The 72,089-nt window shown below is 35.4% G+C and overlaps 3 protein-coding genes across 8 annotated transcripts; 2 read left to right on the top strand and 1 right to left on the bottom strand.

The window, feature by feature from the left end:
* Nucleotides 1–13,316: 13,316 nt before the first annotated feature.
* Nucleotides 13,317–21,845, bottom strand: LOC110805703 (uncharacterized). Of its 6 annotated transcripts, XM_056836459.1 has the most exons (9): nucleotides 21,704–21,843; nucleotides 20,950–21,488; nucleotides 19,942–20,040; nucleotides 19,841–19,859; nucleotides 19,626–19,685; nucleotides 18,603–18,809; nucleotides 17,472–17,587; nucleotides 16,564–16,717; nucleotides 13,317–13,575 (listed from the first exon to the last, which is right to left on the bottom strand). In XM_056836459.1, exons 2-6 carry the CDS (start codon nucleotides 21,247–21,249, stop codon nucleotides 18,799–18,801), a joined length of 489 nt encoding a protein of 162 aa, XP_056692437.1. In that variant the 5' UTR covers nucleotides 21,250–21,488; nucleotides 21,704–21,843; the 3' UTR covers nucleotides 13,317–13,575; nucleotides 16,564–16,717; nucleotides 17,472–17,587; nucleotides 18,603–18,798. The 6 variants fall into 6 exon arrangements, with proteins under 6 accessions (XP_056692437.1, XP_056692434.1, XP_021867022.2 ...); XM_056836456.1 differs by lacking the exon at nucleotides 21,704–21,843 and having other exon boundaries at nucleotides 19,626–19,859; XM_022011330.2 differs by lacking the exons at nucleotides 18,603–18,809; nucleotides 21,704–21,843 and having other exon boundaries at nucleotides 19,626–19,859; nucleotides 20,950–21,482.
* A 14,498-nt stretch (nucleotides 21,846–36,343) lies between these two features.
* LOC110805694 (agamous-like MADS-box protein MADS9) lies at nucleotides 36,344–40,598 on the top strand. The gene is made up of 7 exons (XM_022011319.2): nucleotides 36,344–36,673; nucleotides 36,791–36,857; nucleotides 38,336–38,397; nucleotides 38,786–38,885; nucleotides 39,013–39,042; nucleotides 39,955–39,999; nucleotides 40,252–40,598. The coding sequence occupies exons 1-7, from the start codon at nucleotides 36,486–36,488 to the stop codon at nucleotides 40,369–40,371; spliced, it is 612 nt and encodes a 203-aa protein (XP_021867011.1). The 5' UTR covers nucleotides 36,344–36,485; the 3' UTR covers nucleotides 40,372–40,598.
* Nucleotides 40,599–48,410: 7,812 nt separating this feature from the next.
* LOC110805695 (floral homeotic protein PMADS 2-like) lies at nucleotides 48,411–52,719 on the top strand. Its single transcript, XM_056836460.1, has 7 exons — nucleotides 48,411–48,725; nucleotides 49,045–49,111; nucleotides 49,784–49,845; nucleotides 50,501–50,600; nucleotides 50,737–50,766; nucleotides 50,866–50,910; nucleotides 52,322–52,719. The coding sequence occupies exons 1-7, from the start codon at nucleotides 48,538–48,540 to the stop codon at nucleotides 52,508–52,510; spliced, it is 681 nt and encodes a 226-aa protein (XP_056692438.1). The 5' UTR covers nucleotides 48,411–48,537; the 3' UTR covers nucleotides 52,511–52,719.
* Nucleotides 52,720–72,089: the final 19,370 nt, after the last annotated feature.

Raw genomic sequence — 72,089 nt, forward strand, 5'->3', positions numbered from 1 at the left:
ATACGTACCATGTTTCCGTTTCCGGCAACATCTACGACTTGGATAATATTCATATTTCCGATACGATCCATATTTCCGTTTCCGGCAATATCATCGTTTCCGGAGTATTCATTTCTTGCCTGTGACGATCTTAGCTCCCACTGAAACCAAGATCCGTCGGTTCCGAATATTCATAGATGGAGTATTTAATGCCATTAAATACTTGATCCGTTTACGTACTATTTGTGTGACCCTACGGGTTCAGTCAAGAGTAAGCTGTGGATTAATATCATTAATTCCACTTGAACTGAAGCGGCCTCTAGCTAGGCATTCAGCTCACTTGATCTCACTGAATTATTAACTTGTTAATTAATACTGAACCGCATTTATTAGACTTAACAAAGAATGCATACTTGGACCAAGGGCATTATTTCCTTCAGTCTCCCACTTGTCCTTAGGGACAAGTGTGCATTTCCTAATTCCTTTGTCGCTCGATGCTTGCTCTTGAACATAAGGTAAGAGTTGTCATCCTTATTATGTCCAGAGGTGTTCCTCGGTTTCAGAGTTCAACTGATCAAATAAACAGATAATCATAGCCTATGATTCATCCGAGCACGGCCATGCATTTCACAGTTTCTAGCTCTCCGAGTGGCCTTGTACAACTTTTAAGCATCTCATCCCGATTTATGGGAGGACAATCCCAATCTTGCGATCTTGAGATTAGACTTCGTTTGATAGGTGATTACCTGAGCGTTGCCTTTATAGCCTCCTTTTACGGTGCGACGGTTGGTCAACGTCAAAGCAACCAGTTCTCAAACAAGTAATCTCAAATCACTCAGGTATTGAGGATTTGGTGTCTAATAATTTAATGAAATTTACTTATGACAGACTTTCATCTCTTACAGTAAAGTTTCATAGGTCTTGTCCGATACTAGTCTTCCCAAAGTAAGTATCTATGCAAATGATTATGACATTGCCATGTCCACATAGTTCAAGAAACAGAACTACTAGTCATCTTGCATTCTAATCGTCTAACGTTTTCTATGCGTCCAATTTTATAGAAAACTCCGATTAGGGACCATTTTCAACCTTTGACATTCAAGTTCACTTGATAGACATTTCTTAGTCACAGGACTGGTCCTGACAGTCTATCTTGAATATATCGTCAAATTGAAGGGACTCATCATTTAATACTAAACCAAGATTAAATGGAATATGAAAATACATTTCATATATGATAAATGTTCAACCCCAATGTTTTATAACCATGGGCCTCAAACCCATCTTCTAAAACAATTCATGGAATTCAAAGCTATGCTTGATTTCCAGTGCTACAACGTGAGTGTTGCTTCTCACTTGTTGCATAGGTTTAGTTATCATGCTTTGCCAATCTCAATATCCTTTTCATCGAATGTTCTTCGAGATATGATGATAAGATCTTTTCGAGTTTGTTTATTATGTGATCTAGTCTTTCTTACTTCGATGGTGGTTTTACTCATTTTGCAATGAAGAACCATCAAGATAGCAGACGTTTTTCTTGCTTCAAGAGTGGTTCTACGCATTTTTCAATGAAGAACCATCAAGCCAGCAGATAGGTGATCTACCCAAGTTCAGTGAAGAACTTTAAACAACCCTGTTTTATTGCTTCTTAGGCAATAATTACTTTTACTTCAACTGTATAGGTTGCTAGTGATGCTTTGTTTGGATTTACCTATCCAGGCAGTTCATAGATATGTGGAAGATTCTCCAACTATATCTTGGAACATAGAAATTATTATTTTAATTTCCCACGCAACAACTCATGGTCTCCAACCCATGTTGCCATTTCAAAACACGATGCTCTATAGCTCGTCCTTATCAATGGTTAACTCCAAAGGGTCTTGCTTGATCCTTTGCCAGTGTTTATGCGTGTAGCATCAATATTTAGCATATCTTTATTTCCTTGAATCAAGAACTATTCCTATGTACCTTTTCAAGTACCATAAGTATTCTTGATCTCAATCTAGTTGATCTTCACTTAGATCAATAGAGATTGGTATATGTTCGTCATGCCTAAAGTCATACGATACGTTTTTGGCGATCCTCATATTATATCATACATGATAAATTCTTTTGCAGAATAATTCCCAATTGAATTCTATTCATGTAACTTTAGCTTATCTAGTTTCAGTAGATACTAAATTCAGCTAAATTCTTTGACATATAATATAGGTTAAGAATCTTATTTAGATCCTTTGATGTTTAACTTAGTAAATGCTTATACATAGTTCAAACATCTTTTACTTAGATTTATTCACATGGGTCGAATATTTCCAATGGAGACTTTCGTGTTTGATTTAGTAAATGCCATTACTTAATCCAAAACAATATCATAAGATCTTTGTAAATAGATCTTAATACCCAGTATGTACTAAGTTTCGCCATGGTCCATCATTGATGAATTATTTCAAATCTAAGTCATTAGCATTTGAATGTTATTTCACAATAGAGAGATATGTGTGTAATACACATAGGACCAATTAAGTTTTAAGTACTCCCACTAAACTTCTTATATATCTATAAGAATCATGTACATTTTATGAAACTAAAATACTTATTAGCTTCACTAAAATACATTTCTAATTCCCAATTGCTTGCTTAAATCTGTACTTAGATTTCATAAGCTAGCTTTCCTTTTCAAGCATTTATTTGGATCCACAAATTCTATGACATGCCATGTACATATTATATTCCAACATTTGATTGAGGAATACGTTTTGTCATCCAATTGCCATATGTACCAATATGCAATTATTGCTTGAATTATAGACTTAAGCATTACGATTTTGCATGAGGTTTCAACACAATCCATACCATGAATTTGCTTGTAACCTTTAGCAACTAATCTAGCTTTGTGTGTGAACACAATTCCATGTTTGATGGTTTTTATCCTTAAAACAAACTTGCAACCAATAGGTGTGAAACTATTCTTGCAAATCAACAAAATTTCAATTTTGTCATCAAAACATTGAGTATGTTTTATGGCCTCTAACCATTTAAAACATTTAGTCTATATATGGCCTCTAACCATTTTAGGGAATCTGGGTTTTGTCATAGCTTTCTTACAAGTCACAAACTCATTAATCTACATGATAACAGTTTGACTGCAAGTTGTAGGTTTCTTCACTATTTAATAGAAGAATCTCATAGTTTCATTTACCTGATCTCTATGTTTCTTCACTATCTAATAGAAGGATCTCATAGTTTCAGTGACTTGAATTCTATGCCTACTTGGGTATAGAACATCAAACAATAGAATATCAATAGCCACTTGAAAGTCCTTTGAATATTCTGTTCTCCTTGAAGCACTTGTAAAGTCTTCTAAGAGATGTGTATTCTTTAAAGCCACTTCTAAAGTCCTTAAAGAATAAGTTCGGATTTTCTGAAGAACTTCGAAAAGCCTCCGGAATGTCCGTTTATGTTTGTTGTTCGTCTCGAAGAATTTCGAGGTCTATTTTCTCCCACTTGTCATTTTGGAAACGAATCTCCAAAAGGACATTATTTCGAGCAAACAAACATTATGTTCTCAAAAATTCGTGGTAGAAACAATACCCTCGTGTCTCATTTGAATAAATCACAATGAAACATATATCTAGACTTGGGCCTTAGTTTGTTGAATAACAAACACTAAGCTCCCAGTGAGTTTAGCAACTCTTTAGATATATATATAATTGAAAAGATATCCTGAAATTACTTTTCAATAGCTTTGACGAATTTGGTTTAGTTTGGTGGTAGTTGAGCATTTTGTTTTAGAAATTATAGGAAAAGTCTTTATGATCCATCATTGATCGAATCAAGTACTAATTGACTTCGATTATTCCAACTAAGATATGCCATATCTTAAGGACCTAGATTGTGAAATTACAACACACAATCATTGATGATCATATTTAAGTAATCATCAACATGATCTAACCTAGATCTTTATGATTTCTTGCCAAGTGGATTTTATACTTCTGAATCTTTGAACTAGCCAAACAGATTCAACTTATATCACATTTGAGTAAATAAACCTATATTCACTCAAATCCATGTGAAATAATAAAGTCATAAAACCTTTCTTTAGCTTTGAACTCTATCGTCTAGGCGTTCTAACAATAGTTCATATTCTTTGTTACTTTCAACAAGTAAGACTAGCTTGTCTTAAGTTGATCTAGAAATCAACCAACTTTCAAAAGTCCATCAAAATAGAGCTTTTGAATGTTAACTTGTTGATATGGTCTAAGCAACAATGCCAAAGATTAGTGGAACTCAAATCAAGAAGTTGATTTGAACCTAGTAAAGTTCTTTAAAGAGTTGTTTGTTTTAATCAAGCATATTGACTCAACCTGTAATTGACCATTTCATTCAAATAAACAAACAAACATTGTTTTTGTTTTTCTTGAATGTGAGTCTTTCTGTGTTTGAAACAGAAATTTAGGTATGCTGATTATGGAACAAAATAGCCATTAAGTTCCAGCCTTTGAAAGGACTTAAAACAAACTTAGATGACCCTACAACTAATGTAGCATTGCCATGCTTCATTTCCCACTTGTAGGTCATTAGTGTATCCTAGCTTCCATCGTTTGAGTTATTACCGAAGTAAGAACCTCAAGCGGTATATGATACCAAGGAAGTTTGATTGCTAGGTCACTTCTCTTTAAATATAAACTTATAGGTAGAAACGGAATCGTAATTCCTTTCATTTGTTCCTTTGTTTTCCTATTTCTTGTACCCTTTCTTATAGTCTTAAGAATTGAATTCTTTAGTGTTGACTTTTATACTTTGTTAGACATGTCCAATGTCACTAACAAGGTTCTTTACCATTTTAATTTATGTTGAATATTTTGTTTCAACTAGATGATCTTACCAGAAGCTTCTAAAGTTCTCTAAGTATCGATCTATTCGAATGTCTAGGGACTAGACTCATTCGAGAATTAAATGGACAAAGATATTAGGTTGTTAACCATTGGTAAAGCTGAGCGTATTAGACTCAATGCTTTATGATCTCAAAACTACAGTGTATTTTGAATTCACAAGCACCAATTGGTTTGCCATTCGATTTTGATATTCGAAAACAACCATAAAAGTCGCTAAAAGAAACGTACATTTTAAATTGCTCACTTTCTCTCATTTCCGTGAATCGTTCTTGGATTCACTACCAATCGAGGAAATTTACTGTTACCTTTCTAAAAGGATTTATTGCAGTGCAAGATATTTAATTATAAACAATAATTAAAACATACATTGAAGCATGCAAAGTCTAAACATTTATCATGAATAATAACTTGAAATTAAAGCAACCATGCAATTCAAACAAGTTATTAGCATTTTATTCGATTTTATTGTTCCGGCAGGTGTGAATAAAATGATTCCAAGATCCTAAAATCATTGAAGAACTAAGCACAGTTTGTCGACTTAATCCTAGAACATCTTAGGTAAGCAAAAGCCTTTTGCTAATAGTCTAGAAACTATTCTTGGTTGATAGGTACGTCTAAGAACTTATTAGGTAAACCTATCGAATTTGCCACGACATAAAAGGACTCCTTACTTATATCGTTGAGTTTCACCAAAACTAACATGTACTCACAATTATTTGTGTACCTTGCCCCTTTAGGACCAATAAGTAACACCTCGCTGAGCGAAAACTATTACTAGATTGATGTAAAGGATATCCAAGCAAGTGTATATTTTGGCATGGCACCTTTTAACTCAATTTTTAAGTTTGGAACTTAAGGCTCTTACTATGTTGGTTAGATTTTAAGTGAACTAAAATCCTTAATCATGCAACATAATCAAGCTTTTGATCTCATGCATTTTAAGACATATTTAAAACAATAAATAACTTAAAACATGCATAAGATATTTGTGATCTAGTATGGCCCGACTTCATCTTGAAGCTTTGACTTCAAAGTCCGTCTTGAAAATCTCCGTGGGAGGCACCATTTTCTTCAAATAGGATAAGCTATAACTAATTACAACTATTTGATGGTTCGCAGACCATATTTGAATTGAAAAATAACTTTGGTACTTTAGACCAATTACATTCAAATTAATGGTACGCAGACCATATTTTCTATCCTATTTGGGCCATACTAGTCACTTCATAACCTGCAAAACAGTACATATACAATATATACCATTCACCCATTCATTATCATGAATGGCCCACATAGCTGGTTAGTAAAACACATTATGCATCACGTAAACATTTGCAGCAATTAATCAAGGGCACCAATAATCTACCAATTATTCAGTCCTTATTAATTCTAATCAAGTTGTTTTAACCTTAAGGATTTGTAGACCTAATCAAGAGTTTATGACTAAAAAGCGCTCCCACTTAAACCAATAAATTCATATGCTTTACCAATTTTAAACATAAAAATGTATTTCTAGTCTAACCGGAAACATACAAATTTAATTAAAATTTAAAGCTCATATCAATTTATAATTGAATCCAAAAATTTAATTCAATTTCAGTCGTATTTAAATTAATTCATGATTTTAATTTTAGTAAAATAATTAGAATAAATAACATTTATTATAATTATAATATTCAAAATTAAAATCCAAGAAAATAATTCAAATTATTAATTTTAAAATTAATTAAAATTACGTGAACTGAAATTTTCAAATTAAACATTCAAAACGATCTAATCGTAACGCAAACACCCTACGCGTTGCACGCCCATGGGCCGTACGCACACAGCCATTGCTGGCCATGTGCGCGCAGCCCATGCGCTCGTCGCATAGCTACTGCTTCCCTATCGCAAGCCTCCGCACGCACTGATGCTCGCTGCGCGCGCCAGCGCTCATCGCACGCGAGCTATCGCTCGCAGTGCGTGCGCGCGACATCGCTCGCTGGGCGCGCGACATCGCTCGCTGGGCGCGCGAGCCATCGCTCGCTGCGCGCGCGACATCGCTCGCTGCGCGCGCGAGTAATGCTGGGCGCAGCGCTCGTGGCACGCGAGCTTGCGCTCGCTGCGCGCGAGGCTGCGCGCCCTTGTGCGAGGCAGCGCGCGTTGTGGCGCAGCTCGCTTGCAGCCCACACGCGACTGCCTTGGCTCGCCCTTCGCCCATGCCCATTCGTTCATTGCTTGTGGCACACGACACAAGGCAGGGCTGCTGCCTTGTGCTCGTGCACTACGCCCTTGCTCATTGCATTCGTGCCGCACGGGCGACGAGCTCCCTTGCTCGTCGTCGCATGCCCGCATTATACAACACCCCTTAAGGGTAACACGAAGCGTCCATTGCTTCGTGCGTGCAAGTTTTATGAACGAATCGCATAAAAATTTAAAATTTATATTTAAAATTAATGACAAATTAATAAATAATATTAATTTCATAATTTTAGGGCGAAAAATCGAAAATTTATTATCCAATTGATTTCCGATTGTTATGGATTCAAGTCTAGGTCATAAAAATTTAAAATTTATCGTAAATTTACAATTTTTATGGTGGTTTTTAATCATAGGTTTCTAATTAAATTACAATTAATTATGAAAATCAAATTAATTCTAAATTATTCTAATTTTCAACAAATTAATCATAATTACAAATTAGATTGCATAATTAACAAGACTAGGCATTCAAACTTGTTAAACATATGCAGTAGGTCAATCAAAAATTCAAGATTTATCAACAAGAATCGCAAATATTTAATTTAACATCTTAAATTTACGAAATTTTGCATTCGAAAAACTAAAACCTTCGAAAAGTCATAGTTAGGCTTCGAATTTGAGAATTCTGGGTTCGGCAGAAAAATACTTTTTTTGTCAAAATTTTAGAATGCCTTTTACATGCGGAATTGACACAAAAATCACTCAATTCGGATGAGTAACGAAGAAACTGCCGAAAAACTGCGTACGTATAATTAAATAAACGCAATTTGCAATTAATTAACAATTACGAAAATTAATCACCCCTTTTAATTCTTGCAAATTTGTAATATTTAACCATGTTCATGCAATTTAGATTATGAAAATAATAAGGGGCTCGTGATACCACTGTTAGGTTATGATACATATGACATTACATAGATCATGCGGAAACAACCATTAACCCAGGACAACATATTATTTACACATAATCATATAGCATAATTTAGATGCATACTCTTTGTTGCGTGCCTTCCCTAGCTGCGCCCGAACCGAACAAGAACAAGTCTTTAGGACTCCAAGTGTCGTCCCTCCGTAGATAGTCCACAGCACGTCCGGATCCGCCTTAAGATTGACCAACTAGAATCGCCCTTAAGGTTCTAATATTTTCGGTTAGGTAGGCAAGAATATTGGCTGATTTTTTTGCTTAAAAATCTTAGTTTTGAATACTTAAAACTTGTGTATAAATTATGACCCCTAGGCCTTTATTTATAGAGTTATGGAAAAGGAATCGTAATCCTAGTAGGATACGAATTAATTGAAATTAGAATCCTACATGAATTCTATTTAATTAATTTATCCAATTAGGAATAGAAATTTAATCATACACTGACTCTTGTAGATTTAGGAATCACGCATGAGCACAAACTCACACACACACGGCAGCCACAAGGGCTGCCCATGCGCGTGCGAGCAGCAGCCCACGCAGCGCGGCCCACGCAACGGTGGCCCTTGGCGCGCGCTGGGCCTGCCTTGCGGTAGGCCTGGGCGCTGCCTTGGCTGGGCTTGTGGCGCGCGCGTGCTTGCTGGGCGATGGCCCGGCTTCGTGCTGGGCCTTCGTCCGGCAGGCCTCGTCCGATGCTAATTCGTACGATACGCTTCCGATTAAATTTCCAGTTCCGGAATTTATTTCCGATACGAACAATATTTAATATTTCCGATTCCGGAATTAATTTCCGTTTCGAACAAATATTTAATATTTCCGTTTCCGGAATTATTTTCCGATTCCGGTAATATTTCCGATTCTGACAATATTTCCGTTTCCGGCAATATTTCCGATTCTGGTAATATTTCCATTTCCAATAATATTTTCCGATACGTACCATGTTTCCGTTTCCGGCAACATCTACGACTTGGATAATATTCATATTTCCGATACGATCCATATTTCCGTTTCCGGCAATATCATCGTTTCCGGAGTATTCATTTCTTGCCTGTGACGATCTTAGCTCCCACTGAAACCAAGATCCGTCGGTTCCGAATATTCATAGATGGAGTATTTAATGCCATTAAATACTTGATCCGTTTACGTACTATTTGTGTGACCCTACGGGTTCAGTCAAGAGTAAGCTGTGGATTAATATCATTAATTCCACTTGAACTGAAGCGGCCTCTAGCTAGGCATTCAGCTCACTTGATCTCACTGAATTATTAACTTGTTAATTAATACTGAACCGCATTTATTAGACTTAACATAGAATGCATACTTGGACCAAGGGCATTATTTCCTTCATAGACATCTTCAGCATCATCATCCAACACACTGCACACTTCTCTCTCGATTTGATCCATAGGAACCATGGCGAGTGGTGCACCTTGGGGCGTAATATACGCCATAGGGTCAAAGTTCATATTTTCTGGTTGGTCAAGAGAGATGTGACAAGAACCGAGTGGGCTCTTGTTGTTGTTGGGTTTGCCAACGTTGGGGAGAGGTGTTATTTCATCCTCTATCATGTCCTGGATTGTGTTTTTTAGACTCCAGCAGTTTTCAGTGTCATGCCCATTTCCTTGATGGAACTTGCAGTAAGTACCTTCGACCCAATATTTACTTTTGACAGGAGGGTCACGGGTGGGGCCTATAGGCCTCAACTTTCTTTGATTGGTTAGACTTTCGAAGGCTTGCACCAAAGTCGACTCGAGTGGGGCAAACTTTCGATCTCGGACCCATCTTCCAGGGCTTCTCCGGGCTGGGGTTTCTTCCACAGCATGGACCTCTTGGGTTTTGGGCGTGGGGCCCCTGTAGTAAGTGCGACTCTTGTATGCAGGTTTGCTTTGTACTGTTTGTGTGAGGTCATCCTCGATCTTTATTCCTACATCATAAACCCTCTTGAAGGTATCAAGGCCCAAGTATCTAAGATGTTGTTTGTAAATTGGGTCCAGGTTGTTAAAGAATTTTTGGACTAATTCGGTTTCAGGAGGCCAAATGACCAGTAATGCAAAATGTTTGGCTTGCGCAGCCGCTAAGGATTCGTTTTCCATTTTCAGTTGGTTCATGAGTAGGGTCATTTGGGCCATTTGGTTCTGTAGCTCTTCTATAGACATGTTTGAGGGTGCGAATCGAGGTTGGGGAAGCGAAGATCCTTGAAATGAGGGATGACGGACGGAACCTGGAGTTACTAAACCTTGCGTCGGTGATGTAGCTTCGAGACGCACTAACCTTTGATTTTCAGATCGGCACCAAGTGGCAGGACCAGCCCTATGCATAAGATAAGCTAAAGTTTAGGCCCCAAAGTTTGAAGCGTTACTTAGTCTAGACTTTTGACTCTCTCTATTGGGTTTTTTTTTATTCTCTCCTTTGTTGGTACGCTTTTTGGTTTTTTTTCTTGGTCATTCTTTGGATTTTCGAAACACTTGCCCGTGTGACATTCATAGTTATTAGCACGCTCGGTTTTGGTGCCGAACATTGTCGTCGTAGGAGGCCTAACAACGACACAAAGAGTTATTTATTACTATTATTTTTTAGTCGCTTTTAGAATCGAGTGCCTTTTAATACGCCCTCGCAGCAATTTTTTTTACGAAAAGTGTTTTTTTTGCTACGTATTTTCTTTATGCGCGGGCAACGAGGCTGTTGTGCCTAACCAAAAGGCCAGGCAGCAACTTCGGTGCCCAACGAAGGGCGTTAGAAATATTGGCGCCCAGCCAGGGGCGTTGAAAATGCGTCTCTGGCTGGTGCTCGTTTTCTGTTTACGTATATTTTTTGTTTATGCGACTTTGATTTTGCGTGCTTGCCTAATAACGTCCTTTACGCGTTGTGCATCGTTTGTGGGATTCGTTACGGGCCATCCCGAGAGTCGCTTATTTTTGTGGCGATCGTTCGGGTTTGCGGAACACGTGTTTTGGTATAACTCTTTGGCCAATTGGTTTATGAATGTTTGTGCAATTTTTTAAGGTCGTTGGTTTTCTAGCATTATTTGTAACACACAATCACATAATTCGCTACACATCACTAACATTACATCATGAGGCAAAATAATAATATGTCATGTAGTTTATGATAGGCTTCTATGGGTAGTGTTTCCGCCGGCTTGGTACCGCTTCTATCGCAGATCCAACACATGCCCCGGTCGAGGTAGTGCCTTCAACAGACGAATTTCGCCCAAGAGGCCAATCACGATGTAAGCCAAGGGGGCATGCACCAATGAGAGGGACCTAGTGGGCGAGCGATTGGGTTTGGGACGGGTGTACTACTAGCGAAAAGTGCCGAGTGGACAACATTCGAGGCGTATACACCCCCCGGTTGGCGATGGGTATGCTTAGTCCCAACTCCCGAGATGAAACATCCAAGGGAGCCAAGATTCGTTATGCGGTTCTTTCCGTTCACATTAATATATTGATTTTCAGGTCGTCCCAACTTGATGGGGAAATAAACGCGGGGTAGGATCGTTTCACCCTTCGGCTATTTTGATTACCTACGAACACGAGTATTTCCTTCACTATCCCCAGTGGAGTCGCCACTGTGAGGGGGTCGAAAAAGCACGAGGATAATGCGTGACCTCGTCCCTCGTGGGCGTGACGTTTCTTTTTTGTCAAATCAAGTGTAATTGGATTTCCTGTGAGTTTACACCAAATTGACTAGTAATGTAGGAGTCGCCATTCAGTTTTTAACGACAATGAGAAAAACTGACAAAACCCGGTTATCGTGACATAAAGGGAGTGCAATTATGTTTGACCACGACGGCCGTAGGTTCCCTTGTGATCCCTGGTGTGGGGATCTCTCAACATACACCCGCAAGGTAGAGATTGAGGGTTCGGGGGACTGTAACTACCGAGAGGAGTACTCGCTCTTCGATTACTCCAGAGGCAGGATATCCTTACTAGCTCAGCATAAATAATTGAAGGGACATGTGTTAACTATTAAACTAATCTGAGTTGATTTTAACAATATGCAACATATAATACTAGATCGAGCGCGATTATCTGATTTAGATTGTTTTAAGGGACCTAGCATGATAATCCAATTTCCCAACATGTTATCTTTATTAGGCGTGATAGAACAATCAGATTTAATTAGTTTAACAGTTCATAAAAGGGCGAGGAAAGCAATTAAACCATGGAAAAGGGACACATTACGACGCACCCTTGAGAGGTGCGTCACGGTTCTCAGAAAACTAACCACTTTGCTTTGCTATTTCTCCTTTTATTTAACGAATCTCAAGTCTCCGGGCTTAATCCTTCAGCTACAAGGGACATGATACGTTCTGTTCGATTTTTGGATCGATTGCGACAGAACGCGGGATCAATTTCGCAGCGTGAGGCTTAGGCTTAGGGGTTGGAGTCAATACTCAGAATATGAATTGTGTGTTGGTGCTCACGTCGAATTTGGGGCTGTATTAATAGGGAAGAGTTCGTGGAAAGATAGAATTGTAGAGCTCTAATCGAAGAAGAATTAGGAGAGAATACGTACCCAGGTAATTTCAGCGCCCAGGGCTGGGCGCCGAAGATTTCGGCGCCCAGAGCTGGGCGCAGGCGTTGAAAATAGGGTCTAGGCCGTATTTTCTTTGTCAGATTTGGACTCGTGGAATACGGAGTCTTTGAGACTTATCCGAGTCTTTTAATGCGTATTAACTTTATGACGGAATGCGTCTGGGCCCGTTACGAACTCTAGGCTCGTTGGGATTTTAATTAATACGTAACTCTTATTTTCGAATTACACTTAGGAATAGGATTCCTCATGCAAATTCTATCTCTTTTAGGATTTATGTCGGAGTGCAACACCTAATTCTGACAGGTTTCTATCTTTTATGTCTTGCCACTTTTAGCAACTACCTGTTACGGCAGTTACTATTTTTAGCAGGTTTCTATAAATAGCAGGTTCGGGTGAAATGAAAAGGGTGATCGAGATTCGTCATTTTATAGGAGATGCATTGCCAAGTGGAGATTTATGTTCTCATCATCGAACCTTCCCTTTCGGGAATGGGGACAAAAGTAGGTGTCTACACAAGGGAAACCTATAAGCTTATAAGTTGCCCTTGTTTGCAACAATGGCAACTTATGTAAAACTTATAAGTTGCTCTTGTTTGCAACAAGGGCAACTTATAAGCTTCACATAAGTTGCTCTTGTTGCAAAGAAGGATAACTTTTGAGTTTTTTTTAGAAAAAAAAAATCTTCAATATAATTTCTGATTTTGCAATATAAAATTCTGCATTATAATTTATAGAATATTGTTTCATCAAACATCAGCTTGACATTCCTCAAAAATGATATAAATTTCAAATTTCCAATAATATTACCGAATTAATTCAAATGTAATTAATTAAATCGATAAATAAAAAAATAATGTAAGAGTCACAAATAACTACAAGCCTGCTCTATTTATTACACTGAGGGTAGTTCACAATCGTAGAAGTAAGTAGCCCACTTGTCTCGAACTTCATCCAACTCCTCTTTGGTAAAGGGCCCCTCCCTTGGAGTTTTGAAAACCTTTAAAGAACAGCGTACATGCAATAAATTAAATTAAGTTTCATATGCGAAAACAAAAATTATATCGGTCGCGAAAAAAACTTTCTGAGTGTACTAAGATTCATTTCAAATTCTTTATGCACATATAATTAAGGCTCATTTGGCTCGATATAGACCATATTTGGCCAAAAATGTCATTTTCGATCCCAAATATCAACAAATAAACCTAAAGACACTTTCTAAATCTTTTTCATGATTCATATGATTAGTTATATGTTTATAAGACTCATTTCAAATTCGTTATTCACGCCTATGGGTCATTTGGGTCGATATAGATCATTTATGACCAAAAATGGCATTTTTGAACCCAACTACCAATAAACGAACCTCTTTCCACATTCTAACCCTTTTTCATGATTTATATGATTAGTCAGATGATTATAAGACTCAATTCAAGTTCGTTATGCACGCCTATTGGTCATTTGGGTTGATATAGGTCATTTATGAGCAAAAATGGCATTTTCGATCCCAAAAACCAACAAACGAACTTATATTCAAATTATAAACCTTTTTAATGATTCATATGATTAGTTATATGTTTATTAAACTCATTTCAAGTTCGTTATGCACGCCTAAGGGTGATTTGGGTCGATATAGGTCATTTATGGCCAAAAATGGCATTTTCGATCCCAACTACCAACAAACGAACCTATTTCCATATTCTAAACGTTTTTCATGATTCATATGATTAGTTATATGATTATAAGACTACTTTCAAGTTCGTTCTGCACGCCTATGGTTCATTTGGGTCGATATAGATCATTTATGGCCAAAAATGGCATTTTCGATCCCAACTACCAACAAACGAACTTATATTCAAATTATAAACCTTTTTAATGATTCATATGATTAGTTATATGTTTATGAAACTCATTTCAAGTTCGTTATGCGCGCCTAAGGGTCATTTGGGTCGATTTAGGTCATTTATGGCCCAATATGGCATTTTCGATCCCAACTACCAACAAACGAACCTATTTCCATATTCTAAACGTTTTTCATGATTCATATGATTAGTTATATGATTATAAGACTCATTTCATGTTCTTTATGAACGTTTATGGGTCATTTGGGTCGATATATGTCATTTTTGGCCAAAAATGGCATTTTCGATCCCAACTACCAACAAAGAACCTATTTCCATATTCTAAACATTTTTCATGATTCATATTATTAGTTATATGTTTATGAAACCCATTTCAAGTTCGTTAGGCACGCCTATGGGTCATTTAGGTCGATATAGGTCATTTATGGCCAAAAATGGCATTTTCGATCCCAACTACCAACAAAAGGACGTATATCCACATTTTAAACCTTTTTCATGATTTATATGATTAGTTATATGATTATAAGACTCATTTCAAGTTCGTTATGCACACCTATGGGTCATTTGGGTCGATATAGGTCATTTATGGTCAAAAATGGCATTTTTTCGATCCCAATTACTACCAACCAAACCTATATCCATATTCTAAATTTTTTTCATGATTCTTATGATTAATTATATTATTATAAGAATCATTTCAACTTCGTTATGCACGCTTAAGGGTCATTTGGGTCGATATAGATCATTTATGGCCAAAAATGGCATTTTCGATCCCAACTACCAACAAATGAACCTATTTCCATATTCTAAACATTTTTCATGATTCATATGATTAGTTATATGTTTATGAAACTCATTTCAAGTTCGGTATGCACGCCTTTGGGTCATTTGGGTTGATATAGGTCATTTATGGCAAAAAATGGCATTTTCGATCCCAAATACCAACAAACAAACTTATATCCTTATTCTAAACCTTTTTCATGATTTATATGATTAGTTATATGATTATAAGACTCATTTCAAGTTCGTTATGCACATCTATGGGTCATTTGGGTCGATGTAGGTCATTTATGGTCAAAAATGGCATTTTCGATCCCAATTACCACCAAACAAACCTATATCCATATTTTAAATGTTTTTCATGATTCTTATGATTATTTATATTATTATAAGACTCATTTCAACTTCGTTATGCACGCCTAAGGGTCATTTGGGTCGATATAGGTCATTTATGGCCAAAAATGGCATTTTCGATCCCAACTACCAACAAAAGAACCTATTTCCACATTCTAAACCTTTTTAATAATTCATATGATTAGTTATATGTTTATGAGACTCATTTCTAGTTCGTTATGCACGCCTATATTTCATTTGGGTCGATGTAGGTCATTTATCGCCAAAAATGGCATTTTCGATCCCAACTATCAACAAACGAACTTATATTCAAATTCTAAACCTTTTTAATGATTCATTTTATTAGTTGAAATGAATTCCTATTTTGGTTCATTAGTTGAGAGTTGGGAGCGAAAGCGACTATTTTAGTCAAAATATGACATATGGCGATCAAACGAGCCTTAAATGTGCATAAATTGACCAAAGTAAATGAGAATGAGGATTGTCAACCTAATATTAAGTATTTTAAACATGTAAAGGGTTCATTAGTTGAGAGTTGGGAGCGAAAACGGCTATTTTAGTAAAAATATGACATGTAAGGATCGAACGAGCCTTAAATGTGCACAAATTGACCAAAGTAGATGAGAATAAGGATTGGAAACCTAATACTAAGTATATTAAACATGTAAAGGGTTAATAATTCCTATTTTGGTTCATGAGTTAAGAGTTGGGAGCGAAAACGGCTACTTTTTTCAAAATATGACACGTAAGGATCGGCAAAACTATGAAAATGAAATATGCTTAACAATAATAAAATTACTTTATCGGCAAAAAATAATTAAAAATAATAATAGGAAACTATATGAAGAGGGTTTCTCAAATATAGATGTTGTATGACTGTCGGATATGCGACTATATGACATGCAAGAATACAGATAAATGGGAAAAGTGTCGAACATAGAACAAACTAAACAACTAGTATTGTTCTAACCAAGATAAGAAAATAAACTTACAACTGATGATATGGGGCTAGGATCTTTTGATTGTTTTCAGAAGCTTCTTTCATTACTCTTGCCATGTATTCACATACTTGTGTTCTTTGAACTTAAGGCCACCTTCTTTATCAGCTATATGAGGCACAAAGATTTCTGCCTCAAAACTTTGATTCTGCAAGAAGAAATTTCTTTAATAATAAGACCCCATAGATAGAAAATTTTAGTTGATAACACTACTAGACAACTAAACAAATTTCTAAAGATCTAGGAATTTATTTATTTATTTTGGCATACCTCGAACCAAACAAATTTAAACACTCCTAAATACCAAACTCCTAAACATAAAATACGCAAGAAACAAAGTATACAACCGGACACCACTACTCCAAAACTATATAAAAAAAACTACAACACTGCCCCAAATCAAACCTCATGAAGTGAACTTAGGTCAGTTGACTAAAAAACAACAGTTGCAGAACCACAACCCAACCACCAGCTGCTGACAGAACAAACTCAAGCCCAAAAAACTAGTCCAATCACACTGTCACAAAGCCCTAGCAGCAACACCACACATCAAATTGGAACTGCAGAATCCCCTCCCTGACTTCCTGGAATCAGTCGCCTCAACACAGTACCCTTGTCCTAAGAAGCAAATTAAGGACCAAAGACTGCAGTCAGCCTGTTGAACTACAGCAGCAGAAAGCAGTCAACAGCAGCAGCAGATCTAGCAACCCTCAGAATTCTGCTTAAGTCTTAACGGTTTCAGAAATAAATTATAACAACTAATTTCGTGAATTAACGGTCTAACACATGAAATTGCAGATTAAATATATTTCCATCTCCACTCTCACGCATCAATAATGCAATATACACTTACAACTCAATTTAGCACATACATCAAAATATGTAGAGAGTTCTTCATATACCTCTTCAATCTCCTTTGCTTATGTCTGAATTCTTCACTTTCCTGGGAACAAGAACTTCTGCCAAAACTTCAATCTTTTGAACCAACTTCAAGGATAGCAGGAGTGCTCTTCTTTATCTGCAACATGAGTTTTCAGCAAGTTATAGGTTTCCATCCTCTTTAAGCAATCAATCTAAAACAATTACAGAAATTAATATTCTAATTATTTTATACTCCCTCCGTCCCTTAATACTCGCACCGCTTTCCTTTTCGGGCCGTCCCTTAATACTTGCACCGCTTCTATAGATGGAAATTTATACCAATATTATATTATTTCTCACACTTCCTTACTAACCCCACCTACACCCCTATTCCCTACAAAAAATAATTTAAAAATTCACACCCCCACTCACCATTCCCCACCTCTTACGCATCTCCCACTAATTAAATTAATAAGTCAATTCAAATGTCTTAAACTCCGCACCGGTCAAACCGGTGCGAGTATTAAGGGACGGAGGGAGTAATTAGTATAATCAGTTATCGAATTTCACATAATTGAATGTCATGTAAACAACAACGCAATGTATTAATTCTTTATATCGATGTTGTGATACTTCTTCGAGGCATATGCTATAGAGAATAAAACTATCACATAACGAAAAATAAAAACTAAGAACAATTAGCAGTTTGTCACAATTCGAGGCAATACACAATGCAACAAGACCCGACATTTCTTTACCATTGTTGTACCCCTTTTGCTTCTAAATACCTCCACCCCCACCCCCACAACAGTGACCACTTCCACACATGTTATACACCTTTAGAAATTTTACCCTTTGTTTTAGTATTATCCCCCCTATCAAAGTTCTAGTTTAAGGCTTACGGGCCAACAAAACATTCAAATAATATATATTGAGAGAATTATAACATACACAAACATGGAGCATATAAGCTTTTTGTAAACTAAAATTGAAGTCAATTAGTTGTTCACAAGATTGGTACTCATTCCACAGTACGCCAACCTTTCACAACATATATTAATTCTCTGAAAAAATTACGTACAATACAGTTTCACACATTTAAGTTATGCAACTCAATAATGTATAGAACCAAAAACAAATAAAACATTATTCTGATCAGTTGGAATGCATACCAAGTATAAATAGCAAGCTCTTGAGAAGGTAGCTGGTAAACTTGTGGAAATATTTAAGGTTGTTTTCGACATAATTAGTGCTTGATCTTTATCTAACCATATGCAAGTCCACCAACTAGCCAACTAAGATTTTGACAAATCAAGTATCGTTCTGGTTCCATCTCCCAAATTTTAGGACATAATGTTGTGACCAATCTCATTGCACATCTGCAACAATAGGGAATACAAATTCAACAAAACAAACGGGGCAGATCCCACTCTAGATGCAGGACTAGCTAGCTCTTGACTAATTTCAATAGCCTATTATTTATACCTTTTAACTATCTCTTGACTCAAGCTACTGAGCTATATTGTATAGGAAGATGATAATAGTTGCATCTGTGTAATATTGCACATCTATTATTCCTCCAACTGCACATTCTATATATTCGCATTTAAAATTTACAAATTATTACTTTAGCAGAAGAAGTTGTAAACGAAGAAGACTTGGAGCGTATGAAGTACTTAAAAGCTGTAACAATCCATACTGTTGTTCTGCTGATAATCACTTGTTGAAGCTTTCAACTATGTTTGTGTGCTGCATTCGCTGCTCTTTTGTCAAAACAAGCACAAAACAGAGAGAAAAAAACAAAAACTCGGCAAGAAAAGCAAAAACATCAAAATTCAACTTAGGACAAGTTGACCAAGCAGACCTGAACTGGAAACCCACCCATATCCCTATGACCTGAACTACAGAAAAAGCCAACACCAGACCAGACTGACTGACAGCAATAACTTGGCCAAAGTTGACCTGGGTTGACCATAACCAAGCCCTAGAACTAGATTACAAACAACCCCAACTACAAAAACAAGCAAGAATAACCAATGATTGAGTTGAGGTAGCATTGTAACAAGCATAACAATAAACAACCCACCTATAAAATCCACCCCCTACCATCAATTAAAACCAGCAGCTTATGCTATTACTACTTGTTAGAGAAGCAACAAACGACAATTAAAGTGCATATAAAGCAATTTACTAACCCTCCAAAATTCCTGAAAGATCCTCGGTGGGTTGTAAAGAACTGCTAGTCCAAGTCTTTTCTGCAAAATATTGATAATATCTCGGGATGTTCTGACTGATAAACTAGTGCTCATTGAAAAGCCTGTATAATCTATCAGCCACACCATCTGTTCTTGGCCCTCGGGCAGGTTGAGGATGGCATTCTCTAACAAATAGACTAAGTGACGGACATTACCTTCTCCAGATGTGGTGTTCTGAAACACAGACAGAGAACAAAGAAGTTCAGCTCAACAATACTAAGCATAAGGACAGTTCAACAAGTCTACATGCAATCACCTGCTTCCCATGCCTCATTATAAGGACAGTTCTTCCTTCGCGATCACGAAAGTTTGCTCGGGAAACCTTTCCTGTCTCACCTTCATGAGAAACTTCATGCTGCCATTGAAAAAGGGAAAATCAGACAGTAAAACCATTAAGCGGTGCTCATACTAATCTAAAACTTCCAAGTGAATCGATGCTTGGCTTTTACGAAGAAAAAAAAAGACAAAATGTATCATAAAGGTGTGTTAACAGCTTTGCTAAGGCTTCACTTTTGTACAAGGAACAGTTGCAAATGGACAGCAAATATGTATTCACATTCTAGCTAGCTCGATTATAAAAAAACTTGTATTCACATAAATATCATAAGTTTCACATTCTAACCAGCTTCTAATAATTCAGTAATTCAAGAAAAGGCAGAGTATTCAGTATTCTCAGATTCACAAACTCAAAATCCCAGGAGGCAAAGACCCAGGAAACTGATTAGCAGACAAGTTAAGCACAAAATTCCAACACATGAGCTCAAACTATCAGGGATACGCCCTGAAAACTTGTTATTAGCTAAATTAGCATTTTGGAGAGTCTTGTTATTAGTATCTGCGTGAATTTGTATCTGCGTGAATATGCGAGAAGATATCTAATCTAGTATACATCAGAAAACCGATGCAATTATAGGCTTATAGAAATTAGAAAATCATTAAAAAAACATCGGGAGTTCTAATTTTTTAGTAAGCAGGAGAACAAACTGACATTTTATATACCAAAACAATTCACTTAAGGAACTTCAATGAAAGAATCTAACTTGCTGACATTTACCCCCCCTCCCCACGAACTTCAAAACAATTCTCCCCCAACAGGATTGGAGTCTCTTGCTGCAGATTACTTAAAATTAAAGAAAAAAATATCAGCATTTTCAAGCATACAACAGAGTGAAGTCCAAAGTAAGTATACAATACATTCATCAATTCCTCTATTTTCATAGGACAGATGGTAATTTAACTAAAATTAGAGCATTGAAACCCTAACCTTGGCAGAGGAGACAAACTCAAGGGGATGTAGATTATATTTGGCGGTGAGGAGGTGCGTAGTGGTTGTTCTTCTCGTCGAGGTCTTCGCCGGTGGAGTTGAGAGAATTGCGAGGTCGAGCAAAGGGAAGAGTGAGCAGAGCAGAGCAGAGAAGTGAAGAAGGAGATGGAGAAGAAGAGAAGAAGTGCGGTTTGTGAGAGGGAAGCAGCAACAAAAGTAAAACCTCGTCAAAAGATGCGCTTCCAGTAAATTAGAAGGGGAGATTTTAGATATTTTTTTGTTTGGTTTATTTTTTGTCATCAAAAGATGCCCTTGTTAAATAAGGGCAACCTTTAACAAGCCACTTTTAATGATTTTTCTACTAGTGCTCGTATCGCTCACACGGTTCCTAGCGACGGTTGTAGCAGAGCAACTGCGGGAGGCTCGCGTGGAAAGGGTAGATATTGTGTCGTACCGGCCTTTGGGCTGAGGGGGCTGCGTACACAAGGGTCTCCACTTGTCTTCCAAACCCAAAATATCTTTGTCCAAAGTGTGAAGACCTGCAAAAAAAATAAAGTAACAATTAAGACCGATAGAATAAATACACACTGGATTATACACCAATGTAGCGAAAACGTAAACGGCCCAATTAACTAGAGGCATGTTTGTTAGGTTATGACAAATATAAATCATATATTTCATGCGGAAAAAACCATAAAGCCAGGAATCCAAATTAATTGCCACATAGTCAATTAGCATAATTTAGTATACATACATGTGATGCGTGTCTTCCCTAGCTGCTCCCGAACTGAACAAGAACAGGTTTAGGACTCCAAATGTCGCCCCTCCGTAGATACACGTTTCAACCAACTAGGATATTCTCTAAGGTATTTTGTTTATTCGGAAAGGTTAATTATTAATTTAGACAAATTATTAAATTCTCACTTGAACTTAATCTATGTGAATACTTATTGAATTTTTTGTATATAAATTATGATTATGAACCACATATTTATAGGGTGGAAATAACAGACTTAGATTTCTACTAGGATTCAAATAACTAAATCCATTAGGATTCTAGTTAAATTAATCCATTAGTAAGTGTTTCAGTTTTAACAAAAACATTCAATTCGAGTAGATAGGAAAACGATATTAAGCAAGCAATCCTAAACGACCAAGGACTCGATCGTACGTAGCCTTGCAGCCACGCAACCCACAAGGGGCGATGGTAGCCATCCTATGTAGCGCAAGGGATCAGTAGAAAAAGTGCTATTAGTAACTGGCAAAAATGGGTTTTTAGTAACTAACATCATCCGTTGCTATAGCCGGCGTTACTAATAGTGTAAAATATTAGTAACTGACTGTGGTTGGTTACTAATAAGTACTATTAGTAACTGGCTTTCTACAATGCCTGTTACAAATAATGAATACTAGACTTTAGCCCGTGCGATGCACGGTTTCTATTCAATTGTTACGTTAAAATAAAACTCCTACATATATCAACTGCTATATTTTATATATTAGATTAAATTGATTTTTTTTTATTTTGGATTGAATTTCATTTTAGATTTATTTTTTTTAATTATTATAGTGTTTGATTTTGGATGAAATTGTATATAAGAAATATTAATAATTATTTAATAAAAATATTTACGTGGCACCTAATTATTTATCTGCGTGGCATTCGAATTATTAATTCAAAAATAATTTTGAAGTCTTATTTTTCATTGGCTGAAACCATTAGATTTCCTACGCGGCGCTCTAATATTTCAGCAAATATGTCTCCTTTATATATGTATATTAGATTAGTAACGACCCCATTTACATGCCAGTTACTACAAGTTTATCATTAGTAACTGACTTGACTCTTTGCCCGTTACTGTACGTTATATATTCATAACGAACATCATTCTTGGCCAGTTACTAAAGTATTTGTCAAATATAAAAAAAAAATTGTGTATTGCGCAGTTACGTGGTACTACTAATGTCGCCACCACGACACTGTTACCATCCACGTACAATGCCACGCATCACTACAATTCACACCTACTATAATAATCACATATATTAATTAATTAATATACGAGGGAGGAAAGACAAATAACTTAACTAATAAATGACAATGGAAACGAAAGGCAGGCCGGTTAGCAACTTACAAATGGAGAAAAGACCAATGATGTGTTGGCCTAGTGGTTAAGACTGAGGGCCTGTGTACAATAGGTCTCAGGTTCGAATCCCCCGCCCCCATTTGTAATTTATATTGCCCTTGTGGCTCATTCGCACCAAAAAAAAACAAATGGAGAAAAGAAGTATCAACTATCAAGAATTCAGTATTCAAGTACTTGAGAGTCCCCTTGAGACCAAACGTGTTGTAAGTTAGAAGAAAATAGAGGTGATGTATCATTAGCTGCAGGCTGCCCCATAAAACTTGTCATTAATCAAGCAAGAGTTAGCATAAATTCAATAAAAACATACATACATACATACATACATACAGTTATTTAATTGTTTTGCATAATATGAATGGTTTCCCACTGTTGACATATATGTATTAGAGATAAGTGGCAACGATATCCTCTAAAGAGGTGGACAATTCATCACGGTCCTTAAGAAAATAAATCCAGGGTAAGCCAAATTGGAGCAGGATATATATCTTTTTTGGTGCTAAATAACTGAATATATAGCAATCCCAGTGACTGAGAGGTTCTGTCCTGTACCCAGAAGAAATAATTCAGGAAGAATAATACCACACACGAACACATGGTCTGCACAGGCTGCATGTCAAGACTCGTCTGTCGTAGGAACCTCCATCGCCACCTTCTTCAGCCGTGAGTGCTTCCTCAGATTTCTCATGGAATTAATAATCCGACATGGGAATCAAGTCTTTGACTTTATGCATTTTGTTGATCCTGTGCTTCCTGCTTCTTGTCTTTCTAAAGAGTAAAGACCATAACATAAATGTATAAAACATGTAAGTAAACATCATAGACACCGTAGATGAAAAAAATATTGAAATAAGGGCTTTCTAAATTTTTAAAAGAATTAATTCATATTAAAACGTACTCAAGGGTGTAGGCAATTTGATCTTTCATCTTTCATCTTTCATTTTCAAACACTTTTTTCTCTTGTTGGTCGTAACTCATGATTCAACAGTTCAAAATGCCATCATATCCTAACGGGTTGTAGATGTTTCTGGTTTTACCAGAAGTTTGCTTCCTTTTAAGTATTTGGGTGTTCCAATATGTTCCAAAAAGATTTCAGTTGCTCAATGTAGTCATCTTGTGGACAAAATCATCGCAAGAATTAAGATATGGAGCTCCAAGAATCTTTCTTATTCTGCAAGAATGCAGTTGATCAATTCTGTGCTGCTGAGTCTTCATATTTACTGGGCTCAAATTTATGTACTGCCAAAGAGTGTATTGCAAGAAATTGTTAAGATATGTAGGGCTTTTTTGTGGAGTGGACAAGCCTACAGTCAGAAACCTAGTAATATTGCTTGGGAGAACACTTGTTGTGGGAAGCAAGTTGGTGGATTGGGGTTTAGGGATGTTATCTTGTGGAATACTGCAGCAATGGGCAAGTATGTTTGGGCACTAGTTACTAAGAAAGATAATGTGTGGATTAAGTGGGTTTCTTCTGTGTATCTCAAGGATGGGGATTGGTGGGAGTATCAACCTCCAGTTACTACAAGTTGGTATTGGAAGCAAATATGTAAGACAAAAGAGCAGTTGTAACAATTCTTCACTGAAACAGATTTAGGGGCAATGACTACTTATTCTGTGAAGTAGGTTTATGAGAAAATAGTTGGGATTAAACCTAGAGTGCATTGGGATAAAGTGGTATGGAATAGATTGAACATTCCCAAGCACAGATTTATTGGTTGGTTAGCCATACAATCAAGACTTCAGACCACCTCAAAGCTGGCTAGAATTGGTGTTAGCCAGTCAGCTCATTGTTTGATCTGTAGCCAAGGAGATGAAACCCATCAGCATTTGTTTTTTCAGTGTATTTATAGTAATGAGTGCCTCAGAGCAGTCAAAGCTTGGTAGGGTATGTCAGTCACTAGTAACAGCTTGATTAATCTGGTTAGACAAGTTGGTCATAGCAGATGTTCCAAATTCAAGAAGCAGGTATGTTATGCAGCCATTGTAGCAGCAGTGTACCTGATTTGGCAATGTAGGAATACTAGTTTCTGGGAGAGTTGTGTTCCTACTGTGAATCACACTGTGACTAAGTTGAAGCAAGTGGTGAGAGGTAGAATCCAAACTTTTATGCCTAAGAGTGTCAGTAGAAAAGATAGTGCTTGGTTTATGTCTTTATAATGCTTGACAGTTTGTTTTGGCAGCCTTGTATAGCTTGTTTCTGCTGACTCCTTGTAGATAGGGTCCAACCTAGTTGGTTCGTATTGCTTGGAGTTAGCCTAGGTTGTATTCTTGTTTGATAATTAATATTATCTCTCACTTGCTTAGCAAAAAAAAAAAAAAAGGCCGACGGAAGACAAGGGTTGGTTGCCCAAAATATAATAGCCATTTGGGAGCCAATTTCGATTTACAGCCTGCTTTTTGCTGAGGCCAACGTCCAAAAGATCACACTCTAAGTAATTGAACTCCTTTCTCTCACGACGGCCCAAACTACGTTGATTATACTGCTCCATTCGGGGTCTAGGTTTGCAAAAAGTCTGTCGAAGAGAAAACTCGTCAGGTACTTGAACAAAGTAAAAACGATCCTGCCAATCTTTGCAGCTAGACAAAGGAGGATGCACAGTCTTCCTCTTCGCCGCACTATATGCTGAAAACCACCCAGTGTAATCCCCGTAAATTTATAAATTTTATTAATATATTTTAACGTATATTATTTATATTTAAATAGAATTTATGAATTTTAAGTAATAAATATATAATTAACGTTTATTTATTTTATTTTAAGTACGTTCTAAATATTTAACGATTTTAGAACTTTATTATATATTTAATGTATATTTAATTTTATTTAAATATATTCTAAATATTTTAACGGTTTGTGCAATAAAGAATAATTTTAGAATTTTAAGTTAAAAAAAAAAGAATTTGAATTACGAAAATCGATTGAATTTAGAAAACGATCATATTTCGGTTTTGGATTCGAATCCTAAAATTAAACTCCTAACTCTAGCCCAATTGGTGAAGCCCAAAGTAACAAAACCCAAACCAATACTCCCTTTTCTCTTTTCAAAATCACGTGGAACCAAAACCCCTCCATCCCCCTTCAACCTCACGCACAACACCAGCAATCCCTCTCCTCTCCCTTGTCAGCCGCCGCACCGCACTCTGACTGCCGGACCACCACCTGCACCGACGACCACCGTCGACCCTCGTACGTGGTAACTCCTCCTTCCTCTTCTTCTTTGTTTCTTTCTTCTCTCTCGTTTTCCTCCTCTCCTTATTTGCTTCTTCTGTTTTGCGTGCAACAGCCACCAGCCGCCGCACCACCGCCGCGTCGCCGCCCAACCCCTTGTTGCGCCGCCGCGTCCTCCTCCTTGTTCTCCCTCTCGCTTGCCGGAACTCCTCCCCTTCGTTCTTACTATGCCGCAAGCTCAAGGCAGTCGTAGCCACCACCATTGAGCCGCCGTCCAGCCCTGCTCCGTTCGTTGCGCCGCCCACCTGCAGCGTCGCTGCCGCGCCGCCGTGCCTCTGACCACCGGTCGCTCTCTCTCTCCTCCCTATTTGGTTTATTTTCTTAAACCCTAAGTTATTTAAATGTTTTAATTAATTTAATTAATTTGAATTTATGTTTCTTGAATTAAATTTATGATTTTTATAGTTAAGTTATGAAATTTCAGATTATATGTTGTTGAAATTAATTTAATTATTTTCAGATTTGTTAATTGCGTTTAAGTTAGAGTTTTAATGGAGTTTTAATAATTTGATTCATGTTTCTCGAATATAAATTATAAGTTTTTTTATGATTAAGTTAGATTTTCAGATTATATATTATGCTTAATTAATAATTTAATTTTCAGATTACATAATTGAATTGAAATAAGAGTTTTTAATTATTAAAGCATGGATTTTTAAGGTTTTAATATTCCAAAATCATAATAGAATGATTATATATTATTAAAGCTATTATTTTTATGATTTTAAGAACGTTTGATTATGTTTTGTGGACGTTTGAAATTATTCTATATTGCTGGAAATTTTAAAAGGGATGTTTTATTGGAGTTTAGAACGTTTTGGGATCATTAGTTTAATAGTTATTATGCTTGGAGGTTATTTAGTTAAGTTTCGATATTTGGGATGGTTCAAAATATGTTTAGGATGTATTTAGAATACTTTAGTACTGCTGTAAATTGTTGGATATTGATTGGGGAATTTTATTGGTTGTTTTTAGGCGGAGAATTCTTTGTAGGCGATTTTTGAATTCGTTAAAGTGGCCTATCAGTTTGTTTACACAAGGTACGTACATACCTGTGTGCTTGGAATGAGTGTGATTTGTTGAAACCATATTGAAATGATTCATGAACTTCGTTATGTCGAAATGATTAAGGAACTTGGTTATGTTGAAATTGTTGATGAACTAGGTTATGTTGAAAGTGCATGTTTAATATTGTTGGGTGGACATGTTAAGCATATATATTTCGTTATGAGAATTATAGCATGTTGGTATGGATGATTGATGCGAACATGTTGGTTGGGAACATTAGATTATTATTTATATATATTGATTCAGATCGATTGTTTATTGTTCCCTTTTAGCTTTTCACTACTTTATAAGGGCCGAGGACCTTGTTTAGTAAGTTGAAACCTTATACCCATATAGAGGGGTTGATCAGTATTAAAGGAAAGGTTGAATTAATTGGAATAAGTCTTGTGTGACATCTCTGTGATCACTTGCTTAATTCAAAGATAAAAGAAGTTGTGTTTACTTGTTGAATATAATATTTATGTTTGATGAGTCATAACCAAGTATTAAAAGTTAAGTCATGTAAAGTGAACATGAGTAGCAATAGCTTTAGACTGTGCACGTCTAAAGTGTCGGACAATCAGGAGTTGGGGTCATGGGTCGCCTATGGCTTTTTCTGGGGCCGGATTGATCACCGGTTCTATTTTATTCAAAAGTCCCTCGATATCGCAGGTCATTGGGGTTTACGGAGTCGCGCCCGTACCTCGTCTTCCTTAGTGAAGAAGAAGAAGTTTCTAGTAGACAACTCAGTCCATTGACTATTTCAATTAAAATAATGTTAATGATACAAAGGTCTAGTTCAGTCAAATATAGTCTTCAAGTCAATATAATTTGATTATCCTTGCTTATGTTTTAGTTAGTACCATGTTAGGATTGTTCGTTTAATAGAATCATGTTAGAATTATTATTGATTTAGTATGTAGTACTCAGCTTTGCTGATTACGTGCTTTTGCTTGTGCATGTTGATCATGGCTATGCCTTATTGATCCTGTGATGACCCAATCTTTGGTGAGCAGTCTCTAAGGATCAATAAGCATTGTCCATCTGCAGGTTTGAAGATGTTGCATCATTGGGATCGGGAATAGAGAGCTTGTATTTAGTTTTAATTTGCTAAGTTGACTTGAGTTTGTTTAATTTGACTATAAACTTGTCGTACTATTTATATTTCCTCATTTTCTTTTATTGGTTTTTGGGATTAAACCTGTAATCGATTATTTATAAACTTAAAGTTCGTTTTATGTTTTCCGCTGCAAAATTCTGAATAAGCCGTTACGTTTTCACACGGGCGATAATGCCTTGATAATTCTCTATGTTTTATATTAAAATGTTGTTTTAGAAAAGAGAGAATTGTCGGGGTGTTACAAAGTGGTATCTAGAAGCTAAGGTTTTATTTTAATAAATTTTTAGGCGCCTAACTAGTTAGTTATTTAAAATAAATTTCTTAAAAATCGAGCTTCTACGGATTATAGTGTTCAAAATTGGTACTTTTTTTTTGGGGGGCCGATTTCCTTTTATCTTGTTTGAAAGTATATGATATTTCTTATTTAAGTTCGAAATCAAATTATTATTCAAGTTAAAGTGATACTTTTGACATTTTTATTTTTCTTATTATTTATTATTCAAAAAAAATAATGAGTACACTTTTTTTAAAGAAGTTCAAATTTTTTTTAGTTGTTTTAAGATTTAGAATTCGTTATTAGAAAATATAAATCTTTTTCGAATTAATAACTTTATTTTCTAATTTATTCGCTACGCATTTCCTTAATTTATTTTACTTTATTTATTTTATATTTTATTTATGTTATTATTCTATGTTATAATTTTATTATATTAGCGTCCTTTTACCTTGTTATTTAAATTATTCCAATGCTTTAGCTTATGAGAGATGGGTAGTATAAGAAGGGCATATAAGATAGAATTATATGTGCATTAGTAGCTAGTCAATGATAAGAAATTGATTGTTATGTATGTGCATGTGCTAATTGTTTAAGTGTTACATTTACAAGTGCATAAAGAATTGTTTGATTCCACCTAACTTATCGATTACTGAACCTTGTTTATGTTTTGGCTGGAAAATCGTTAGTGAGACCTTGAATTGTTTATTTCAGGAATAAAATGTTTCTTTCCAAGTATACCAATATAGGATCCTTCGAGAAACTTGATATAGAAACCCCAGATATTTATGTGAAGAAAATTGTGTTTGGATGTGAATATTATGCTAAGGTTCAAGGGAAACCTATCTTAATGAGAAAGGATATCATAGCAGCCACTATCATTAATTGCTTACCTAACAAATTTCCATACCTAGAACTCAAGGAAAAGTTTAAAGACATGCATTCTGATAATGGAACTCCAAACTTGGCTAAGTATGGAACTTGGGATGGTAGATGGAAATATGATTCAGAAATTCTGACCACCGTTATTGAAGCGGCAGAAAGTGGGTTTAGAGACGGTAAAATCGTAGGGAGTCATGTTGGGGATTCAGTTACAGAAGAACCTATGGGAATTAATGTAAATAATGACCTAGAGGAAAATGATGTAGCTGTGGAGAATGAGAATGTAGGTGTTGAGGCGGAGAATCCTAACCCAGCGGCTCATGAGCCAACCATTGAGATCTCTAGTGATTCGGATGCAGAGTTCGAAAGTGAACAGGAGATGGCAAGTGAGCCTAATCAAGATGAAAACATGGGTGAAGATGCAAACCCTGAGGAAGACCCCGATGAAGACCCTGAAGAAGAGTTCGATGATCTTGAGACCTAAATTTCACTCCGCAAGTTTCAGGAGCAATGGAAAGGCAAAAGGCCACAAATATTTTGAAGTCATAAATAGTTAATTAGCACTTTTATGTTTTAAAGAATAAGTAGCAAAGCTACAACTGTTTAAGGTTTAAGTTTATTGAAGTTTGAGATGTTCTTTATTATTTTCAAGGATGTAATAAACCTCTATGGAGTTAGCAATAAAAGTTAAAGTTTTCAAGGAATTGTTCTTTATTCTATTTTGAGGATTCCATAATACCCCAACCTCTAGGTAGTACGTCATGGATTAATTGTTTGCATACTCAATGTGAATTGTGGATCAATTTAATTGCCACAATAATATTAAATGATGAGCACATAAAGGAAGTGAGGGCCAATCTAGACCCTCATGACCAATATAATTCAAAATGTTATGCCTTACGTGCAGTGTGAATGTCTTTCGTGAACTATTGAGGATGAGTATTTTTTTTTAATGATTATTGCATCTTGTAGACGATCGTTGCACATTTGTAAACGATTGTCGTGCCTTCGTAAATGATGTGTATTAATGTGAACATTGTTGGTTGAGGCGATCTTTATGGCCAATTCAAGTATTAAATTGTATGGGATAACGTATAGGTGATGTTTCAAACCTAAAGTAGAGTATACTAATTGCAGGTCGCGTTCTAGAATGGCCAACAACAATGATCTAGCTGCTGCAATTCGCCTCTTGGCGGAAAAGCTAAACCAGGAGAGAACTGAGCGCCCCGACTCTGCGGGGGAAATGTTTGAAAGACTTTCTAAGGTTAAGCCACCGTATTACAAGGGGCAAGCCGACCCAACCTTCCTGGAAAACTGGATTAGGGAGTTTGAGAAACTATTTGAGGCTGTAAGTTGCCCTGGGAGTATGAGAGTAAGTCAAGCTGTCCTTTACCTGAAAGATGAGGCTGACCTTTGGTGGAAGGAAAATGGAACTAGACTAAGTGCTGCTGAGGGATTCAATTGGGATTCATTCATAGTTGCCTTGAGGGGGAAGTTTTATCCTCCTTTTATGAGAAAGCAGAAAGCGCAGGAGTTTATCAACCTTAGGATGGGGAATATGACTATTGCTGAATACTATAGCAAGTTTATAGCTTTATCGAGGTTTGCACCTGAGGTGGTAGCTACTGAGGAGCTAAAGGCTCAAAGGTTTGAGCAAGGGCTGACTGATGAAATTCAATTGGGATTAGGTGGAGAAACCTTTACTTCCTTAGACATAGTGTATGGGAGAGCTGCTCATATTTATGGGCTACAGTCTAGAAGGGAAAAGAAAACTGTGGTAATTGGGGAAAAGAGAAAAGATTTTAATGCTGGGGGTAACCAAGAAAACTTTAAAAGGAATAGAAACGGAAATGGGAATGGAAATGGAAATTTCCAAGGAGGAAACAATCAGGGGCACCACAACAACTCGAACCCATCTGAGAGAGTGCATCATTGCAAGATGTGCAGTAACAATCACCCTGGTAAGAACTGCAAAGGAGAATTAGTGACCTGCAACTATTGTCAAAAAAGGGGACATAGGGAGTATGAGTGCTTCACTAAGCACAGAAAGGAACAAAATAGTAATGGAGGTGGAAACCAAGTGAGGTATAACCAGTCTGGAGGTCAAAATTCAAAGCCTGGAGGGGCACAAAACAATCAAGAGAACTATAATAAGCCTGCAAATGATAACAACAACCCGAATAAGGCTCCAGGAAAGTTGTACATGATGAATCAGAATGAGGATGAACGATCTGCCGATATAGATTCTGGTACTTTTTCTATTTACTCCGCGCAAGTTAAGCATTATTTAGTTCGTGGGTGACTTGTTCTTTTGTTTCGTCATCTGTTGTGAAAAGTCTAAAGTTAGTAGTTTTAATGAAATAGGAATTTTGAGAATAGAATTCGTCGAAAGAAAATTTTGGTTAGCTATTCCATGAGGTGAGTTACGAGGGCGTAACTCGTTTTCTTTAAGGGGGGTAGAATGCGATAGAAATTCGCGCTTTTCACCTATTTTATGGCATTTTTATGCATTTGTATGCTTATTTTAGCAAATTTTACAAGTTTAGGCAAAGCAAATAGACTCTCCGCATAAGAAAAGGTGTTCATGAGTAACACAAACAACTTTGAGTTGGCAAAAGAGTGCACATAGGTGGCACAAGTACTTCTCTAGTAAGAATAAGTTAAAAGCTTTTGGGGAAAATGTGGGAAATTTCGTGTCAAGTTTCGGGACGAAACTTCTTTTAAGAGGGGTAGATTGTAATCCCCGTAAATTTATAAATTTTATTAATATATTTTAACGTATATTATTTATATTTAAATAGAATTTATGAATTTTAAGTAATAAATATATAATTAACGTTTATTTATTTTATTTTAAGTACGTTCTAAATATTTAACGATTTTAGAACTTTATTATATATTTAATGTATATTTAATTTTATTTAAATATATTCTAAATATTTTAACGGTTTGTGCAATAAAGAATAATTTTAGAATTTTAAGTTAAAAAAAAAAGAATTTGAATTACGAAAATCGATTGAATTTAGAAAACGATCATATTTCGGTTTTGGATTCGAATCCTAAAATTAAACTCCTAACTCTAGCCCAATTGGTGAAGCCCAAAGTAACAAAACCCAAACCAATACTCCCTTTTCTCTTTTCAAAATCACGTGGAACCAAAACCCCTCCATCCCCCTTCAACCTCACGCACAACACCAGCAATCCCTCTCCTCTCCCTTGTCAGCCGCCGCACCGCACTCTGACTGCCGGACCACCACCTGCACCGACGACCACCGTCGACCCTCGTACGTGGTAACTCCTCCTTCCTCTTCTTCTTTGTTTCTTTCTTCTCTCTCGTTTTCCTCCTCTCCTTATTTGCTTCTTCTGTTTTGCGTGCAACAGCCACCAGCCGCCGCACCACCGCCGCGTCGCCGCCCAACCCCTTGTTGCGCCGCCGCGTCCTCCTCCTTGTTCTCCCTCTCGCTTGCCGGAACTCCTCCCCTTCGTTCTTACTATGCCGCAAGCTCAAGGCAGTCGTAGCCACCACCATTGAGCCGCCGTCCAGCCCTGCTCCGTTCGTTGCGCCGCCCACCTGCAGCGTCGCTGCCGCGCCGCCGTGCCTCTGACCACCGGTCGCTCTCTCTCTCCTCCCTATTTGGTTTATTTTCTTAAACCCTAAGTTATTTAAATGTTTTAATTAATTTAATTAATTTGAATTTATGTTTCTTGAATTAAATTTATGATTTTTATAGTTAAGTTATGAAATTTCAGATTATATGTTGTTGAAATTAATTTAATTATTTTCAGATTTGTTAATTGCGTTTAAGTTAGAGTTTTAATGGAGTTTTAATAATTTGATTCATGTTTCTCGAATATAAATTATAAGTTTTTTTATGATTAAGTTAGATTTTCAGATTATATATTATGCTTAATTAATAATTTAATTTTCAGATTACATAATTGAATTGAAATAAGAGTTTTTAATTATTAAAGCATGGATTTTTAAGGTTTTAATATTCCAAAATCATAATAGAATGATTATATATTATTAAAGCTATTATTTTTATGATTTTAAGAACGTTTGATTATGTTTTGTGGACGTTTGAAATTATTCTATATTGCTGGAAATTTTAAAAGGGATGTTTTATTGGAGTTTAGAACGTTTTGGGATCATTAGTTTAATAGTTATTATGCTTGGAGGTTATTTAGTTAAGTTTCGATATTTGGGATGGTTCAAAATATGTTTAGGATGTATTTAGAATACTTTAGTACTGCTGTAAATTGTTGGATATTGATTGGGGAATTTTATTGGTTGTTTTTAGGCGGAGAATTCTTTGTAGGCGATTTTTGAATTCGTTAAAGTGGCCTATCAGTTTGTTTACACAAGGTACGTACATACCTGTGTGCTTGGAATGAGTGTGATTTGTTGAAACCATATTGAAATGATTCATGAACTTCGTTATGTCGAAATGATTAAGGAACTTGGTTATGTTGAAATTGTTGATGAACTAGGTTATGTTGAAAGTGCATGTTTAATATTGTTGGGTGGACATGTTAAGCATATATATTTCGTTATGAGAATTATAGCATGTTGGTATGGATGATTGATGCGAACATGTTGGTTGGGAACATTAGATTATTATTTATATATATTGATTCAGATCGATTGTTTATTGTTCCCTTTTAGCTTTTCACTACTTTATAAGGGCCGAGGACCTTGTTTAGTAAGTTGAAACCTTATACCCATATAGAGGGGTTGATCAGTATTAAAGGAAAGGTTGAATTAATTGGAATAAGTCTTGTGTGACATCTCTGTGATCACTTGCTTAATTCAAAGATAAAAGAAGTTGTGTTTACTTGTTGAATATAATATTTATGTTTGATGAGTCATAACCAAGTATTAAAAGTTAAGTCATGTAAAGTGAACATGAGTAGCAATAGCTTTAGACTGTGCACGTCTAAAGTGTCGGACAATCAGGAGTTGGGGTCATGGGTCGCCTATGGCTTTTTCTGGGGCCGGATTGATCACCGGTTCTATTTTATTCAAAAGTCCCTCGATATCGCAGGTCATTGGGGTTTACGGAGTCGCGCCCGTACCTCGTCTTCCTTAGTGAAGAAGAAGAAGTTTCTAGTAGACAACTCAGTCCATTGACTATTTCAATTAAAATAATGTTAATGATACAAAGGTCTAGTTCAGTCAAATATAGTCTTCAAGTCAATATAATTTGATTATCCTTGCTTATGTTTTAGTTAGTACCATGTTAGGATTGTTCGTTTAATAGAATCATGTTAGAATTATTATTGATTTAGTATGTAGTACTCAGCTTTGCTGATTACGTGCTTTTGCTTGTGCATGTTGATCATGGCTATGCCTTATTGATCCTGTGATGACCCAATCTTTGGTGAGCAGTCTCTAAGGATCAATAAGCATTGTCCATCTGCAGGTTTGAAGATGTTGCATCATTGGGATCGGGAATAGAGAGCTTGTATTTAGTTTTAATTTGCTAAGTTGACTTGAGTTTGTTTAATTTGACTATAAACTTGTCGTACTATTTATATTTCCTCATTTTCTTTTATTGGTTTTTGGGATTAAACCTGTAATCGATTATTTATAAACTTAAAGTTCGTTTTATGTTTTCCGCTGCAAAATTCTGAATAAGCCGTTACGTTTTCACACGGGCGATAATGCCTTGATAATTCTCTATGTTTTATATTAAAATGTTGTTTTAGAAAAGAGAGAATTGTCGGGGTGTTACACCCAGTTTCACCATCCTTCTTTATCCACAATAGCCACTTGAATAATTTAAAGTCAGCGGCCATTGTTTAAACAAGCAGAGCCAAACATATGAAATGACGGTTCTGATGGTTGTAGGGGTAACTTGGGCTAAAAAAACATTCCAAGCACGAAATATCTTCTCAACAAAAGCATGTAAGGGAAAGCGAAGCCCAAAATCAAAGTGTTTTGCATACACATCAATATGACCGGGAGGACAATCAAAGATAGTAGCACCCTCAGGCGGCACTTTCATCCTGTAGCCATCCGGCAAACCGAGAAAAGTCGCACCATGTACTACATGATTTTTCTTAATAACCAAATCACGCCAAGTCGTCAAAATCGCAGTCTTTCGGGCGGGGCTAGTTAAAGGAGGAAGTTCCTCTTTCCTATGCACGTTCGACTCTTCGTCGGTAAAAATAGGCTGCTCCCTAGCCTCATCCGCAAGCACTTCCGCCACTATCACATTTGCGGGATCGTCTTCATCTGAATTGTCGTCACCGGTACCGGCTTCATTATCATTCCCGCCAACAACACCGGCTTCATCACCATTTCCATCCCGAAGTGAAAGAGTCTCAAAGAAAATTCAGGTTTAAAATGTGAAAGAGTCTCAAAGAAAATTCAAGTATATGTGTCGAACGTGCTCAAGTATATGTGTCCAAGACGTGTCCGACACGAAACACACCACCTGACCCCGTGTCCATGTTTCCTAGGTCTTCATTTCAAAGTGTATCACAATTCAATTATACTTTTAGGTAACCTTTTCAAGACATACTAAACTTATGTAAGTGACCATATACAATAATTACAATTTCCAAGACTATAGAGTAAATAAGTAAAAGGAACACAAACCATCAATCACTCACATAAAATAGACCAACGGTTAACAAGGTGACACAAACTATCAAACCAACCAAATCACTAAAAAATCAATCCCAACCCTTTTAAAGCAAAACCCTACTACCCTCCCTTTTAAAGTACCCTTGTCCTTCTTCCCCTTTAAATTAAGACTCCTCTTCATTTCTACGCCATTATTGAAAAAACAAACTCACCTAATAACAATAACAATTCAACAAAAAATTCAAAAAATGGGAAGAGGAAAGATTGAAATAAAGAGGATAGAAAACTCAACAAATAGGCAAGTTACTTACTCTAAGAGAAGAAATGGGATCATCAAAAAAGCTACAGAAATCAATGTTCTTTGTGATTCTATGGTTTCTGTTGTTATCTTTGCTAACAATGGCAAAATGCATGCTTACAATAGCCCCTCTACTCCGTATGTCATTACATAAATTTTAATTTTTTCTTTTTTTATTATTAATCGTGTTATTTGAACTAGTAACGTGATAATTAATTAATTAGTTAATTTTGCTATTTTTGTTTGTTTGAAAAGGGTGGAAGATATACTTGAGAAATATCAGAATATTTCCGGTAAGAGGTTGTGGGATGCTAAGCATGAGGTGAGTTGAACACTTATTATTGCAATTTAATTTTCGTATAATTCAAAAAAAAAAAACAAAAAAAAAACTCTTTTTTGTCCAATTATATAAATTACTTAGAGGATATTACAAGGGTTTAGTTAATATTAATATTAAATTTTTTTATATAAATTTATGGAGAATATTCAATTTAATTTTCTCATGATTTAAAATAAAAAAAAGAACTATGTTTTTGTCCAATTATATTAAATACTCCGAGGATATTACAAGGGGTTAGTTAATATTAATTTTAATTTTAATTTTAATTTTAATTTTTTACAATTTTATGGAAAATATGCAAGACGGATATGCAAATGGATCATCATTTGAACAGATCTACAAATGCGATTGCCTTGATTTATTATTGCAGTTGAATTTTCTTACAATTAAAAAAAAAGGAATACTTTTTTTGTCCAATTATATAAATTACTCAGAGGATATAACAAGGGTTTAGTTAATATTAATTTTAATTTTAACTTTTTATAATTTTATGGAAAATATGCAAGAAAGATATGCAAATGGATCATCATTTGAACAGATCTATAAATGGGATTACCTTGATTTAGTATTTATGTTTATTTTTAGTAGTTTTATGATTTTTTAGACAAAAAAGGAAAGCTATTACTGAAAACCTAGATCTGAATTCTTCATTGCTTGTTATGTTACATCCTTCAGATCTCTCTTTTATTTTCACTTAATTTTATTCATCATCATTATCCAGATCTATACAAGTCCAACCAAATAAACATTTTTCAAAAGGTCTTGCGCGCACAAGGTGTACAATAAATTTATTGTACACCAAGATAACTTTTACCACTTTTTTCGTAACTTTAACCTAGTTTTGATTAACTTTTATATTAGTAAAAAAAAGTTGATAGAAATGATTAAATGATTAATTTTATACATTATTAGTGATTTTGAAGAAATAAGTTTTACTAAAATGAAACAATTAATCACTTAAAAATAGATAACTTTTACATATATAAGCTTAACTTTTAAGCATTTTGAGTTAACTTTTACGGGTGTACAATATTTATTGTACACCCATTGTAAATAAGAATTTGTGAACACTTTTTACTGAATTATTATGAAATTCCCTTTGTTAAATTTGTGTTTTCTTTCATTTTCCGGGTCGGTTGCGCCATCCCTAACCCTAACTAAAGTTCTTGGGTTTCTTTTATCTATGATTAATCAAACATTAATTAAATTAGAGTCAGATTTCAATATTCTAATTTTAAGATTCCCTCAAGAAAAACACCTAATTGGTAAAATTTAGGCAAATAAAGTATTATTTCAATCAAAATAAATAAATAAACATAATCTTGGCAATATAAATTGTAACGATATTTCAATTTTATTACTACGTACATGTGTTTATATTTCAACAAGTTAATTAGTTAGATTTCTTTACATTACAACTATAATTATGGTTCAATTTGCAAATAATTGTGTACTCATAGGAGCTGAAGAACGAGATAGATAGAATCAAGAAAGAAAATGACGATATGCGGGTCGAACTCAGGTATATCATCGTGTAAATAGAACACTTGATGAATTTATTTTTGGGATTATGAAGTTCAATACCTTAAATAGGAAATTTTGATTTTTAATAATCCCAACTTGACTTGGTTCGCTTTTACCAATACCAACTATGAATTATTTTTAAATAATCCGAACTTTGTAGGTCATTCACTTTAAATCATTTCAATCTACGATTTGTTTTAAAGCGAATGACCCTAAATGTTGGATTATTTAAAAATAATTCACAGTTGGGATTAATAAAAATAAAGCGTCTAGGATTTTGGATTATTAAACACAATTTTTCCAAATAAATACTCCGTAATTAATAAGTATCAAGGAGATAAAGGGGACTATTTAATTAATGTGTTATTGTAATACTAAAAATATAGGCACTTGAATGGAGAGGACATTGCATCTTTACAATATCCAGATCTGAGTAGGCTTGAGCAAGCTCTTGATATTGGTATTGCTCGAAATAATGACAGGCAGGCAAGTTCTTATTTCCCCTTTTAAAAAAATTTAAAATTGAAATTAAATTTCCAAAATGACAAAATTATATTCTAATTACAAATAAATTTTATTTATGTCACGTATTTATTTTCTTTATTTTTGGCAGATGGAAATTTACAAGATGCACGAAAAGAATGTAAGTAATATAACAAGTACTTCTTTTAATTATTTTAAATTCCAAACTTAACTAATACATTTTGGTTTCCAATTGTTCCTTAATTAATTATTGCCGTTGTCAAAAAAAAAAATTTATTGGCCATGTCAAAATAATAATAATAATAATTAATTAATTATTGGCTTTCACTAGCTTAGTTGTTGAATGTATCTTGTTGATGAACTCTTTTGCTTTCGATCTCTGAAATTATTTCTGAATTATGCTCCGTTCTATTCGACTTATTTTGTCTGAAATAAACTTATTCGAAAATGATAAAGGTCGCAACATGCGACCTTTAAGCTGTGTCACAATGATGACATGACACGCTTATGTGTCATGATTTAAATTGGAAACTAAAATATTTAACTTATATAATCTATTATATATGTTTCAAAAAAGGTAGGAAAATTTTAATATTCTAATTTTGTTCCCTTTTTTCTATCGACTACTTTATTTACATATTTTCATAGTAAAAATATTGAATTGACAGTAAAAATATTCTAATGAAACATAGCATATGTGGCGCCTATATGTAATAATTAAACTGCGACACGTAAGATTGTGACAACTAAATGTTGTCGCAACTTGCGACCTTTATCATCACCCAAACTTATTTGTATGTGAAAATGTATGAAAAACCGAATTTTTTTTAACTTATCTGAACTAATTTTGTCTGAAATAAGTCAAACAGAATAGAGCCTTAGTTACTGTTGAATATATCTTGTTGATCGATGAACTCTAGGGTTTTCGATCTCGACCAAGCTAAAACATTTATGAATTAGTGTTTTAATTTCTGATTACCTTTTTTTTAATTTCTGATTAATTGATTACCTAATTGTACCTACATTGATTTGTGACTGAAAATGTGCTTTTTTCTTGAAAATTGATAAACAGACAACGATGCTTCAAGAGGAAAATAACCAGCTCGAGTACATGTTGGTATGTATTTCAATTTCCATAATGCTATTGGCTTTATTTTATCTAGAAGCTAATTAATTAAGCTAATGTTTTTAGATAATCAACAACGTAATTAACGTCAATGATCGATTTATAATAAAATCTAATTAAGCTAATAATGTATATTACGTGAGTACAAAATAATCATTTTATAGAGATAAGTAATTTCGTCTCTAATTTGTCCAATTCTGTCTTGGTTTAATTTAGCACGCTAATTTAGTTTGTTGTACACAGCACAAGCAAGAAAATGAAATGATGGACGGGCCGGGTCGGAATAACCCAGAAGAGAGGGACTACCTTTACCAGATTCCTTACGGGTTTCGAGGGCAACCAAACCAACAGGGAAGGGTGTAGATCGATCGATGAATGAAGTTCAATCAAATGTGTGTTTGGTATGTAATAATTGAAGCTAGGTTATTGTGTATGTTCTTGGCTTGTTTATCAACTTGTTCATTTTAAGTAGATCTCTAATTAAGAACCTAATTAAACAAATTAATTAAGTGTGTTTATGGGTCACGTACGTAAACTCATGGCGGCTACCCGTGATTAATATGCAATCCGAAATTAATATGTTTATGGTAGTGGCGGATCCATGAATTATACTAGGTGAGATCACTATTAAAAAGTCAATAAAAAACTAAACAAAGTACTTTTTAATATGAATTGATGCAAAATTGGCTCCGCCGTTAGTTTATGGGTGTTGACTAAATATGTGCATGCATCCATCTCCTATTTACTCCTTTCCCCTCTTTTCGAACTCTAAACTTAGGTGGCTAATTTAATTATGTGAGCTTTTTCTTTTCTTTTTTCCTCTTGTGATAATTTAATGAAAGATACTTTAAGATGTGCTTTTGATTAAGGTTGATTGTTCTAACGATAGAACGAGGCCCGGAGAGGCTATGGGAGTTTCCCGAGGGCCGTTTTGCCCCTCTCCGTGATGACCACCTAAACCGGTGGTTCATCTTTAGCCGGTGATTTCTCCGTCCACCGTAAAACGGTCCTCAACATCCTTAACCATGAACCCAAAAAAAGGTTGATTGTTACTATCAAATTATCAATGGGTATGATATTGATGATTGTTACTTTAAGATGTATTGATGCATGTGTGATTTATCAATGATAACTTGATAATAGTACCAATTGAGGTTGGTATGAGTGGTTAAAAGCTTTTTGCTACTTAATCAAAAACTCGGGTTTGAGTCTCGATTATGGAAAAAATCGCAACTGAGAGGGATGATGTCCATCGAGGTACCTATTCAAAATTCCACGGGAGATTAAATCCACTCGCCAAAGGTATTGGGAACTCCTCATAGTAGAACCAAAAATTAAATTACTTGATAATAGTCATTTTGTGTGTGTATGTATGCGCGCGAGACAGTTAGAGCATTTGCATTGAGTGGTAGCTTGCAATAGCCAAGCATGAGTAGTACGGAGTACATAGTTGTTGATGTCCTAATACCTATTTTGTGTTGTAAAGTAAAGACAAAAGTTGGCAGAATGCTATTTTGATGTATTTAACTCAATAATAAACTAGCCATTATATAGGCTTACAATAACAAACTTAAACTGAAAAATAGGAAATGCTAGTACTTAGTGGGTAATCATGGGCCACGATTTACTCCACTAAATATTCTGATTAACAACTTCTAAGTAGTCCTAAGATACTACTTTATTCTAGGAGATTAATATGCCACTAAGGCACTAACAACTAACCACTTAGTCCACTAATTTTGGGGCATTAACAAACACACTCCCTTGCCCTCAAAATCAGTTACCTTCATTTTGGACCTGAAGTACTCATGCTTGCCAACAGCCAGGGACTTTGTCAGGACATCAGCTACCTGCTCCTTGGTTCCACAATGCTTTAGTACTATCAACTCTTTTGCAACAAGATCTCTAATGAAATGACAACGTATATCAATGTGCTTTGTTCTGCTATGGAATGCCGGATTCTTTGCCATAGCAATTGCTGCTTTGTTGTCACAATAAATTTCAGTTGAACCAAGTTGCTCTTGTTGGAAGTCTGCAAGTAACTTCCTTAACCATGTTGCTTGACATGCTGCTGCAGTTGCCGCAACATACTTAGCTTCTGATGATGACAGAGCCACCGTTTCTTGCTTCTTCGAGCTCCACGTAATAGCACCAGAACCCAAACTAAAAACACAACCAGATGTGCTTTTTCGGCTATCAAGATCACCTGCCCAATCACTATCTGTATAGCCAACCAGCTTGCAATTTGATACTTGTGAGTACCAAATTTCGTAACCAAGAGTTCCTGCCACATATCTGATAATTCTTTTTGGTGCTCCAAGATGATGCACAGTTGGATTATGCATGAACCTGGAAATAACACTTACAGAGTATGCTATATCCGGTCTTGTATGAGATAAGTAATTTGATCCCCCAACTATACTCCTGAAGTACGGTGCATTTGCAAAGCCTGTACCATCATTTGTTATGAGAGACTCATTTGGATTCATTGGAGTCGGAGCTATACTGCATTTTTCCATATTGAACCTTTTGAGAAGGTCATTTGCATATTTTCGTTGAGAAATGAAAATCCCTTCAGCACATTGATTTACTTCAATCCCAAGAAAATAATGCAACAACCCCAAATCCGACATTTCAAAGGTTTTCATCATAGAGGACTTAAATTCAGCAACAAGTGATTCACAAGAACCCATATATATCATATCGTCGACATAAATACAAACTAACAGCAAATCAGTTTTACCTTGTTTCTTGACATAAAGAGTAGGCTCATTTTTGCTTCTCTCGAACCCATTTGCCAAAAAATATGAATCAATCTTGTTGTACCAAGCTCCCGGTGCCTGCTTCAGGCCATACAAAGCCTTCCTTAGCCGATAAACTTTGTCTTCTTCACCCCTCACAGCAAACCCTTCAGGTTGTGTGACATATACTTCTTCCTCCAGATCCCCATTTAGGAACACAGACTTCACATCAAACTGGTACACAGGCCAATGTAATTGAGCTGCAAGAGCCAAGAATGTTCTCACCGTTTCAAAGCGAGCTACTGGGGAAAACGTCTCTTCAAAGTCGATTCCTTGTTGTTGAGCATACCCTTTAACAACTAGACGAGCTTTGTGCTTGTCTATACTTCCATCAGCATGGTATTTGGTTCTAAATACCCATTTAAGCCCGATTGGACTCTTATTTTGAGGAAGATCGACAAGCTCCCATGTAAGGTTCTTCTCGATGCATTTTATTTCTTCCTTCATTGCATTTTCCCACACTTGCTCTCCTGCTGCATCTTCATAATAGACAGGATCTGACACATACAAAGCAAAGTTGCATGTATCATATATTTCTCTCAAGGATCTTGTTTTTCTTGGAGGCGACTCTGAAAATGAGTTTGATGATGATCCGGAATGAGGACTTAGACTTTGGTTTCTAGAGGAACCATTGTTGCTTGGTGAGGAAGGACCCAAACTACTGCTTGAGGTTGTGGATGAAGAGACAACACTTGTCTCAGGACTTCCAGGTGTCTCTATCTCTCCAGGTGGGGGATCAAAGTCCCCCAAAGCCCCTGTTGATGTTGATATTTCTGCCCCTTTATGAACCAGACTCCAATCCCAACTTTATGTTTCATTGAACTCAACATTTCTACTGACAAGCACTTTACCACTCAAAGGATTATACAAGCGATATGCCTTGGATTGTGCACAATAGCCAATGAAAATAAATTTAACAGACTTTTCATCAAGCTTAGAGCGAATATTTACCAATGCATATGCTACACAACCAAAAACTTTTAAGTGTCTTACCCGGGGAGCTCTGCCTTTCCATGCTTCATAAGGGGTCTGATTTAGGACTGCCTTTGTTGGAGATATGTTGAGAAGATATACTGCTGTTGCTACAGCTTCTCCCCATAACTGATTTGGAAGCTTCTTTTCCTTTAGCATGCATCTTGCCATTTCGACCACAGTACGATTCTTTCTTTCTGCCACACCATTCTGCTCGGGCGAGTATGGTGCTGTGAGTTCTCTACGAATGCCATTCTCATCACAGAAATCAGAAAACTCATCAAGCAAGAATTCTCCACCACAATCAGTTCGTAGACACTTAATGTAACAACCACTTTCTTTTTCCACCAAGGCCTTAAAATTCTCAAAGGATTCAGATTTGAGTTTTAAGAAATAGACTCAACTTACACGACTAAAATCATCAGTAAAGAGCAAAAAATATTTACTCCCTCCCAAAGATTCTATTTTCATTGGACCACACAAATCAGCATGCACTAACTCGAGCACATTTGAAGCTCTCCAGGACTTACCACTCGGAAAAGATTTTTTACTTTGTTTGCCTAGAACACAACTTTCACAAAAATCAATCGCGCTAATCACCATGATACTCCTTTCACAAAAAGAGCTTGGTACATATTCCTTTTTATTCATACGTAGTTCTTCAAAATTACCACGCAAGGTTTGTAATTTAACAGAAATTACCTTACTATCACCATGATACTCCTTTCTGAGTATTTCCCATGCCTCTTTAGAAGAACTTGTTGCTGAAATTCTTGGAAAAATTGAGTCATCCAGTGCTCCTTGGATGTACAGCAACGCCTTTGCATCCTTCTTTCGATTCTCTCACAATCGTTGATCGGGCTCCGCCGGTGCTTCATCCGGCTCGGTATACCCTGTTGCCACCATATCCCAAAGCTCCTGGGGTTTGAATAGAGTTTACATCTTCAAACTCCATAGATGATATTTGTCCCCCTTAAAAATTGGAATAAGGGGTTGAGTTAAAGTATTTACACCATTCGTTGCCATCAATTTCAATTGGATTCACTCACAGGGGATTTTTTTTTGTGTGAAGAAGATGGGTTTCTCTCTCCTACTTTGCTCTTTCCCTTTTCTCCTTCTTTTAAAAAAAAAAATTTGAGGACCCAACCTGACTTAGAGAAACAAAGGACTGCACGTGCCTTCTTCTCTAATGCTCTGATACCAAATTTGTTGTAAAGTAAAGACAAAAGTTGGCAGAATGCTATTTTGATGTATTTAACTCAATAATAAACTAGCCATTATATAGGCTTACAATAACAAACTTAAACTGAAAAATAGGAAATGCTAGTACTTAGTGGGTAATCATGGGCCACGATTTACTCCACTAAATATTCTGATTAACAACTTCTAAGTAGTCCTAAGATACTACTTTATTCTAGGAGATTAATATGCCACTAACGCACTAACAACTAACCACTTAGTCCACTAATTTTGGGGCATTAACAAACATTTTGGCTGCCTAATAGAAGACTAGAATCTTTAAAAGCAATTTGTCCTTTCAACGAGCCCCTACTGTATAGTCCGATGGCCTGTGTATATAATCGTATAGGATTAAGGAGCAATTAATACAATTTTTTGTGTATCGTTATTCGACTCCCGTATATGTTAAAATCGTCCGCATTTTTAACGTGAAAATACGGTATTACCCTTATAAAATTAACCCCCTATTTTTCACCCTTCCCTTCTCCAACCGAACCAACGCCGGCACTCCGACCAGCCACTATCACCATTGCTATAGCTTCTTCTTCCCTTCACCATCACCATTGCCCCACCATGATCACCATCACCAATGCCCCCCATGATCACCATCATAAGCCTCTGCTCCACCATTGACTACGACAGTAACCATGCCTTCTGCCCCCGTTGAAGAAACATCTATCACCGGCCATCATCATTTTAAAAAAAAAAAATCAAACAACTACCGTTACAGACTTTGTGCGGGCAACATGGCGGTGGCGCACAGATTTTGCGCCGACCACATGGCGGTGGCGCACAAACGTCCTCAATGTCGCCGGTGCAAAGTCTGTGCGCCACCGCCATGTGGCCCGCGCAAAGCTTGTGCGTGAGTTGTTCGAATTCTATTTTTTTTTCTTTTAACAACTCGTTAATGGAAAAACAGATGGGAGATGGAAGGGAGAAAGAACATGGGAAGCTAGGATGACGAAGGTATGAGGGAGAGGAGGGGTGGGGTCCCGTCACTGGGTGGGTTTCCTGTACTTTTACTCATACGAAGTATTATTTATTTATTTATTTATTTATTTATTTATTTATTTATTTATTTATTATTATTATTATTATTATTATTATTATTATTATTATTATTATTATTATTATTATTATTAGTAGGTAAATTTGTCAAAAACTACCTTATAAAATATGATTTTTGCGAAAAACTACCTTATAAAAAAAATGTTGTAATAAACTACCTTATAAAAATTTTATGTTGTAAGATACTACCTTTGGCCATATTATGAGCATTAATTCAAAATTACGACGTTGACTTTACTAGGTGCATATTACGCGACATCTAACGGGAAAGACGTAATTAAATGGCACGTGACATATATATGGTAAAGTCAATCCCGAAATTTCAATCAAACGTTCGTAATTTGGGAAAAGGTAGTATCTTACAACATAAATTTTTTATAAGGTAGTTTATTACAACATTTTTTTTATAAGGTAGTTTTTCGCAAAAATCATATTTTATAAGGTAGTTTTTGACAAATTTGCCTTATTATTATTATTATAATTAATTAATTAATTATTATGAATGTGTAGGCGTTTTACATAAAGTTGGATGGGAGTCTAGAAACAAGTTGTGATCCCACCCCTTTCTAAATGCAAAAACTCAATCTATGAAAGATAAATGCACCACACTTAATATTGTTGGAGAGACTAATAGAGAGAGTCTTGATACGCGACAGTGTGCCCAAAGCCTCCTTATCCAATTCCCCGAATGTAGAGAACGCAAATGGGATGAACTTCTATATGTTGTCTTCACATTTAGACGCATACTTCTTCTTTTTCTTCTCCACGGCATTGTGCAAGGCCACCCCAGGAGTCCACGAACTCACACCCATACCAGCAAAGGGAGATATGCCAGTCACATCCAAACATGCATCTTTACCCTGGAACCAATTAAATAGTAAAAGGTCAACAGGTCTTAGATCGTTCCCAACCTCTGAGAGGAAACCCATTGGAGCCTCCTTACGCACCACAATCCCAACTTTGGAACAAGTATCAACAAGAACCTCACGCACCAAATTAATAATAATAATAATAATAATAATGATAATAATAATAATAATAATAATAATAATAATAATAATAATAATAATAATAATAAGAGGGTGATGAAGAAGGGGAGTTTCTTTTAGAGGGCAAATGTGTACTTTTACTCAAAAAATACGGGCGTTTTTAAGAAAAATAGGGCGTCGTTTAACAATCCCCTTTTTGTTAGGGGAATTAGTACAATATTTTACTCATCTCTATGATAATTATGTTTGATGTTAAGAACGTGTCAAAGAAATAATCTCCATCAATTAGTTACTTTGTCACAAAGGATTTTAACATGTACTGCTACTATGTATATAATGATGATTTTCTCTTCTCCAAACTTCATGATTATACCACTCAATGTCTAATGTCTGTTTTTACTTCTTCACTTAGCTTGATTAATTACCACATAATATGATGTGAAATATATGTGATTGATGGTGAAATTAATTAGAGGCATGAATAGTCCAATGGCTCAAAACCCTAACTCTCTTTATCCTAAGCCCTTTAATTCATTTTCACAGAATACAATCTCAATCAATGTGACACGTGCCAACCGATAAACACCCTCCATCCAATCAAATTCCTTAATTTTATCAAATAATCAGAGAAATTTTAAGTAGTACCCCAAAGTCTTGTCCAAAGTACTTCTCCTTAATAATAATAAACCTAAATATTAATAGTACTAATCATTTTATAGAATGAGTTTTTGGCCTATTCGTTAAGACTGAAGTTATTTGTATACGATTGTTCTCATGTTCGAATTCCTCCGCCCCCATTTATAATTTATATTGTCATTGTGGCTCATTAACACCAAGAAAGAAAAAGAAAAATATAAAACTACTCCGTACTAATGATGTTTCGGAGGGCCTTCAACCACTACGCTTGTAGGCCAACTCTTGATTCTCCTTTATTTGTAACTTATAATGCCATAGTGCTCATTAGGTAGGGGTTTGAATCTCAATATTTAGAAATGAAAACGGATCATTGGTCAGTCATTTTCTCTTAATTGGAGCATACGGGCGAAAGGTTTAGTCATAGTATAGTGTACACGTTGGTTATACAAAAAAAATAAATTCAATTACTCCATATGATCATAGATGATGCAAAGAGACCAACGGTTAACATGGTGACACAAATACAAGAACAAAAAGGCAACAAAAAACTATAACATCAAATCGATCAAATTATTAAAAAGAAAAATAAATTTTTTGAAAAATAATTTAAATTTTATTAATCATTAGTAAAAATTTCACCAATCCCATTTTAAGCCAACCTACTGCCCTACTTTTGAAAGTCACCTTGTCCTCAAACCCCTTCCTTTTAAGGGCATATACCCTTTCTTTTTTCATTACCAATCTCCGGCCTCCCTTTATTATTCTTCATTTTCCATCAAAATAAAAGAAGAACAAATTATTTCAAGAAATTTAAAAATAAAAAAATGGGGAGAGGAAAGGTTGAGATAAAGAAAATAGAAAACACAACAAATAGGCAAGTTACTTACTCAAAGAGAAGAAATGGGCTTGTTAAGAAAGCTGATGAAATCTCTATTCTTTGTGATTCTAAAGTTTCTTTGGTTATGTTGGCTAACAATGGCAAAATGCATTCTTACCATACCCCGTCTACCTCGTAAGTCGTCTTAATTATATTCTTATATATACTCGTTACTCCTTCAAATTACACTATTAACTTCCATTTGGAGGCCAAAATCAACACATAATTTTTACTAATTTACTAAGAAAACTAATTTTAAATTTATTTTTTTAAATTAATTTTTACTCAACAAATATTTTTACTAATTTACGAAGAAAACTAATTTTATATTAATTTTTACTCAACACATATATTTTTACTAATTTACTAAGAAAACTCATTTTAAATTAATTTTATTTAAATAATTTTTTACTTATTTTGTAATCTCTCCTAATTTTTATTAATTTATTTGTAGGGTGGAAGATATACTGGACAGGTACCAGAAGATTTCTGGAAAGAGGATATGGGATGATAAACATGAAGTAAGTTTATGCATTTGATGTTTGAATTTAATTTACTTTTACATCTTTCTTTAATATAAACGTTTATTGTGCATCTATATTAGAGTGCCTAATTTTCTTCAGTGGATAAAATTAGGGTTTAATTTATGTTTTTATTTTATTTTATTTTTGGGTTTCTAAAAATATGGAAAAAACTCATCATTTGAACAGATCTATAAATAGGATGGTCTTTCTGTGTTTCTCAAGCTTATTCTCACTAATTTTATGGTTTTTTGGATAAATTACTAAATAAGGAAAGCTATAGTTTTCCATGCCCTAGATCTGTATGACTCTATGTTATGTTACATCCTGTAGATCTGTCTGGTTTTCTGATTTTCCCTTTTTTTCTTTTTCACTTATTATTACCTGGCCTGGATATTTGCTAGTTCAATAATGTAATTAAACAATTTTCATATTTTTTGTTGTAAACAAATAATTTATCAGTTTTTTAATTAATCAATAATACATAGATCGATTATGTTACATCCTGTGAAGTTTAATTAATCACTACGTATTATTGATTAATTAAAAAGCTAATGAAATTATTTCTTACAAAACGGCTAATTATGTATTTACGGATTATTAACGTATTTACTTTTTTTTTTGGTTCGTTATAATTGATAAAAATGACTCATGTTTGATATTTTTCAACAGAATCTCAGCAATGAAATAGAAAGGGTCAAAAAAGAGAATGACAACCTGCAGACTCAACTCAGGTAATCTTAATACTGTTATGTGCTAATTAAAATATATACTTCATGCATTATATTTTACATAAAATCAAACTATATATTATATGGTGTCACTACAAAATAATAATTTTAAAGAGATGAGAAATTTCGTGTCTAAATAGTCCAAATCCGTCTCAAAACTTGAGATGTTTATACTTTTTAGTATCTGTCTCAAAATCCGTCTATAATAATACGTAATTGTGTAGTGCGTTAATATATGTTTAAATTATCGTGACAAATACTCCCTCCATTCCTAAATGATCTTCCTAATTGGTGTTTGGGGTGGAAAATAAGAAAATGAAATCTTGTAATGATTTGGTGTAAGAGAAATGATTGGGTGTAAGAGAAAATAATAAATAAATGAAGAAAAGTAATAAAGAAATGAAGGAGAGAGAAATTATTTTTATTAAAGTAATAAAAAATCATAAAAGTGGGGTTGGGTGGGTGAATGGGGAAATGTAAATGAATTAAATAAGGGATGGTGGGAAAATTTATGGTAAAAAATAATATCCAAAAATAGAAACAGGAAGATCAAATAGAAACGACATTTATAGAAACAGGAAGATCAAAAAAGAATGGAGGGAGTACATTGTTAAACAAGTTTTAACATAAATTAATTTCTCGCTCGAAAATCGAACAGGCACTTCAAGGGAGAGGACATAGCAGGATTAGCATACCCAGAATTGGACCAGCTAGAGGATGCTTTGGATAATGGCATTTCTAGCGTAAGCAACAAAGAGGCAAGTTACTAATTAAATTTAATTTCTTAAATTTTTTAATATTTAATTAATTTTTCAATATAATTCTGATGGAAAAAATTAAATTAGTCTTTTTCTTCGTATTTTCCAAGGATATAATTTGTTTTTTTTGTAACAGATGGAAATCTACGGGGAGCTTGAGAGGAAGGTAGTAATTTTCTTAGAAAGTATAAGTGATTAATTATTCGTAAATTTAAGTTTTGGATTAATTTGCATGTGTTAATTATATTTATTGGAAAATGATCAGATGAGGATGCTTGACGAGGAACAAAACGAGCTCAAATATGTGTTGGTAAGCCTCCTGTTTAGTACTCCCTCCATTTTTTTTTGATGTATCCATTTCAGAAAGTGGGAAGTTTTTAAGAAAATTGGAATCTTGGTTTGTATTGGTATAAGTGTAATGATTGGGTGTAAGAAAAATGATTGTATGTAAGAGATTATAATAAAAAAAATAAAAAAAAAGAGAGAAAATAAGAAAGAAATAAGGTAAGAGAGAGGAGTGATAATGATGGGTGATAATGATGGTGAGAGAGTAGGTATATGGGGAAGGGAAAAGAATTAAATAATAGGGGTGGGGAAATTTAGGTGGGAATATGGGTAGAATCTTTAGGTATTTTGGTAATTAGATAGAAATGTAAGGGTATTTTAGGATAAAATATATGTCCAAAAATAGAAACGGATACAACAAAAAGAAACGCTTAAAATGGAAACGGATACAACAAAAAGAAATGGAGGGAGTATGTACGAAGTATATATTATCATGTAACTCAATGATAAAAACAAACTAGAAAAATAGAAGAGTCAGGGGGTGTTTGGTTAAGAGAGATTTTAGGGGGAAAAAATGGTTTTTGAGGTGAATTAGATGTTTGAACTTAAAAAAAAGCTACTTGTAACTTGGAAGTGTTCGGTTAATAGAGGTTTGGAAGAGAGATTTAGGGTGAAAAAGCTCAACATAGTAGTTTGGTGAATTAGATGTTTGAACTTAATTAAAAAAAGCTAATTGTAACTTGGAAGTGTTTGGTTAATACTTAATAGTGGAAGAGTGTTTTAGGGTGAAAAAGCTCAACATAGTAGTTTTCTGCAATTTGAGATATGAGAAAGTGAATGTAAAATTACTAATTTGTCATAACATTGGCTAAAATTATAACCCTTGCCAACCTTGGCACCGTACATTATTTCTCTCTTAAATACTCAAGCTTCCATTCTTCATTTCACCACATTTACTACAGTCGTTTTTTGTTGTAATAAATTTTATATTAGTACTTTGAAGCATTTAAAAGCTATTGCAATCATGCTTGTAATATTTTTTCTATTTGCAAATCAATAATTAATATATTTGAAATTTAAAATTAATAATAATTTAAAAAACAAATAAATTTGAAAGAGAAAATAATTAACATAAAAACTATTTGTCTAATAATAATGAGAAATAAAGTATCCAATAATAAAGTAGGTCAATGTTTTTAATGGTCATTTTACTTTAACAGCTAACATCTAAGGTACCAAACAATTTTACTCACACAACTAAACAAACAACTGGTCAAACCAGCTAACAACTCTTAACCAAACAGAACCTCAATCATCCTTAAGTCGAGTGGGCCTTGAGGTTGGTTAATTAATGAGTTTATTGAGAGAAATGAAGTTAAAACAATCATATCCTAACCTTGTTGAGTATAATTTAACCTTGTTCATGTATGTATCAGCACAAGCAAGAAATGATGGAGGGATATAAAAAAGATGATGATGGTGCCGTTTGCTTTAATCCACATCAGGAGAGACACGACGAAGAAGACGACTACCATTACCATACGTCGTCGTTTGGATACCGAGTGCAACCAATACAACCAAACTTGCAAGCCATGGATAGGATGAATATAAAATGGACCCACTGAAACGATGGCTCCTATTGAAACTAGCTAGGCTGGCTAACCTATGAGGGCGAGACCGATTGAGCTAGCTAGCTAGGTCGGTCTAATTGGTGTTTTAATCTGTGTGCGTGTGTGTTTTTCTGGACTTTCTTAAGCAGAGCAACTCTAATAGCTAATTATGTTTTCCATTTGGTTAAACTAATTTTTATATGGAACTTTAGCTATTTGGACAACTTGAGAACTCTACCTCGATCTACACTTTAAGTATGCACATTATCTGGAGAAAGAAGACTCACCAATATAATAATAAGATTAATAGCGTATTCAGAATGATATAGCATTGATGTAAAATATTAATTGTTTTTTCTCTAAAATGGGTGTAATGGTACTTCAAAATTGTACATGAAAAACTAGAAATTAGTTGCTAGATAAAGAAATAAAAAAATAGAGTCATTAACCTTAACTTGGTTAATCGGTCGTATTAATGGTACGTCAAAATTGTACATGAAAACTATAAACTGCTAGATGAAGAAATAAAAAAACATAATGTGGTTAACCTTAATTAATCTATCTATATATTATACTAAAAGAGAGGAAATCAATGTGGTGATGACAAATGTCACTCATTGATTGGCCTCTCTTTTAGATATAAAAAAATTAAAAAATAAAATAATTGATTGTAAATTATTTTGTTACCTTTTTACCCAATAAAGATTTGATTCTATTTTTTCCTAAAAAAAAGGTATCATTCTATACATGAGGAATACTATATAAAATATGTTTTTATATTTTGGTAACAAATATAACAATATATGCTTATGTTTTTATTAAAAAAAATAATCCATTTTACGGAGTACGTAGTAGAATATTTACAAAAAATAATTAATGTAATATACCGATTTGTACTTACATAATTAGAATACAAATAAATTAGAAAAACAACGAAGTATGATTATATAGTATAAAAAAGGTTACTATAATACTATATAATATTTTACAAACTTTTACATAAGGCGGTCTTACACGAAAGACCACTTTGGTGTCATATAAGTTAAGCAATTAAATCAATTAGTTAAAGACATAAATTAATTAGTTAAGCACTGGAACCAATTAGTTAAACAATAAAACTAATTAGTAAAGCACTATAACTAATTAGTTAAGCAATCAAAGTGGTCTTTCCGGTAAGGCGGTCTTACACAAAAGTTGCCGATAATATTTTAACAACTAAATTTGATAATTATAAGTAATATTTTATTACTTTAAAAAAGAAAGTACGGAGTATTGTAACTTCCTTAAACACGAGAAAAACTTGCGTAACCTTATCTATCTACTACTCTACTATGTAACTCCTCAATTATTAAAATTTTGCAACTCTTTTGTTTTTACACTAACTACTAAATTCACACATCTCTGTAATTTTAATGTTATTTGGTGAATTTTAATATAGATGATGAACATAGTCATGTAATCCGTATCATTTTGTTGGATTTGTCTAAATATTTACATAATACTTACATAATACAAATTTAATACCCATATCATAATAAAAATTTAATAAAATGACTAACTGTATGTATATATTGTCAATTTTTATTTAAAATATGTGTCTTATATTGACCGTGGATATGTATAACGAATATTTATCTTTGCTTTAATATTCAAAGTAGTATTTATCAAGGTTTTGTAAAAGATGCTTATTGAAAAAAGAAATTGTTCTATATAAAAATGTCTCTCTCTCTAACTCCCTATCTTATACTTTATTCTATATAACAAATATTCACTATATCCCATCATACCTATTTTCCTATTAGATTATATAATATAATCTTACAATAACTTATCGCATAAAACTCCGTGAATATACTATTACAACAACTAAATCCGGACGGAGAGTATATATTATAATGTTTTGTTTATTTAATCAATTATTCTAATAAGATACTGCAATTGAAGAAGACTCAGTAGTAGAATTTTAAAAATCAAAACTCTCTTACCAAAAAAAATTGAGTCATGGAGTGGGTTTGAGGCAAGTGTGGATACACGTGTAGGTGATAGATTGGGGATGAGTTTTACTTTTAACCCGTTAGAAGGAGATTGGGAGGGGTGAGTACTTTTTCCATCGTGGGTGACGGGAATAGAGATAAGAATTTTGGACGAGTACGAGTGTGGAGACTCCGACCAGCTTCAAAGTCATGACTAGCTGAATAAATAAAATAGTGGAGTAGTTGTTAAGTGCTCGAATAATGATATAAATATGACTATCAAAGTAAAGATGGATGAGAATAACACTATGATTGACACATGTGACCATCAAAGTAAAGGATGGATGAGAATAACACTATGATTGACACATGTGATGAATAAAGATGAAAATAACTTTGTTTATGTACCTTTATTTGACTTTATTTTTATGATAAACAAGATACCGAATGGGGAAATAGAAAAAAATTTCATCATTATTTTTAATTAAGAGAATATCTATAAGGTTGTGTCCAAAGTATAGTGTAACCAGATAACCAAATTGAGATTTGAGTTTTAAAATTCAAAACTCTCTTACCAAAACATGTTGAGTTCAGCCGTTTAGGGCTAGGTTTGACACATGTGATGAGTGGGGATGAAAATAATTTGTTCTATGTACCTTTATTTGTTTTTATTTTTTAATAAGTAAGACCAAATGGGCAATAAAAATTTATCCATCATTAGTTTTAATTAGGAGAATGTCCATAAGCTATATGTGTCCAAATTATAATGTAATCAGACAACAATATTGTCAAATACTCTAGAATTGAGTTTTAAAATAAACTCTCCTACCAAAAAATAATGTCGGGTTCAGTCGTCTAGGGGTAGGTTTGACACGTGTGATGAATATGGAGGAAAATAATTTTGTCTATGTACCCTTATTTGGTTCTTTTTTTAAATAAATAAGACACCGAATAGTGAATAAAAAATGTATCCATCATTAATTTTAATTAATTAGGAAAATATCTATAAGTTATTTGTGTTTAAAGTATAATGTAACCAGACAACCAAATTGTCTAATACTCTTAGAGTTTTAAAATTCAAAGCCCTCTTATCAAAAAATATTGTCGGGTCAAGCCGTACAGGGCTTGGTTTGAGGCGGGTGTAGATACACGGACGGGGATAAAGCAGGGTTAATTTTATTTTTTGCTTACGAGGCGGGAATTAGGACTGGGATGAGTATGATACCTATCGTGGTGACGGGCATGTGAATGAGAATTTCAGGTTGTGTTGAGGGACCAGCATCACCCCGCTTCGAAGATATCTCTAGCTGAATAAAATATATGGTGGGGTAGGTGTTAAATGATCGGGTAATGATTTAGATGATTTATGAATTAAGTGGGTATGACTATCGAAGTAAAGAATGGATGCGAATAAATTTATGTTTGACATGGTTTGTTATGAAAGAGGAAGAAAGTAAATCTATCTACGTGCCCTTATTTTATTATTTTGAATTTGTTAAATAAATAAGACATGGAATGAGCAGTAACATACCGAGCAATCATTAGTTTAAGAAGAAAATTATCTATAAGCTCTATTTCGATGATAATTGTCTATAGTTATAGTTTAGATATGCAAATTTAATATTCATATCATAAATCGTGCATCGAATGGGGCGAGTTTGAATCGATTGGATTTGAGAACACTCACCTCCTAATTATGTATGTCACTTTTTTATATTTTCATCAATATTATAGCTAAAACAATCGATTTTAATATTTCGTAATAAACTTATGTCAATATATTTAAAAGTTAGTTGAAAGGAAAAGTGGATTATTTATCAAATATGGGGATGTCAGTGGGTTTTTTGGGAGATCCCCCCGTGCATCCTTCCCAAGTGGGGCGGGGTTTAAGAAAGTTTGGTGGGTGACGGGGTTAAAAAAATGAATTCATCACAGGTGACGACGGGGCGATGGTGGATTTTAGATTGGACCTGTCTGCGTCGTTAATCTTCATCTAATTGATTATATATATATTTTAAAAAAACTCTTATAAAAAAAAGAGTTGAACCTAAGGATGGGTTTGAGGCGGGTGTGGGTATACCGGGGGGGGGGGGGTGATGATTGGGGATGTAATTTATTTTGTACCTCCCGAGACGTGGATTGGGAGTTGTGGCTATCGTTCCTATTGTTGATGGAGAAGATGGGGAAGAGAATTGTTGGTGGATACGTGTCTGCAGAGCCAACCCCGCCTCAAGTCATCTCTAAATGAATAAAATAAGTGGTGTGTGTAGGTGCTAAGTGATCAGGTAATGAGGTTGATGGGGTGACCGTGCGAGTATTAAGTAGGTATTACTATCCAATTAGTAAAGGGTAAACGAAATAATTTTATGCTTGACACAAGTGGGAATAATTTATTTTTTTATATATCTACCCTTATTTGTTTTAATAAATAAGAAATTGAATGAGCAACAACAAATTTATCCATCCTTAGTTTTAATTTGGTTAGTTTTAATTTGAAAAATATCCATAAGTACTATTTTGATGATATTGTCTACCAGATTTCATACAAATTTATATTTAGATGATTATATCGTGCGTCGCACGAGTATTATACTAGTGGTTAACTAAAGATAGCTAGGTTGGTTAACTAATGAGGGCGCGACCGAGCAAGCGAGTTGGGCATCTAGCTAGTGTTTTAATTTGTGTTTGTGTTTCTGTAATATGTAAGGGACTAAGGGCTATTTTCTGGACTTTAAGTATAATCAACTGATCAACAACTCTAATCGTCAATCACTACTTGTTATATTTTCCAGTTAGAGGTAATCATGAGATTTGGCCTATAGATGATCATTATATTCTCTAATTATGGTCTCAATTGATGATTAGTGTCCTCTTTGCTGCTTTCACCATCTTCACTATCATCCTCTTCATCCTCTTCACCAAATTTAAATTTAAATTTCAATTTCTAATTGGGAAACAAATTAGGCTAGGGATTTTCGCCCAAATTAGAGCACTGAAGGTATGCTTGTCTAGTTCAATTTTCTTGTAATTGATTTTGATTTTCGCTCAAATTGATTGAAAAAATATGGCAAAAAATATAAACTTTGACAAAAAAAAATATAAATTTTGGTTAAAACCCATGATGGGGTAAACCAGAAACAACATAATTGTAACTTACAATACATGGTTCAGGCATTTTATCAAGCATTTCGCGTGCGTGATGAAGAAGACCATTTTTACAATACCCAGAAACCATTGTGTTCCAGAAATGACAATTCATTTCAGGGAGATCATCAAGAACTTTTTGGGCACTTTCAATGAAATTGCATTTGGAGTACAACTCCACAAGGCGATTCGAAATGAAGGTGTTGAAAATGAGGGAGGTTTTGATGAAGTGTGAGTGAAGGATTCTGCTAAAGCATCAATTAATTTAATCCCCACCACCCAACGCCTCCCTGTTCACCATCTATCCACCGCCGCGAGTGGTGACGCTATTTAGGTTCCTCCATGGATTGTTGCACCTTCTTCTTCTTCGGCGAGATGGGTTGAATTTCTGGGTTGTTTTTGGTGAATGAATGGGTTAATTAGGAAAAATGGGTAAATTAGATGTTAATTAGGAAAAATGGATAAATGGGTAAAAATGGATAAATGGGTAAAAATGGATGGGTTAATTAGATGTTAATTGTGTTAGGTTATGATACATATGACAATTCATAAATCATGCGGAAAAACCATTTAGCCAGGATTACATATTATTTACACATAATCATATAGCATAGTTTAGATGCATACACTTTGTTGCGTGCCTTCCCTAGCTGCGCCCGAACCGAACAAGAACAAGTCTTTAGGACTCCAAGTGTCGTCCCTCCGTAGATAGTCCACAGCACGTCCGGATCCGCCTTAAGATTGACCAACTAGAATCGCCCTTAAGGTACTAATAATTTTCGGCACTTTTAGGCAAGATATGTGACTGAATTTTTCTCTCAAAAACTCACTTTGAATACTTGAAAACTCGTTATAAATTGTGAACCCAGGCCACATATTTATAGGGGTATGGAAAGAGAATTGGAATCCTACTAGGATACGAATTAATTAAATTAGAATCCTAGTGAAACTCTTATTTAATTAATTTATCTTTTAGGATTAGGAATTTAATCATTAAACGAATCCTGTACGTTTTAGGTTTCGTATGTGAACACAAACACACACGCACGCACAGCAGCCCACGAGGGGCGCCATGCGCGCGCGCGCACAGCCCGAGCAACGCAGCCCACGACTGCCGCAGCCTTGGGCGCGCGCTGGGCCTGCCTTGCGGTGGGCCTAGAGCAGCCTTGGGCTGGCGTGTTGTGGCGCGCGTTTCCCTTGCTGGACGTGGGCCTGGCTTCGTGCTGGGCCTTCGTCTAGCAAGCTCGTCCGATGCTAATTCGTACGACGCGCTTCCGATTAATTTTCCGATTCCGGAATTCATTTCCGATACGAACAATATTTAACATTTCCGATTCCGGAATTAATTTCCGTTTCGAACAAATATTTAATATTTCCGTTTCCGGAATTATTTTCCGATTCCGATAATATTTCCGATTCAGACAATATTTCCGTTTCCGGCAATATTTCCGATTCCGGCAATATTTCTATTTCCGATAATATTTCCCGATACGTACCATGTTTCCGTTTCCGGCAACATCTACGACTTGGATAATATTTATATTTCCGATACGATCCATATTTCCGTTTCCGGCAATATCATCGTTTCCGGAGTATTCATTTCTTGCCTGTGACGATCTCAGCTCCCACTGAAACCAAGATCCGTCGATTCCGAATATCCATAGTTGGAGTATTTAATGCTATTAAATACTTGATCCGTTTACGTACTATTTGTGTGACCCTACGGGTTCAGTCAAGAGTAAGCTGTGGATTAATATCATTAATTCCACTTGAACTGAAGCGGCCTCTAGCTAGGCATTCAGCTCACTTGATCTCACTGAATTATTAACTTGTTAATTAATACTGAACCGCATTTATTAGACTTAACATTGAATGCATACTTGGACCAAGGGCATTATTTCCTTCAGTCTCCCACTTGTCCTTAGGGACAAGTGTGCATTTCCTAATTCCTTTGTCGCTCGATGCTTGCTCTTGAACATAAGGTAAGAGTTGTCATCCTTATTATGTCCAGAGGTGTTTCTCGGTTTCAGAGTTCAACTGATCAAATAAACAGATAATCATAGCCTATGATTCATCCGAGCACTGCCATGCATTTCACAGTTTCTAGCTCTCCGAGTGGCCTTGTACAACTTTTAAGCATCTTATCCCGATTTATGGGAGGACAATCCCAATCTTGCGATCTTGAGATTAGACTTCGTTTGATAGGTGATTACCTGAGCGTTGCCTTTATAGCCTCCTTTTACGGTGCGACGGTTGGTCAACGTCAAAGCAACCAGTTCTCAAACAAGTAATCTCAAATCACTCAGGTATTGAGGATTTAGTGTCTAATAATTTTAATGAAATTTACTTATGACAGATTTTCATCTCTTACAGTAAAGTTTCATAGGTCTTGTCCGATACTAGTCTTCCCAAAGTAAGTATCTATGCAAATGATTATGACATTGCCATGTCCACATAGTTCAAGAAACAGAACTACTAGTCATCTTGCATTCTAATCGTCTAACGTTTTCTATGCGTCCAATTTTATAGAAAACTCCGACTAGGGACCATTTTCAACCTTTGACATTCAAGTTCACTTGATAGACATTTCTTAGTCACAGGACTGGTCCTGACAGTCTATCTTGAATATATCGTCAAATTGAAGGGACTCATCATTTAATACTAAACCAAGATTAAATGGAATATGAAAATACATTTCATATATGATAAATGTTCAACCCCAATGTTTTTACAACCATGGGCCTCGAACCCATCTTTAAAACATTTCATGGAATTCCAAGCTATGCTTGATTTCCAGTGCTACAACGTGAGTGTTGCTTCTCACTTGTTGCATAGGTTTAGTTATCACGCTTTGCCAATCTTAACATCCTTTTCATCGAATGTTCTTCGAGATATGATGATAAGAACTTTTGAGTATGTTTATTTTGTGATCTAGTCTTTCTTGCTACATTATGTTAGGTTATGATACATATGATATTACATAAATCATGCGGAAACAACCATTAACCCAGGATTACATATTATTTACACATAATCATATAGCATAATTTAGATGCATACTCTTTGTTGCGTGCCCTCCCTAGCTGCGCCCGAACCGAACAAGAACAAGTCTTTAGGACTCCAAGTGTCGTCCCTCCGTAGATAGTCCACAGCACGTCCGGATCCGCCTTAAGATTGACCAACTAGAATCGCCCTTAAGGTACTAGAATTTTCGGCACTTTTGAGCAAGATGTGTGGCTGAATTTTTCTCTCAAAAATCACTTTGAATACTTTTTAAACTCGTTATAAATTGTGAACCCAGGCCACATATTTATAGGGTTATGGAAAGGGAATTGGAAACCTATTCAGATACAAATTAATTAAACCTAGAATCCTACAAGAACTCTAATTTAATTAATTTATCAAATAGAATTAGGAATTTAATCATTAACCGAACTCTGCACGTTTTAGGAAACGTGCACGAACACAAACACTTACGCACACACACACACGGCAGCCTCGATGGGCCGCCCATGCGTGCGTGCGAGCAGCAGCCCACGCAGCGAGGCCTGCGCGAGCCACAAGCCCACGCAAGCATCCGCGCGCGCTGCGCGCGCTGTGCGTGCTGCCACGGCCTGCTGGGCCTGGCCTTGCGCTGGGCCTGGCGTGGCTGTTTGTGTGGCGCGCTTGGCTTGCTGGGCGATGGCCTGGCTTCGTGCTGGGCCCTCGTCCGGCAGGCTTCGTCCGATGCTTATTCGTACGATACGCTTCCGATTAAATTTCCGATTCCGGAGTTCATTTCCGATACGAACAATATTTAACATTTCCGATTCCGGAATTAATTTCCGTTTCGAACAAATATTTAATATTTCCGTTTCCGGAATTATTTTCCGATTCCGGTAATATTTCCGATTCTGACAATATTTCCGTTTCCGGCAATATTTCCGATTCTGGTAATATTTCCATTTCCGATAATATTTTCCGATACGTACCATGTTTCCGTTTCCGGCAACATCTACGACTTGGATAATATTTATATTTCCGATACGATCCATATTTCCGTTTCCGGCAATATCATCGTTTCCGGAGTATTCATTTCTTGCCTGTGACGATCTTAGCTCCCACTGAAACCAAGATCCGTCGGTTCCGAATATTCATAGATGGAGTATTTAATGCCATTAAATACTTGATCCGTTTACGTACTATTTGTGTGACCCTACGGGTTCAGTCAAGAGTAAGCTGTGGATTAATATCATTAATTCCACTTGAACTGAAGCGGCCTCTAGCTAGGCATTCAGCTCACTTGATCTCACTGAATTATTAACTTGTTAATTAATACTGAACCGCATTTATTAGACTTAACATAGAATGCATACTTGGACCAAGGGCATTATTTCCTTCAGTCTCCCACTTGTCCTTAGGGACAAGTGTGCATTTCCTAATTCCTTTGTCGCTCGATGCTTGCTCTTGAACATAAGGTAAGAGTTGTCATCCTTATTATGTCCAGAGGTGTTCCTCGGTTTCAGAGTTCAACTGATCAAATAAACAGATAATCATAGCCTATGATTCATCCGAGCACGGCCATGCATTTCACAGTTTCTAGCTCTCCGAGTGGCCTTGTACAACTTTTAAGCATCTCATCCCGATTTATGGGAGGACAATCCCAATCTTGCGATCTTGAGATTAGACTTCGTTTGATAGGTGATTACCTGAGCGTTGCCTTTATAGCCTCCTTTTACGGTGCGACGGTTGGTCAACGTCAAAGCAACCAGTTCTCAAACAAGTAATCTCAAATCACTCAGGTATTGAGGATTTAGTGTCTAATAATTTAATGAAATTTACTTATGACAGATTTTCATCTCTTACAGTAAAGTTTCATAGGTCTTGTCCGATACTAGTCTTCCCAAAGTAAGTATCTATGCAAATGATTATGACATTGCCATGTCCACATAGTTCAAGAAACAGAACTACTAGTCATCTTGCATTCTAATCGTCTAACGTTTTCTATGCGTCCAATTTTATAGAAAACTCCGATTAGGGACCATTTTCAACCTTTGACATTCAAGTTCACTTGATAGACATTTCTTAGTCACAGGACTGGTCCTGACAGTCTATCTTGAATATATCGTCAAATTTGAAGGGACTCATCATTTAATACTAAACCAAGATTAAATGGAATATGAAAATATATTTCATATATGATAAATGTTCAACCCCAATGTTTTATAACCATGGGCCTCAAACCCATCTTCTAAAACAATTCATGGAATTCAAAGCTATGCTTGATTTCCAGTGCTACAATGTGAGTGTTGCTTCTCACTTGTTGCATAGGTTTAGTTATCATGCTTTGCCAATCTTAATATCCTTTTCATCGAATGTTCTTCGAGATATGATGATAAGATCTTTTCGAGTTTGTTTATTATGTGATCTAGTCTTTCTTACTTCGATGGTGGTTTTACTCACTTTGCAATGAAGAACCATCAAGTTAGCAGACGTTTTTCTTGCTTCAAGAGTGGTTCTACGCATTTTTCAATGAAGAACCATCAAGCCAGCAGATAGGTGATCTACCCAAGTTCAGTGAAGAACTTTAAACAACCCTGTTTTATTGCTTCTTAGGCAATAATTACTTTTACTTCAACTGTATAGGTTGCTAGTGATGCTTTGTTTGGATTTACCTATCCAAGCAGTTCATAGATATGTGGAAGACTCTCCAACTATATCTTAGAACATAGAAATTATTATTTTAATTTCCCACGCAACAACTCATGGTCTCCAATCCATGTTGCCATTTCAAAACACGATGCTCTATAGCTCGTCCTTATCAATGGTTAACTCCAAAGGGTCTTGCTTGATCCTTTGCCAGTGTTTATGCGTGTAGCATCAATATTTAGCATATCTTTATTTCCTTGAATCAAGAACTATTCCTATGTACCTTTTCAAGTACCATAAGTATTCTTGATCTCAATCTAGTTGATCTTTACTTAGATCAATAGAGATTGGTATATGTTCGTCATGGCTAAAGTCATACGATACGTTTTTGGCGATCCTCATATTATATCATACATGATAAATTCTTTTGCAGAATAATTCCCAATTGAATTCTATTCATGTAACTTTAGCTTATCTAGTTTCAGTAGATACTAAATTCAGCTAAATTCTTTGACATATAATATAGGTTAAGAATCTTATTTAGATCCTTTGATGTTTAACTTAGTAAATGCTTATACATAGTTCAAACATCCTTTACTTAGATTTATTCACATGGGTCGAATATCTCCAATGGAGATTTTCGTGTTTGATTTAGTAAATGCCATTACTTAATCCAAAACAATATCATAAGATCTTTGTAAATAGATCTTAATACCCAGTATGTACTAAGTTTCGCCATGGTCCATCATTGATGAATAATTTCAAATCTAAGTCATTAGCATTTGAATGTTATTTCACAATAGAGAGATATGTGTGTGATACACATAGGACCAATTAAGTTTTATGTACTCCCACTAAACCTCTTACACATCTATAAGAATCATGTATATTTTATGAAACTAAAATGCTTATTAGCTTCACTTAAAATACAGTTCCAATTCCCAATTGCTTGCTTAAATCTGTACTTAGATTTTATAAGCTAGCTTTCCTTTTCAAGCATCTATTTGGATCCACAAATCCTATGACATGCCATGTACATAGTTTATTCCAACATTTGATTGAGGAATACTTTTGTCATCCAATTGCCATATTTACCAATATGCAATCATTGCTTGAATTATAGACTTGAAGCATTACGATTTTGCATGAGGTTTCAACACAATCCACATTGTGAATTTGCTTGTAACTTTTAGCAACTAATCTAGCTTTGTGTGTGAACACAATTCCATGTTTGATGGTTTTTATCCTTAAAACAAACTTGCAACCAATAGGTGTGAAACTATTCTTGCAAATCAACAAAATTTCAATTTTGTCATCAAAACATTGAGTATGTTTTATGGCCTCTAACCATTTAAAAACATTTGAGTCTATATATGGCCTCTAACCATTTTAGGGAATCTGGGTTTCGTCATAGCTTTCTTACAAGTCACAAACTCATTAATCTACATGATAATAGTTTGACTGCAAGTTGTAGGTTTCTTCACTATTTAATAGAAGAATCTCATAGCTTCATTGACCTGATCTCTATGTTTCTTTACTATCTAATAGAAGAATCTCATAGTTTCAGTGACTTGAATTCTATGCCTACTTGGGTATATAACATCAAACAATAGAATATCAATAGCCACTTGAAAGTCCTTTGAATATTCTGTTCTCCTTGAAGCACTTGTAAAGTCTTCTAAGAGATATCTATTCTTTAAAGCCACTTCTAACGTCCTTAAAGAATAAGTTCGGATTCTCTGAAGCACTTCGAAAAGCCTCCGGAATGTCCGTTTATGTTTGTTGTTCGCCTCGAAAACTTTCGAGGTCTATTTTCTCCCACTTGTCATTTTGGAAACGAATCTCCAAAAGGACATTATTTCGAGCAAACAAACATTATGTTCTCAAAAATTCGTGGTAGAAACAATACCCTTGTGTCTCATTTGAATAAATCACAATGAAACATATATCTATGCTTGGGCCTTAGTTTGTTGAATAACAAAAACTAAGCTCCCACTGAGTTTAGGAACTCTTTAGATATATTATGAAAAGATATTCTGAAATTACTTTTCAATAGCTTTGACGAATTTGGTTTAGTTTGGTGGTAGTTGAGCATTTTGTTTTAGAAATTATAGGAAAAGTCTTTATGATTCATCATTGATCGAATCAAGTACTAATTGACTTCGATCATTCCAACGTAGATATGCCATATCTTATGGACCTAGATTGTGAACACACAATCATTGATGATCATATTTGGTCTCAAGTAATCATGAACATGATCTAACCTAGATCTTTATGATTTCTTGCCAAGTGGATTTTATACTTCTGAATCTTTGAACTAGCCAAACAGATTCAAACTTATATCACATTGAGTAAATAAACCTATATTCACTCAAATCCATGTGAAATAATAAAGTCATAAAATCTTTCTTTAGCTTTGAACTCTATTGTCTAGGCGTTCTAACAATAGTTCATATCTTTTGTTACTTTCAACAAGTAAGACTAGTTGTCTTAAAATGATCTAGAAATCAATCAACTTTCAAAAGTTTATCAAAATAGAGCTTTTTGAATGTTAACTTGTTGATATGGTCTAAGCAACAATGCCAAAGATTAGTGGAACTCAAATCAAGGGGTTGATTTGAACCTAGTAAAGTTCTTTAAAGAGTTGTTTGTTTTAATCAAGCATATTGACTCAACCTGTAATTGACCATTTCATTCAAATAAACAAACAAACATTGTCTTTGTTTTTTCTTGAATGTGAGTCTTTCTGTGTTTGAAAACAGAAATTTAGGTATGTTGATTATGGAACAAAATAGCCATTAAGTTCCAGCCTTTGAAAGGACTTAAAACAAACTAGATGACCCTACAACTAATGTAGCATTGCCATGCTTCATTTCCCACTTGTAGGTCATTAGTGTATCCTAGCTTCCATTGTTTGAGTTATTACCGAAGTAAGAACCTCAAGCGGTATATGATACCAAGGAAGTTTGATTGCTAGGTCACTTCTCTTTAAACATAAACTTATAGGTAGAAACGGAATCGTAAATTCCTTTCATTTGTTCCTCGTTTTCCTATTTCTTGTACCCTTTCTTATAGTCTTAAGAATTGAATTCTTTAGTGTTGACTTTTATACTTTGTTAGACATGTCCAATGTCACCAACAAGGTTCTTTACCATTTTAATTTATGTTGAATATTTTGTTTCAACTAGATGATCTTACCAGAAGCTTCTAAAGTTCTCTAAGCATCGATCTATTCGAATGTCTAGGGACTAGACTCATTCGAGAATTAAATGGACAAAGATATTAGGTTGTTAACCATTGGTAAAGCTGAGCGTATTAAACTCAATGCTTTATGATCTCAAAACTACATTGTATTTTGAATTCACAAGCACCAATTGGTTTGCCATTCGATTTTGATATTCGAAAACAACCATAAAAGTCGCTAAAAGAAACGTACATTTTAAATTGCTCACTTTCTCTCATTTCCGTGAATCGTTCTTGGATTCACTACCAATCGAGGAAATTTACTGTTACCTTTCTAAAAGGATTTATTGCAGTGCAAGATATTTAATTATAAACAATAATTAAAACATACATTGAAGCATGCAAAGTCTAAACATTTATCATGAATAATAACTTGAAATTAAAGCAACCATGCAATTCAAACAAGTTATTAGCATTTTATTCGATTTTATTGTTCCGGCAGGTGTGAATAAAATGATTCCAAGATCCTAAAATCATTGAAGAACTAAGCACAGTTTGTCGACTTAATCCTAAAACATCTTAGGTAAGCAAAAGCCTTTTGCTAATAGTCTAGAAACTATTCTTGGTTGATAGGTACGTCTAAGAACTTATTAGGTAAACCTATCGATTTTGCCACGACATAAAAGGACTCCTTACTTATATCGTTGAGTTTCACCAAAACTAACGTGTACTCACAATTATTTGTGTACCTTGCCCCTTTAGGACCAATAAGTAACACCTCGCTGAGCGAAAACTATTACTAGATTGATGTAAAGGATATCCAAGCAAGTGTATATTTTGGCATGGCACCTTATAACTCAATTTTTAAGTTTGGAACTTAAGGCTCTTACTATGTTGGTTAGATTTTAAGTGAACTAAAATCCTTAATCATGCAACATAATCAAGCTTTTGATCTCATGCATTTTAAGACATATTTAAAACAATAAATAACTTAAAGCATGCATAAGATAAATGTGATCTAGTATGGCCCGACTTCATCTTGAAGCTTTGACTTCAAAGTCCGTCTTGAAAATCTCCGTGGGAGGCACCATTTTCTTCAAATAGGATAAGCTATAACTAATTACAACTATTTGATGGTACGCAGACCATATTTGAATTGAAAAATAACTTTGGTACTTTAGACCAATTACATTCAAATTAATGGTACGCAGACCATATTTTCTATCCTATTTGGGCCATACTAGTCACTTCATAACCTGCAAAACAGTACATATACAATATATACCATTCACCCATTCATTATCATGAATGGCCCACATAGCTGGTTAGTAAAACACATTATGCATCACGTAAACATTTGCAGCAATTAATCAAGGGCACCAATAATCTACCAATTATTCAGTCCTTATTAATTCTAATCAAGTTGTTTTAACCTTAAGGATTTGTAGACCTAATCAAGAGTTTATGACTAAAAAACGCTCCCACTTAAACCAATAAATTTATATGCTTTACTAATTTTAAACATAAAAATGTATTTCTAGTCTAACCGGAAACATACAAATTTAATTAAAATTTAAAGCTCATATAAATTTATAATTGAATCCAAAAAGTTTAATTTAATTTCAGTCGTATTTAAATTAATTCATGATTTTAATTTTAGTAAAATAATTAGAATAAATAAAATTTATTATAATTACAATATTCAAAATTAAAATCCAAGAAAATAATTTAAATTATTAATTTTAAAATTAATTAAAATTACGTGAACTGAAATTTTCAAATTAAACATTCAAAACGATCTTTAATCGTAACGCAAACACCCTACGCGTTGCACGCCCATGGGCCGCACGCACACAGCCATTGCTGGCCATGTGCGCGCAGCCCATGCGCTCGTCGCATAGCTGCTGCATCCCCATCGCAAGCCTCCGCACGCATTGGTGCTCGCTGCGCGCGCCAGCGTTCATCGCACGCGAGCTATCGCTCGCAGTGCGCGCACGACATCGCTCGCTGGGCGCGCGACATCGCTCGCTGGGCGCGCGACATCGCTCGCTGGGCGCGCGAGCCATCGCTCGCTGGGCGCGCGACAGCGCTCGCTGGGCGCGCGAGCCATCGCTCGCTGGGCGCGCGACATCGCTCGCTGGGCGCGCGAGCCATCGCTCGCTGGGCGCGCGACATCGCTCGCTGGGCGGGCGACATCGCTCGCTGTGCGCGCGAGCAATGCTGGGCGCAGCGCTCGTGGCACGCGAGCTTGCGCTCGCTGCGCGCGAGGCTGCGCGCTCTTGTGCGAGGCAGCGCGCGTTGTGGCGCAGCTCGCTTGCTGCCCACACGCGACTGCCTTGGCTCGCCCTTCGCCCATGCCCATTCGTCCATTGCTCGTGGCACACGACACAAGGCAGGGCTGCTGCCTTGTGCTCGTGCACTACGCCCTTGCTCATTGCATTCGTGCCGCACGGGCGACGAGCTCCCTTGCTCGTCGTCGCATGCCCGCATTATACAACACCCCTTAAGGGTAACACGAAGCGTCCATTGCTTCGTGCGTGCAAGTTTTATGAACGAATCGCATAAAAATTTAAAATTTATATTTAAAATTAATGACAAATTAATAAATAATATTAATTTCATAATTTTAGGGCGAAAAATCGAAAATTTATTATCCAATTGATTTCCGATTGTTATGGATTCAAGTCTAGGTCATAAAAATTTAAAATTTATCATAAATTTACAATTTTTATGGTGGTTTTTAATCATAGGTTTCTAATTAAATTACAATTAATTATGAAAATCAAATTAATTCTAAATTATTCTAATTTTCAACAAATTAATCATAATTACAAATTAGATTGCATAATTAACAAGACTAGGCATTCAAACTTGTTAAACATATGCAGTAGGTCAATCAAAAATTCAAGATTTATCAACAAGAATCGCAAATATTTAATTTAACATCTTAAATTTACGAAATTTTGCATTCGAAAAACTAAAACCTTCGAAAAGTCATAGTTAGGCTTCGAATTTGAGAATTCTGGGTTCGGCAGAAAAAAACTATTTTTGCAAAATTTTAGAATGCCTTTTACATGCGGAATTGACACAAAAATCACTCAATTCGGATGAGTAACGAAGAAACTGCCGAAAAACTGCGTACGTATAATTAAATAAACGCAATTTGCAATTAATTAACAATTACGAAAATTAATCACCCCTTTTAATTCTTGCAAATTTGTAATATTTAACCATGTTCATGCAATTTAGATTATGAAAATAATAAGGGGCTCGTGATACCACGGTTAGGTTATGATACATATGATATTACATAAATCATGCGGAAACAACCATTAACCCAGGATTACATATTATTTACACATAATCATATAGCATAATTTAGATGCATACTCTTTGTTGCGTGCCCTCCCTAGCTGCGCCCGAACCGAACAAGAACAAGTCTTTAGGACTCCAAGTGTCGTCCCTCCGTAGATAGTCCACAGCACGTCCGGATCCGCCTTAAGATTGACCAACTAGAATCGCCCTTAAGGTACTAGAATTTTCGGCACTTTAGAGCAAGATGTGTGGCTGAATTTTTCTCTCAAAAATCACTTTGAATACTTTTTAAACTCGTTATAAATTGTGAACCCAGGCCACATATTTATAGGGTTATGGAAAGGGAATTGGAAACCTATTCAGATACAAATTAATTAAACCTAGAATCCTACAAGAACTCTAATTTAATTAATTTATCAAATAGAATTAGGAATTTAATCATTAACCGAACTCTGCACGTTTTAGGAAACGTGCACGAACACAAACACTTACGCACACACACACGGCAGCCTCGATGGGCCGCCCATGCGTGCGTGCGAGCAGCAGCCCACGCAGCGAGGCCTGCGCGAGCCACAAGCCCACGCAAGCATCCGGGCGCGCTGCGCGCGCTGTGCGTGCTGCCACGGCCTGCTGGGCCTGGCCTTGCGCTGGGCCTGGCGTGGCTGCTTGTGTGGCGCGCTTGGCTTGCTGGGCGATGGCCTGGCTTCGTGCTGGGCCCTCGTCCGGCAGGCTTCGTCCGATGCTTATTCGTACGATACGCTTCCGATTAAATTTCCGATTCCGGAATTCATTTCCGATACGAACAATATTTAACATTTCCGATTCCGGAATTAATTTCCGTTTCGAACAAATATTTAATATATCCGTTTCCGGAATTATTTTCCGATTCCGGTAATATTTCCGATTCTGACAATATTTACGTTTCCGGCAATATTTCCGATTCTGGTAATATTTCCATTTCCGATAATATTTTCCGATACGTACCATGTTTCCGTTTCCGGCAACATCTACGACTTGGATAATATTTATATTTCCGATACGATCCATATTTCCGTTTCCGGCAATATCATCGTTTCCGGAGTATTCATTTCTTGCCTGTGACGATCTTAGCTCCCACTGAAACCAAGATCCGTCGGTTCCGAATATTCATAGATGGAGTATTTAATGCCATTAAATACTTGATCCGTTTACGTACTATTTGTGTGACCCTACGGGTTCAGTCAAGAGTAAGCTGTGGATTAATATCATTAATTCCACTTGAACTGAAGCGGCCTCTAGCTAGGCATTCAGCTCACTTGATCTCACTGAATTATTAACTTGTTAATTAATACTGAACCGCATTTATTAGACTTAACATAGAATGCATACTTGGACCAAGGGCATTATTTCCTTCACATTAGTGGTTCTACGCATTTTGCAATGAAGAACCATTAAGTCAACAGACATGTGATCTTCCCAAGTTCAATGAAGAACTCATATAAACAACTCTATTTTATTGCTTCTTAGGCAATAATTACTTTTACTTCAACTGTTTAGGTTGCTAGTGATGCTTTGTTTGGATTTACTTATCCAAGCAGTTCACAGATATGTGGAATACTTTCCAGCTGTATCTTAGAACATAGAAATTAATATTTTAATTTCCCACACAACAACTCATGGTCTCCAATCCATGTTGCCATTTCAAAACACGATGCTCTATAGCTCGTCCTTATCAATGGTTAACTCCAAAGGGTCTTGCTTGATCCTTTGCCAGTGTTTATGCGTGTAGCATCAATATTTAGCATATCCTTATTTCCTTGAATCAAGAACTATTCCTATGTACCATTTCAAGTACCATAAGTATTCTTGATCTCAATCTAGTTGATCTTCACTTAGATCAATAGAGATTGGTATATGTTCGTCATGCCTAAAGTCATACGATACGTTTTTGGCGATCCTCATATTATATCATACATGATAAATTCTTTTGCAGAATATTTCCCAATTGAATTCTATTCATGTAACTTTAGCTTATCTATAGTTTCAGTAGATACTAAATTCAGCTAAATTCTTTGACATATAATATAGGTTAAGAATCTCATTTAGACTCTTTGATGTTTAACTTGGTAAATGCTTATACATAGTTCAAACATCCTTTACTTAGATTTATTCACATGGGTCGAATATCTCCAATGGAGACTTTCGTGTTTGATTTAGTAAATGCCATTACTTAATCTAAAACAATATTATAAGATCTTTGTAAATAGATCTTAATACCCAATATGTACTAAGTTTCGCCATGGTCCATTATTGATGAATAATTTCAAATCTAAGTCATTAGCATTTGAATGTTATTTCACAATAGAGAG

Source organism: Spinacia oleracea, chromosome 2, assembly GCF_020520425.1.
Source record: "Spinacia oleracea cultivar Varoflay chromosome 2, BTI_SOV_V1, whole genome shotgun sequence".
NCBI lineage: Eukaryota > Viridiplantae > Streptophyta > Magnoliopsida > Caryophyllales > Amaranthaceae > Spinacia > Spinacia oleracea.

What these genes read in the sequence shown, in the direction of transcription:
- LOC110805703 (XM_056836455.1), bottom strand. Translation starts at nt 21,249, where the DNA reads ATGACAAAAAATAAACCAAACAAAAAAATATCTAAAATCTCCCCTTCT. An exon ending in AGTTTGTCTCCTCTGCCAAG is followed by an intron (nt 20,041 to 20,949) that starts GTTAGGGTTTCA and finishes TTTCAATGGCAG; the next exon opens with CATGAAGTTTCTCATGAAGG. An exon ending in TAATGAGGCATGGGAAGCAG is followed by an intron (nt 19,860 to 19,941) that starts GTGATTGCATGT and finishes TCTGTGTTTCAG; the next exon opens with AACACCACATCTGGAGAAGG.
- LOC110805694 (XM_022011319.2), top strand. Translation starts at nt 36,486, where the DNA reads ATGGGAAGAGGAAAGATTGAAATAAAGAGGATAGAAAACTCAACAAAT. An exon ending in GATATGCGGGTCGAACTCAG is followed by an intron (nt 38,398 to 38,785) that starts GTATATCATCGT and finishes CTAAAAATATAG; the next exon opens with GCACTTGAATGGAGAGGACA. An exon ending in ACAAGATGCACGAAAAGAAT is followed by an intron (nt 39,043 to 39,954) that starts GTAAGTAATATA and finishes ATTGATAAACAG; the next exon opens with ACAACGATGCTTCAAGAGGA.
- LOC110805695 (XM_056836460.1), top strand. Translation starts at nt 48,538, where the DNA reads ATGGGGAGAGGAAAGGTTGAGATAAAGAAAATAGAAAACACAACAAAT. An exon ending in CTAGCGTAAGCAACAAAGAG is followed by an intron (nt 50,601 to 50,736) that starts GCAAGTTACTAA and finishes TTTTTGTAACAG; the next exon opens with ATGGAAATCTACGGGGAGCT. An exon ending in ACGGGGAGCTTGAGAGGAAG is followed by an intron (nt 50,767 to 50,865) that starts GTAGTAATTTTC and finishes GAAAATGATCAG; the next exon opens with ATGAGGATGCTTGACGAGGA.